The sequence below is a fragment of the Enhydra lutris genome, unplaced genomic scaffold, assembly GCF_002288905.1.
Source record: "Enhydra lutris kenyoni isolate GAN:26980312 unplaced genomic scaffold, ASM228890v2 scaffoldscaffold19, whole genome shotgun sequence".
In the NCBI taxonomy this organism is placed as follows: domain Eukaryota; kingdom Metazoa; phylum Chordata; class Mammalia; order Carnivora; family Mustelidae; genus Enhydra; species Enhydra lutris.
This window is the reverse complement of record NW_019154103.1, coordinates 34460819-34532907: the sequence shown is the minus strand read 5'-3', so window position 1 is coordinate 34532907 and position 72089 is coordinate 34460819.

Genomic DNA, 72089 nt, shown 5'->3' with positions numbered 1-72089 from the left:
GAGACACAATGAGGACCCCGTCCCTCACTTCACTTTCCTGCTCCGCCTCACACCAGGAGCATCCCTGAATGTTGCTGTTTTACATGTAGGAGCCGAATCCAGGAGTCCTGTCTGGCTGTGATAGAAATCCGACTTCATCCGGACTGAGATACATTTAACTCAGTAATTGCCACACTGTGCCCAGTGCCCTACCCCACCTGCCTTCTCCTTCCTCTACCAAGCTCCCTCACCCTTTCAAAATTCAGTTGCTGTGTCATACTCCAATGCCCTGCTTGTCAAGAGTGTTCTCCCCGGGGTCTGCCACTGGTAGGCGAAAGACATTCAGGCAGAAGAACGTAGCAAGTGGGAAGACTTCAGGAGTCGTCCAGTTATACTAATTAGACTTGTGGATGGGCATCTCCGAGTTTCACGCAGAATTGGGTGTTCACTATTCCAGACTTTTGCCCCTGGATCCGAATCAGAGCACTGGTAACTTGAGAGTTGGACCCAGACCAGTTCAGCTTGTGACCGGCGGCACAATTCCCCCAGCTGTTATACCCCCACCTCTGTTGTCACTATTCAGGGGTTTTAAGTTTCTTGCCCTAACAACTGTTCAAAGGACTTCATTCAAGTAAATTGTATGAAACCCATTTTATACAGGCTAAGGCAGAGAGGACATGGGGCTGGGGCTGGATATGATGTGCTCAGTGGTGCATTACAACCCAGTGAGGTTAGTGCTTGGGGCCCCACTTGCAGCCCCCAGACCTTGTTTTTATTTGAATGGGAGAGTTATCAGGATAAGGCTAAGGAAGCAGAGATCCACACAAAATTTACTCTGAATATCTAGGGAAGAAAAGTTGAGGGTCAATATAGAAGAGGTCATGAAAGGGAAAAATAGCAAAATGAAAACAAGAGTTTTTTAAGTCGATCTTCTCCAGATTATTTACTATAAAAAATTAACTCACACTGGAAGCAATGAATGTGCCTTGAAAGTATGTGTGTGTATGTATATATACATACACACACACACACAAACATACATATATGTGTGTGTATATATATACACACACACATAGTTACGGTGGATACTGGGCACCTGAATAGACCAGGAGTCAGGAAAGTGGTTGCTAGTCTTGCTTTTGTCCTTTATATGTATAACTAGGTAAACCACCTCCTTCTTTTAAACCTCATTTTCCTCATTTGCAGAATGATGGGGCTGGGCTGGATAATTTCTAGGGTGCACTTTGCAGGTAATAAAATTCTCTGGTTTACTTGGTTGTTTTCAGTGAAGTGAACTAGCTTTTGAGCTGTCACTTAAAAAGAATTTCTTAGCCAGTAAGTGGCAATTTCAGTGAAACAATCTGTAACTGAGTTTAAGTTACCTTAATAAGGAAGTGCCCAATCCTATAGGAGTATGTCTGAAAATGTTGAACTACACTAAGTATTTCAACATGACATGAAAAAAAGCAGTAATAAGATCAGAGGTAAGGTGCCTCGTTAGCGCAGTAGGTAGCGCGTCAGTCTCATAAGATCAGAGGTAGGGGCGCCTGGGTGGCTCAGTCATTAAGCGTCTGCCTTAGGCTCAGGTCATGATCCCAGGGTCTGGGGATGGAGCCGGGCATTGGGCTCCCTGCTCAGCAGGAGGTCTGCTTCTCCCTCTCCCACTCCCCCTGCTTGTTTCCCCCCTCTCGCTGTCTCTATCAAATAAATAAATAATCTTAAAAAAAAAGATCAGAGGTAATGTTATAATATTAAAAAGAGAGATAACTCCAGCAGCGTTAACTGCACCACAAAGAAAATACAAAACAATACGACCCCTGTTATTAGTCGTTGTGGGATTCAGTAATCGCCTCTTGCCATTGCAAATTTGTAGCCAGGAAAAGAATGTCTGCTTCAAACCCTATGAGAAGAACTAATGCGATTGGAATTTTGGAAATACTGTCAGAAAGCAAGGCTCTTCTATAATTTTATATAAAAGAGTATTTCTCAAGTGAGACCCCTGGTGTGCCAGTCTCAGAATCCCCTGAAGTATGAAAGTGCATACCCTTGGTCCCACTTAGACCTATGGAATTAGAACTCTAGAAGCTGGTGTTTTAACAAGCACCGGGTATGCAGGAAGAGACTTGAGAATGAAAGGTCTAGAAATGTACTTGGGGGGGGGATCAAAACTGTCTTTGCAGAAAATACCACAATGTCCCACAGAAGGAAGAGAATCTGCCAGGTCCTACAAATAAGAAAAGATGCTTTGTGTTAATCTATCAGCATCCAGTTAGGAATAAGATTTGTTAGATCCCTTTCTTAGAATAAAGAAGGGCACAGGCCTGGGCATCTGCCGTGAACTTGGCATGGTGGAAGCAGCAAAGTATAGTGTTAAGAGCGTTGGCTTGCAAGACAGGCCTGGGCTTGGCTCTCGTTTCTGCTTAACTCCAGGCAAGAATGTAAACTGGAATATTGGTGCAAGCACTCAGTTGTGTTAACAGTTGCATGTCCTAGCACCACATGATAAAATCTCAATAAATAGTAATGTTTGTATTAGTTTCCTCTTGCTGCTGTAACAAGTTTTCACAAACTTAGTGATTTAAAACAACACAATTTAATCTCTTACAGTTCTAGAGGTCAGAAGTCTAAAATGGGTCATCAGCACTGCATCCCTTTTGAAGACTGTAGGAGAGAATCCATTTCTTTGTTTTTCCAGCTGCTAGAGACTCCCTGCATTCCTTAGCTCATGGCCCCAATGTCCATCTTTAAAGCCACCAGTGTGGTATCCTCAAATCACTCCCTCTCTGACCTCTGATTTGGTTGTCACATCTCCTTCTCCTCCTTTGGCCTCCTGCCTCCCTCTTATCCAAACTCTTGTGATGACGTTGGGCCCACCTGGATAACTCAGGATAATCTCCCCATCTCAATCAATACCCTTCATCTAATCACACCTGGAAAACTCCTTTTGCCATGTAAGGTGACATCACCACAGGTTCTGTGGTTTAGGACAGATACATCTATGAGGGGAGGCCATTGTTCTGTCTACTACAATGTTAAACAAAAGTTTCCTAACTTCTCTAACCCTTGGGCTTCTCCATTGTAAATGGAGTTTCTGTAAGAATTAAATGGAGTAATAAAGATAAGCTAATATTATCATGCCTTCTAATTATTCTGGAATAAATTGCTTATAAAGGAGTGACTTAAATATATGAAATTTGCATTTATTTCCTTCTTGCTAGTAGTTCATTACTAGGGGTAAAGATTTAAATTCTGAGGACCTCAGAAAACTCTTAAGAATCTCCTGGATCAGGCAGGGTTTAGAACAGGAAACAGAACAACTATAGGTATTTTAAATAGAAAGGATTTAATACAGGGCATTAGATAATTCTAAAACCATTGGATGGCGGGGGCGGGGATCAGCTGTGGTTACTGGCAATATCAAGTTTAAGAACACACAGTTGTAGAGGGAATCCAGGGACTAGGAAGCCACCACCATAGTGAATACAACCTCTCCATCCCTGTCCTCTCAACCCTCTTAAAGCTGGAGATTAGAAATTGGAAGTCTGAGTCCAGCTACCACCTGCCTCTTGACACTCTGAGACTTCTTTTGCCAGTAGAGTCACAGGAAGATATTCTTGGCTTCATTCCCGTACTCTAAATCGAATGTTAGTGCATCCCATTGCCAGAGCCCATGTGGTATCCAGAACTCCAGCATCAAAAGAGTCTGGAAAACATACATTTCAGCTTTCTAGTCTTTGCTGTAGGAAAGCACAGAGAATGAGATTGAATGTATGAGCAACAGTCAGCCATACACAGCCAGCTTCTCTCTAGAACCTTCTATTTGCTATTTTTTAGGGGAGAAGGAGAGAGAGAGAGAATCTTAAGTAGGCTCCATGCCCAGTGCAGAGCCTGATGTGGGGCACAATCTCACAGCCCTGAGACAATGACCTGAGCCAAAACCAAGAGTCAGTTGCTTAACTGACGGGGCCACCTAGGTGCCCCTAATTGCTATTTGAAATATGTAGCAATTAGAGGAATTGGAGGAAAGCCTGGCTTCCTAACATATGTTGCACTGTAGAGCTTGAGAATGTTCTAAAACCCTTATGGCTCAAGCATCTAGATCTCAGAAGAAATTATTCTCCTAAGAAATTAAATATTTCTCCTAAGAAAATTTCTCTTTTGGTGAAATTCCCAACTTCTCTTTCTCTAAGGGTTATAGATTATTCAATACATTTTTTTAAAAGATTTTATTTATTTGACAGACAGAGATCACAAGTAGGCAGAGAGGCAGGCAGATAGAGAGAGGAGGAAGTGGGCTCCCTGCTGAGTAGAGAGCCCGATTCGGGACTCGATCCCAGGACCCTGAGATCATGACCTGAGCTGAAGGCAGAGGCTTAACCCACTGAGCCACCCAGGCGCCCTCAAAACATTTTTAAATTGAATATTTAAAAAATATTTTCTGTAAATTAATATGGATTCAAAATACCGAAAAGCTAACATTAGTTAGAAATTTTCAGCAGCAGTCTTAACACAAGTCTGAAACACAGTAGGTGCTCAATAAATATGTTTCCTTTCCTGATATAAGTTGGCCAGTCTACAGATTTTCCATATTGGAACTGTTAAGAGTTTGATTAATGAGTTAAAATATAAATGGCTAATTTAATAATGAGGTGTAGTTCTTAAAGCTGGATGTGGTAGGGGTTAATTATGATAAAATATACACCTTGAATCAAGTGAGTTCTCAGTAAGAATTCTCTTTTCTTCTATTCCCCATTTGGCTTCTGCCTACCAGGGTAAAAAAGTGCAGAGAACCTTTCATTTGGGGTTTCCCCAAGCCCATTTAGCCATATTTCAGTTCCAGTGAACCTCCCACCCCTACTATGCCACATGGCCTTAGCCACACCAGCCACTATCTTAGTTTAACCTTGAACATGGTACACAATTTCAAAATGCTCCAACATAATCTCTGGAAGCATCAAAACAAAATAGGACAACAAAGAGCAAACGACACATAGTCCCTTGCATTTATTTGTTTTTCAGGGGAAGAAGGATAATTTTGAACTGTAACGGTGGAATTATATGATGTGAAATGGGAAATGACGACTCTTTGCAGAAGCTGAAATTGCTTTTTTGGCACCTAAACACACAACTACAACACATCAATTTGGTAGCCTACTGTCAAGCAAAAGAAGGTCCACAATTTTGAATTAAGCATATGACAATCTCTTCCATGACACTAATTTACATAGATTGATGTGATCTTCAATACTATATAGAGTAGAATTTCTATTTCACTATTTCCACTGCCCCATTTCTTTTCTTCTTCTTTTTAAAAAAATTAACATAAAATGTGTTATTTGTTTCAGGGGTACAGGTTTGTGATTCATCGGTCTTACACAATTCACAGCACTCACCATAGCACATACCCTCCACAGTGTCCATCACCCAGCCACCTCATCCCTCCCACCCACCTCTCCACCATGCCCCATTTCTTTAAATAGGTAAAGATATCTTCTCAACCTCACTTGTTAGAAAGATCTGACACCAACACAAAGCACTGGTTGCTAAGTATGAGATAAAGTGCAAGTTTAGAGCATTGCGGGAGACTGGCAGAACCCCCAGCAGAACACTGTGGCCTGCCTGGTCCATGATGTGAACAGCCTTCGTGGCTTCCCCCCACAGCGGTGTGTTTGGAAAGGCCTAGCAAATCTGGCTCTGTGCCAGGCAATTGAGGGACACATTTTTTCTTGTGAATTGAATGAAACACCCCTAGGCAGACCCACCCATGGAAGGCCCCAGGAACAGCTGGGTGGAATTAAATGGCATTTATTCCTATATTGGTTATGGCCAGGAGCCAGGAATCCTACACCCAAGATGCATGTGGCCTCTAGCACACATGAGCCTCGGTATTGATTGTGGCTGGAACTCCAGTCTCACTGTGGACAGGGTGTAAATGATTGATTTTGTATTAAAAAATTCCTGAAGGATACGGAGGGGCTGTTTATTTTTTGCTCTGGGCCCAGTTTCCCTGATACCCATGTAATTCTCACATGTCTACACAAGAAAGGGGAGAATTGTGCAATTATATCTTAGTTCGGATGACTCACACTAAGTAATCCGGTCAGAAATGTCCACAAGGATCTGGTCTCAGGTTCACTGAGTAATTATCTAGCGATTTCATGTGATATTTTGAGGACTGGACTTAGGGTTGGAAAAACTTGATATTACAAAAATATCATTTCCCTCAAATTATCCTGTACATTCATCTGGAAGATTAAATGTGCTGAAATAGCTAAGAATGTTTTGAAAAGGAACACAGAGGACTTATGAGGTGGTGGCCAGCCTCATCAGATGAAAAGATGTTGTAAAGCTATAGTGACATGAATGTTGTGGTGTTAGGTGAGAAGACATATTCAGATGAATAGAATAGAATAGACAAGACCTATTACCTATGGGAATTTAGAATATAATACATTTTGTAATTCACATCAATGAAGAAGGTATGGATTGTTCAGGAAGTTCTACTAGGACATTTGGAAAAATAATTCAATTATAGTCTTAGCTCTTAGGATATACCACTTATCTCCACCTGAACCCAAATCCAAATGGGTTAGAGATTTACACATTTAAAGATATATGAGAGACCAAAAGAAAATATAGGGGAATTTGTGTGTGTGAAATATGGAAGTAGAGAAGCCTTTCTAAACACAACTCTAACTCTAAACCCTAGAATTATAATAGAAAAGATGGCTTCATTTGACTCTACCAAACTAAAGTAGATGGTTCATAGAAAAAGAAATACAAGTTCCTATAAAAACATGTTCATTCTCATAATTAAAGAAATGCAAAACAAGCATAAAAAATACTTTTTTCCTATCAGGCAACTTTTTAAAGTCTCAAAATCAATATTGGTGAGAGAGTGAGGAAAGAAGGAGTTGTTTCATATACTTCTTGAAAGAACAACAAGATACAATGTTTGTGAAGGCAATTTGATGCTATCAATCATATTTTGAAATAACTTTGCCTAACAATTGTACTTTGATAGTAAGGCAAAAACATGGCAAGGTATTTATTGTGGCATTACTTGTACCAAAAACAACCATAGCAGAAACAACATAAATGTCCAGGAAGAAAAATAACAAGTTAAATTATGATGTACCCATGTGATGGAATATTATCTAACCATTAAAAAAGCCATATTACTGATACATAAAAAATACAAGATGTATATACAAATAAATGGGAAAAGTTCATGATACAGAGAATTCTTAAAAATATGTAATAAAAATATGATCACATAGGTAAATTTTTTGAAAAGCAATATACATACAATATAAATGTAGGCATATGTATATTATATTCTTTCTGAAATTAAAACTATTAACAATAATTATCTTTAGGGGGAGTTTCCAGGGATAGTGCATTTATTTATGTGTGTGTCATAGGTGGGGGTTAGGAGTGGGGAGATAAAATGAATAGGAATCAACAGTGGTTAATTTGAGCTAAACTGTAGGGTGCCTTGAATGCCAAGTTAAAGATCTGGAACTCAAATGTATGTAACAGTAAAGAATTATCGATTGTAGGAAATGAGAAATAAAAAAGTACATGGAAACAAATGAAAATGAAAACATAATCGTTCAAACTTTGGAGTGCACCAAAAGCAGTTCTAAGAGGGAAGTTTATAGTGATACAGGCCTACCTCAGGAAGCCGGAAAAATCTCAAATAAACAATCTAATCTTACACATAAAGTGCTAGAAAAAGAACAACAAACAAGACCTAAAACCAACTGAAGGAAGGAAATAATAAAAACTCGGGCAGAAACAAATGATGTAGAAACTAAAACAAAACAAAACAAAACAAAAGCAATAAATCAATGAAAAAAGGAGCAGGTTCTTTGGAAAAAGCCAATGAAAGTAATAAGCCTCTAGCCAGACTAATCAAGAAAAAAAAGAGAAAGGACCCAAATAAATAAAATATCACAAATGAGAGAGGAGAATAACAACTAACGAGGCAGAAATACAATTATAAGAGAATATTATGAAAAACTATATGACAACAAACTGGACAACCTAGAAGAAATGGATAAAGTCTCTGAAACATATAAACTACCACAACTGAAACAGGAAGAAAAAGAAAATTTGAACAGACTGATTATGAGCAATGAAATTGAATCAATAATCAAAACCTCCCAACAAACAGAAGTCCAGGGCCAAATGGCTTTACAGAGGAATTTGGCAAATATTTAAAGAAGAGTGAATACCTATTCTTTTCAAACTATTCCAAAAAATAGAAAAGGAAACTTATTCCATGAGGCCAGCATTACCCCGACTGCAAAACCAGAAGAAGACAACACAAAAAAAGAAAACTAAGGCCAATAGCTCTGGTGAACATAGATGCAAAAATCCTCAACAAACTACTAGCAAACTTGGGGGTACCTGGGTGGCTCAGTTGGTCGAGCAACTGACTTTTGATTTCAGCCCAGGTCAGGATCTTGGGTTATGCAATGAGCCCCACTTTGGGCTCAGTGCTCAGCAGGGAGTCTGTTGTTCTCCCTTTCCCTTTCCCTCTGCCCCTCCCCCTGCTAGTGCTCATGCTCTCTCTCTCTCTCAAATAAATTAATAAATCTTTAAAAAAAATACTAACAAACTGAATCCAATAGTACATTAAATACATTCCTCACAAACAAGTGGGATTTATTCCTGGGTTGCAAGGATGGTTCAATATTCACAAATCAAACAACGTGATATATCACATTAATAAGAGAAGGGTTAAGAATTATATGATCATTTCAATAGATGCAAAAAAAGCATTTGACAAAGTACAGCAATGATTCATGATAAAAACCCTCTACAGGGGCACCTGGGTGGCTCAGTGGGTTAAGCCTCTGCCTTTGGCTCAGGACATGATCTTAGTGTCCTGGGGTTGAGACCCACATTGGGCTCTTTGCACATCGGGGAGCCTGCTTCCCTCTCTCTCTGCCTCCTGCTCTGCCTACTTGTGACCTTTCTCTCTCTGTCAAATAAATGAATGAAATCTTTAAAAATAAAATAAAGTTCATTAAAAAAAAAACCCTCTACAAAGTAGGTTTAGAAGGAATGTACCTCAACATAAAGGCCATATATGAAAACCCACAGTTAACATCACCCTCAGTGGGGAAAAACTGAGAGCCTTTCCTGAAGTCAGGAACAAAACAAGGATGTTCACTCTCACCACTTTTATTCAACATAGTCCTGGAAGTCCTAGCCACAGCAATCAGACAACAGAAAAAATAAAAGTAAATCCAAATTGGTAATGAAGAAGTAAAACTTCCACTATTTGAAGATGACATGATACTATATATAGAAACCTCAAAAGATTCCACCAAAAAACTGCTAGAACTGATAAATTCAGTACAGTCATGGCATACAAAATGAATGTACAGAAATCTGTTGCATTTCTATACACCACTAATAAAGCAGCAGAAAGAGAAATTAAGAAAACCATCCCATTTATAATCGCACCAAAACCAATAAAACACCTAGGAATAAACCTAACCAGAGAGGTAAAAGACCTGTAATCTGAAAACTATAAAACATGGATAAAAGAAGTTAAAGGTGACAAAAAGACATGGAAAAACATTTCATGCTCATGGATTGGAAGAACAAATACTGTTAAAATGTCTATACTACCCAAAGCAATCTACACATTTAATGCAATCCCTACCCATATACCAACAGCATTTTTCACAGAACTAGAACAAATAATCCTAAAATTTGTGTGGAACCACAAAAGACTTGAATAGCCAAAGCAATTTTAAAAAAGCAAAGCAAAGCTGGAGGCATCACAATTCTGGACTTCAAGTCGTTTTACAAAGCTGTGGTGATCAAAACAGTATGGTACTGGCACAAAAATAGACACATATATCAATAGAACAAAATAAAAAACCCAGAAATGAATTCACAATTATATGGTCAATTAATCTTTGACAAAGCAGGAAAGACAATGCAATGGGAAAAAAACAATCTCTTCAACAAACAGTGTTGGGAAAACTGACAGCAACATCCAAAAGAATGAAGCTGGACCACTTTCTCACACTATACACAAAAATAAATTCAAAATGGGTTAAAGACCTAAATGTGAGACTTGAAACCATAAAAATCCTAGAAGAAAGCAGAGGCAGTAATTTGTTGACATCAGTACTTTCTCTGACAGTAGCAAGTTTTTTTCTGGCTAGGTCTCCTGAGGTGAGGGAAACAAAAGCAAAAATAAACTATTGGGACTACATCAAAATAAAAAGCTTCTGCATAGTGAAAGAAACAAGTAACAAAATTAAATGGCAACCTACTGAATGGGAGAAGATATTTGCAAATGATATATCTGATAAAGGGTTAGTATCCAATATATATAAAGAACTTATACAACTCAATACTCAAAACTCAAATAATACAATGGAAAAAACGAGCAGAAGACATGAACAGACATTTCTCCAAAGAAAACAGAGATGAGCGACAGACACTTGAAAAGATGCTTAACATCACTTATCATCAAGGGAATACAAATCAAAACTGCAATGAGATATCACCTCACACCTGTCAGAATGACTAAAATTAACAAAACAAGAAACAACAGGTGTTGGCGAGGATGTGAAGAAAGGGGAACCCTTTTGCACTGTTGGTGGGAATGCAAACTGGTACAGACACTGTGGATAAATAGTTTGGAGGTTCCTCAAAATGTTAAAATAGAACTACCCTACAATCCAGCAATTGCACTATTGGGTATTTACCCAAAGAGTACAAAAACTCTAATTCAAAGGGATGCGTGCACCCCTATATTTATAGCATTATTCACAATAGCGATGATATGGAAGCAGCCCAAGTGTCCATCAATAGATGAATGGATAAAGAAGAGGTGGTGTGTGTGTTTGTGTGTGTGTGTGTGTGTGTGTGTATACACATACATACATACATATATAATGGAATATTATTCATACATAAAAAAGAATAAAATCTTGCCATAGGCAATGATATGGATGAAGCTAGAGAGTATAATGCTAAGCAAAATCAGTCAGTTAGAGAAAGATAGATACCATATGATTGCACTCATATGTAGAATTTAAGAAAACTGATGAGCAAAATGGAAAAAAGAGAGAGAGAAAACCAAGAAACAGACTCTTAACTCTGGAGAACAAACTGATAGTTACCAGAGGGGAGATGGGTGGGGGGATGGGTGAAATAGGTGGTAAGGATTAAGGAGGACACTTGTGATGAACACTGGGTGATTAAAATAAAAACTAGGGGTGCCTGGGTGGCTCAGTGGGTTAAAGCCTCTGCCTTCAGCTCCTGTCATGATCTCAGGGTCCTGGGATAGAGCCCCATTGGGCTCTCTGCTCGGCAGGGAACCTGCTTCCCCCCCTCTCTCTCTCTGCCTGTTTCTCTACCTACTTGTGATTTCTGTCAAATAAATAAATAAAATCTTTTAAAAAATAAATAAAATAAAAACTTAAAAATAATAATAAAAGAACTGTAGATATTTAATAAATTTTATTTAAGCTTTTGAATACATACATAAACATAGTTTAAAATCAAAAGAAAAATAAATGAGATATAGTGAAAAATTTTCCTCTTATCCTGTCTTTCTTCCTTGTAGTTCACCATCTCCCCAATAATGGTACCCATTGTGATTATTTTCTTATGTTTCCTTCAGAGTTTCTCTATGGTTTTTTTTTAAGATTTTATTTATTTATTTGACAAAGAGAGAGAGAGAGAGGGAACACAAGCAGGGGGAGTGGGAGAGGGAGAAGCAGACTCCCCACGGACCCACAGAGCAGGGAGCCCGACTGAGGGCTTGATCCCAGGACGCTGGGAGCATGACCTGGCAGAAGGCAGATGCTCAATGACTGAGCTACCCAGGCGCCCCTCTTTATGTTTTTATAAGCAAATGTACCTATGTTTATTTTTGATAAATTAACAATACTTAATTTTTTTCCTTTTTATGCAAAAGTTGGAGTATTATACATAATGATCAGCACTTTGCTTTTTTTAAACTTAATCAGATTTTAGAGATCTTTTTATTTTACTATATACAGATACATACGCATTCTTTTGTAGAGATGCCCATTATTGCATCCTTTGGATCACTGTAATTTACTAAATTCGTCCACTTTTGTTAGCTATTTGCATTGTCTCAATATTTTCCTACAAGAAATAGACTCCTACATACCTAAAGAGGTAATATATAAAATTTTTAAATTGAAGCACATCATACACTTCAACCTTTTTGGGTAGATACTGGTCATGGACTATCCACCTGGGTCTTATGTTTATGTTCCAGTTAAACATTAGGCCCAGACATCTTTTTGCATATCATCAAATAGATCTGTAAAATGTAGACTCTGTAGGTTCCATGGATGCAGCCTCAGAAACAGAATTGCTGGATTAAAGGAGATAGACATTTAACACATACGGCCAAATAGCCCCCCACAGGAGTTATACCAACACAGATTCTCTGTGGCTTCTTTATGAAAGTGACTCTTAGGGGCACCTGGGTGGCTCAGCTGGTAAAGTGTCTGCACTTAGCTCAGGTTGTGATCTCAAGGTCCTGGGATGGAGCCCCATGTTGGGCTCTCTGCTCAGAAGGGAGTCTGCTCTCCTTCCCTACTTGTGCTCTTTCTCGTAAGTAAATAAATGAATGGATGGATGAATGAATCTTAAAAGAAAAGAGAGAGAGTGACTCTTTCCCTACAACCATGACAGCAGAGTGTTATCAAACTTCTGCCGGTCATATAGCTGAAAAATGATATCTCAGGACAGTTTTAATATTTATTTTTCTTAATATAAAATCAGGTGAAAGTGAGCAACTTTTCATGTGTTTAAGGGGTATTTGTGAGCTTTTTTTTCCTTGTGAATCGAATGTTTATATCTTTTGCCTCTTATTGTATGTTATTCTATATGTCGATGGCTTTTATCCCCCCTCACTCATTTCTAGGAGCTTTTATGCAATGAGGAGATCAGCTTATTGTCTATGATGTGATCTACAGTCTGCGCCACCTCCAGTTAATCAGTTATCTTCTGACTTTGTTTCTGGTGTTTTCCTTCCAGGCTGAAATTTTTTTTTCTTTATGGCTTCTTGATTTTGAGTCATAATTAGAATGGTTTCTCCTACTCCAAGATTATAAGAGTTCTCCAATGTGTTCATTTAATAGTAGTAAAGTTGTCACACTTAATTGTATGATCCGCGTGGAATTTCTCCTGCTGCCAGCTGGAGGTATGGCTCTAACTACGTTGTTTCATTAAAGATTTTGGCAGTTTGTCTTGCATGACATCATGGTCACTTCCTGTACTGGTCTAAATGAAAAGATTAGTGATATACTTCCTACTCAATGTCTGGCCACCCATAATTGGCATTTGTAGCAGACACTGCTGGCTGCCCAGTTGACAGCCATTTCTTTCATTTTCCTTGCTACAAAGCTATGCTTGGGTAACTACCCCTCCATGACACGACTTAGGGCGAATCTCTGTTAACCTGACTGAGCCTATCGTTGTCACCCCATTTCCCTTCTCAGGGAATGGCTTTTAAGGTGGCATATGACTTGTTCTAGCCAACGAGATGTAGGAAAGTTCTGCTGGAAGGAGTCTAAGGAAATGTTTCTCACTCTTAAAAGGAGACCAAAGGGGGAGAATTTCCTCTTCTCTTCTGTGAGGTGCTGTCAGGTGTGTGTGGGACCCCAGGAAATGAGGCGGCCATTTTCTACCCATGAGAAGAGCCAGTCATAGATGAAGCCAACTGTTTGGCAGAGTAGGACCATTAAAAGACCCTGGATCCTGGTTGGTGTCATTGAGATGTTGAACTCACCATTTCTTATAGCCACTCTTCCCCTGGACTTCTTACTATATGAAAACAGATTTTCTTCATCATTAAGTAATCAACAATGGCTTGTCTGTTATATGTAGCATCCTAATGCTATGGCCCACGAATGTTGCACATAAAATGAAACACAGTCCCAGAATAACAGAGCATCCTTGATGAGAGGTCTTAACGTTGCCTTCAGCTTGGTTTCCCAGCCTTGTATTCTGACATCTTTAAAGTCTTTAACACATTGGGGCTAGCCCTGTGCAATGCCACCACAGCAGAGCGCTGGACAGAACATTCATGTAGTTGAAAAAATACTGAAGACTGGAAAGGTATGTGTATGAAAATTCACAATAGTATTTTAAGTTTAAATATTTGATTTATACCCCAACCAGAATTTTTTTATAACTTTACTTTCCTGGATTTAATGCAATTTAAAATTACGCTGTGTAGTTTGTTATAGGTTTTTTGCATTAATTTTGCATTTTTAAAATAGTGTATAAAAATAGTATTTATTTTGATTACTGAGGTTTTTGGGGCCACCTTCTATTTTGCACCTGCGGTACCAGCCACCATATCCTTGGGGGAACACAATGTGGGTAAGTTTTCTAGGTAATGTGACCAAACTGCCTGCTTCTCTGCTGTCTGACTTTGCGGATATACAGCTCACTGTTTTGAAGATGACTAGTTTTCCAGAATCCCTCTGGAATTGCTCCTATTTTCCTCCTTGCCTTACTTAGCATCTTTGTTTTAGGAAAAATGCAAAAAAAAAAAAAAAAAAGAGAGAGAGAGAGAGAGAGGAAGATGAAAGGAAGGAAAAAAGGAAGGAAGAAAAGATGGAAGGAAGGAAGAGGGAGGGAAGGAATGAGGGAGGAAGGAAGGTTCCCCACTGAATAAGCTCTAACAGCAATCCTGTTTGTGGCACTTTGAAATGATTTAGAAATGCAAAAGCCAGTTGTTTATTTTGGATCAAGTCAGCAGATTGTCCAGCCCAAGGCAATACATGTAAAAAGCTCTTTGGAAGTTAAATTTGTTTTATTATAATAGCAAGTGTTTTCATCTTTTCTAACCCATAGGCAACTGAAGTATTTTCTGCAGTCACGCTGGAACAGGAGACACTTTGAGATAAATTACCTCCGACTACACTCCAGAGACCTGTTCATGCTGCTGCAGCGGAACTTGCAACGAGAGGCTACTTGGTGGCTCCTGAAAGGGGACACGGTAAAGGAAATGGAAAGAGTCTTTCTTAATGCAGTGGTCATTTAGATTACAGGTTTGGGTCAAGTGGTTTTTCCACTCAGGCTCTAGATGTGTTTTTCTACATGGAATTCAAACTGATCGGTAAGTACCATGATAGAAATAAAAAATTGAAATCAGTGGGAAAATGTCAGTTTCTCCCTCAACAGCATTTTGAAATGTTTGTTCAGCAGGAGGCTTGAAAGGTGGCTATGGCCCTGGACAGCTTGTGTAGAGATAAGACAATCCACAGCCGGGCTGAGACTCTGCTCCTGAGCTCCAGCACGTCTTGCCCTCTTGCCGCCGTCAGACGACCAGCTCATTAGTATTTAAATCAGCTCATAAATATTTCCTGGAAATTCACAGTTGCTTAAGCTTCACCACTATTCATCTCCCGTTCTCCTTTTTTAGTCTTAACGCCTTTGTTTCTGAGGCTGATAATATTGCGGGAGGGTGGATTTCGCTGCCTATTAATCTTACTGATGTATGATGATGAAAAAGGAACAGAGGAAGTCCTGTGAGAGGATAAAGACGAGAAACAGAGAAGGGACGTAGAAAGAAATTTTACTCCATTTCCTTTGCGCAAATAAAATTATCTAATGATGGACCAAGGAAGTCCGTATGAAATAAGGACAGCCTAAAAGCACACGCCAAGGCAATTCAACCTGAATGAATGTTTCTTTCACATACTCTTTGAAAGCTTGGAAACACAGACGAAACATTTCATTGGGGGCAGGCCCTGGATGTTCCCACTGGGGAAATGGTTGCATGGTTACAAACCCTCTTCTGTTCAACATAAGAGCTGTATTTCTAATTATAAAATAATGATGACAGAGAGGGGCCAGTTCCATCATGATATTCCGTATGGTTCTTAGCATTCTGCCAGAGTTCAACACTAATACCCACATACAATGCCAACAGCCAGTTCTTTAAATGAGTGTGAGTAAAATTTAACCAGTGACAAATGAGAGGAAAATAAATATATCCTATTTCATTAAATTTAAAGTGCCACTGATTGGGCCATTGTTTTATACACCCCTAAGAAAGAAAAAAGTGCTACCGATTAAACTAGGATAGGCTATAGATTGTAAGTACACCCTGATTTCAGAGATGTGAAAAATGTGAATCAGGGAACTATGTTAATTTTAAGAACAGGTTATTCTGGAAAGAATAAGGATCATTCAGCGGCTGTATCTGAAAGAATGTTGATAATGGTGTTAATCTCTTTAGCAGGAGCACCCTTCTAAGAAGCGATGGCTTTTCCCGTATCATATACCTGAAAGATGTGAGAGGCAGAGAGAAGCAAAACTTTGGGACAGACCCTAAGAGTTTGCCTAGGATGAGGGACACAAATGGTGCTTTGTCACTGACAGTCTCATGTCACTCAAACTTGTGCTCCAAAGGTCTTCCAGAGATAAACTTCAGAATACATGGAGAGATCTACCATGCCCAGGCAACTGAGAGATAATTTTGGCCTAAGAGGCACTCAATCCTATTAAATGTAGTCTACACCACTTAGCCTGCCATTCAAGACCCCATAAAATCTGGCCTGAAACTCTTTTTTGAGTCCCCCCGCCACTGATTTTCTATACATAATCCGTACTTCTACCAGATCGATTTACTCCATTTTCTTAAACCCACCATGTACTACCTCAACTCCCTGTCCTTGCTTATACCAGAGTTTCTCAAACTTGGCACCATTGACATTCTGGCCCGGATAACTGTTTTTTGTGGAGGGATGTACTGTGTTTTGCAGGATTTTCATCAGCATCTGGAGTCGCTGTTCACTAGATGCCAACAGCTCCCCTTCTCGCTTGTAACAACCAAAAATGTCTTCAGATATTGCCAAGTGCCGCTGGGAGTAGGGGGACAAAATAACCACTGGTTGAGAACCACTGCTGGTACCCTGCCAGACTCGGGAAACAAAGAGTGCAAACTTCAGTATCAGATGTACATGAACTTGAACCCAGCTCCCTAAGGGGGTCATCTGAGTTTTGTGGCCACTCAGCATCCATTCCCCCTTTCTAACAACACTGCATTTTCCTTTAGAGGAATAACGGTCTCCCTGCTGTATGTAGACAGGACTCTGAGTCTTAGAGAAAATACCTTGCTCTCCATGTGGTAGGCATGTGCAATTGAGCTTGGCCAGGCTTGCCCAGTGCTTTCTTCTAGGACTTGAAGCATCTTGAGCAGAGTAACGGCAAGGATGGGGGAAATGCCGGCATGAACGGACTCCTGAGTGAGATTGTGGAGTAATGCCTACGCTCTTATATCTGTCCTAACTCCTGGCCTTTTGCCTGATTTAGGTTCCTAGATTCCCATCTTCTCTGTATTCTTCTATCCCTTCAGCAAATGATCTTTTTGGTTAAATATGCCAGAGTTGTATTCTGTTGCTTACCTCCAAAGAGGTGCCCAACTGAAACACAGCCACTGACCGGCTTTGTGTTTTGAACCAGTCTCTTGACATTTCCAAACCCATGTTTCTCTTCCGCAAACTGAAAATAAATACTATTTACCTTACAAATTGGCAAAAGGTGCTCTCTTCCTAATCTCTCTGTCCCTACCTCGACATTCTGTGCTAAGTCCTGGAGATGAATGAAATACTGCTTCTGACCTTATGGGTTCACTTTCTCCCTCCGACAAAATTAATGGCAGGACCCAGACAACACAACAAAGGGGAAAAAGTATTATGAGTGAAAACATTACCAGCAGGTCAATTTCAGCTTCGGCTGAAGTTAGCCTTTGTCCTCATCTGCCTACATCTCACTTCTTTTTGTGCTTACTCCTTGCTAATGGCCTCCCTCCCTGCAGAGGGAAGAGAGGCTCCTGTCAAGGAGTTTCTGCATTCATTATTCTGTACCCCAGCCTGACTCAAGCTGCTAAAGCCTCCGAGATTCTGCATGGCCTCTACGTTAGCAGCGGGAGCAAATCAAAGAATTCGGGGTCAGCATTTTCTGTTTCTCATCTGACAAACAAGGTCAGGTACTTCTTTGAACGATCCATTTCCAATAGCTGTGAAAAACAAAGAAACAAAGAAGGGAAGGTTTTTCCAGAAACACCCAGTGGTTAGGCACAAGGTAGGTTTAAGTTTTCAGCTTTTGTTGTGGGAGAGGAAAGTTCTCCGCATCCCAGCCTTCACCCTTTCAGAGTGGGGGGCAAAAGAATCCGAGGTGAAAGGCTCTTTTGTCTTCCTTTGCTCCCTGCACTGAAGGGCCAGGCGGGCGCAGAATTCAGTTCCCCAGGGAATCAGAACATCACTGCCATCAAGGTTTATGGCCCTTGGGGCCAAATCATGCCATTAATCACCACCGCAAGGTGTGAGCCTTCGAATAGAGACAATGCTGTACAAGCAGGTGAAAGCAACGGGTGTTCTGGGTTTCAGAGCAGAGGGCTGAGGTTCTGGCCAGATGGGAACCTCAGCCGAGAGGATTGGGAGTCCCTTTGTCTCTCCCTCAGCAATTCTCTGCCAGATAATCCCTTTAAACTGAAGGCAACCTGTGTCGCCAAACACCTCTCCGTGTACCTTCTGTTTTTAACTCTCCATGGGTACATTTTTCAGTCTCTTTCCTACAACGAACTACATAACGAATGTTATTCTTGCTAATAAAGCAAGAGGATAATGTTTATTAGAGAAAGCTGGCCCGGGGACAAAACCATCTCCGCTGGGTTCCCCCTCCTTTGTTAAATTAGTAAACACTAAACATTCTGTTGTCTAAAGACTGGCTCCTTTTAAAAATGTCAATGAAAAAGAAATGTCAACGAAATTTTTGAAACCTCTCCCTGGGCAGAGAAAAAGGTGAGACCTCAGGACAGACCCCAGGTTTTCTGTTGGACGTCTTTTCCCTGGATATCCAGAGGACCCTTGAAATCAATGTCTGAGGATGGGCTCATAGCTTGCACCCACAAACTGCTTTTCCCCTCTCTAGATGACCACCGCCATCATCCCTGAAGTCGCCTATCCAACTATGCGGGTGTCATCTTAGACACCTCCTCTGCCATACACCCCCCCCCCCACCTAACATCCATTGGTAAATGGGACCAGCCTATCTCTCAAAACCATCATCTGCTCCTTATCCCTACCGCCCCTCCTTCCCTAGTCCAGGATTGCATCATTTCGCATCTGGGCTCTAACAACAGGTGTTTGACTGGTATTTGCTTCTGCATCTTGTTTTCCTCCATTCCACCCTTCCAAGGGCTGCACATGTGGCCTTTCTAAAGAGTAAACCCTGTCATGTCTCCCACCATAACTGGTGTCTCTATTACCCAGGGAATAATGCGATTCCCTTGCACTGTGTATGAGTGGATGTTTGCCTACCCTTCACATTCATCTTCTCCCACTCCTGCTGTTCTAAGCACTCTGGTCATGCCAGATAACTTGAGGTTTCCTGATTGATCCATGGCCTTTCCCGCCTTCATCCCTGTGTGTGTGCTCTTCACTCATTCATTCCGGAAACATTTACTAAACACCTACGGAAAATGTTCCAGCCACTCTTCAAAGCTCTAAAGAGACAGTTGTGAGAAGGACAAAGTTCCTATTGTCTTGGGCTTTCTAGTGAGGGGAGAAAGGCAACCAGCCTCAAATAATATAGAAAAACTCTAAGTCCCTTTCTATTATACCTCCTCTCCAAATCCCAGTCTCCTCTCCATGTTAAGCACTTACTATTTTTAGGGCTTTAGTGTGTATCCTGTAATGTTTCCATGCATTTTTAGATATACAAATGTACACATAGAAATATATACTTTAAATTTTTTTATTTATTTTTTATTAACATATAATGTATTATTAGCCCCAGGGGTACAGGTCTGTGAATCGCCAGGTTTACACACTTCACAGCATTCACCATAGCACATACCCTCCCCAATGTCCATAGAAATATATACTTTTTATGATAAGAAGCTATTGCAGGGATCTCTGTGGAAATGATGAAGGCCTTTCCTAAATCAGTAGCACCAGTGATACAAGGAAAGGATTCAAGAGATATTTGGAAATCAGAGTTTAGTTTACTTGGTGGTGGATTACATGTGGAAGGTAAGGAAAAGCAGATCTTGGAATATATGAGGGTTTGGTGAAACCTTCCTTGATTCTTATTGTCTACAGTAGTGGTGTTCAACCAGGGATAACTTTGCCCCCCTCCCACCCCCTAGGGACTATGGTAAAGTCAGGAGACATTTCTGGTTGTCAGAAGACAGGTGATAAAAAGGAGAAGAATGCTATTAGGCTAGGGCACAAAACAGTTGCACAAGACAGCCCCTCATTACAAAGAATTATCTGGTTCAAAGCATCCATAGTGCCAAGTTTGAGAAAGAGCATTAAGTGGATCTCTTACCCTGACATTTAAGGCTCTTCAGAATATTGCCCAACTCCCTTTCCAAACTAAATTCTGTTACTTCTGTTATATAGTAACTGGCACATTGCCTGGTAATTAGCTACATACATACCTGTCTCTGGACTGGGCTCTTTACAGACAAACAGTTACTAATCACCTGCCTCTCTGGTATTGGGTAGTCATTCACTGAGTGTTTACTGAGTAACTAACTAAATGCAAAATTGACCTTGCATTCACCTTCCCTGGATAATTCAAGAGACTTTAGTGTTTTTCAAAGCACAAAGTTTGTACACTACCTTGTGATGAATTAAATTTTTGTTTGGCAAATATTTACTCCCCCCATCAGAATTCCATGGAAACAGTATATTTCCTCTCCCTTGACTTTTGGCTCCGTCCTGTTACTTCCTTTGGCTGGTGTGAACCAGATGGGAGTGGAGGCTTGGCATGTGCTTGAGTAGAGAATGAGCCCATTCCCACTTCTGCTTTTCGCTGTGAGAAGAGCCTGCTTCGGGTAGATGCTGGTTCCGGGAGGACGAGAGACACGTGGAGCAGATCCAGACCCAACCAAAACCTTGGAGCCTAGTTTAGCCTAGATGAACCGTACTCAGGTTACCTGCAGATGCATCAGTGAGTGAGAAGTGGATGCTTACCATTGTATGCCCCTGAGTTGTGGGTGGTTTGTGACTCGATATTATTGTGGCAATAGCCCATGGAGTCACGTGCGCATCAGAACCACTTGGGCGCTTGTTGTGAATGGGATGTTTGAGCCCCGCCCTAGACCTCATAACTGATGATCACTGGAGTGTTTTTAGAAGTCTGTATTTTAACAAGATCCCCAGGAGATTCTTATTGCTGACTGCTGGGCTACAACATTTATCACCAGCTATTTTCGGTGATGTGGAAAGAATAGTAGGTTAGCACCCAGAGAGCCGCTAAAGTTATCCACAAAAAAATTATTCTGAGAAATTTGGGGCTGTAAAGAAAACAGGAAACAAGATTTTCTCACCAAATCATTTCACTAAAGGGGTGGGACTTGAGACTCTTAAAGCCTTCTTGAGGTAATTTATAAATATAGCTACACTTCTGAAAAAGCTACACTTTCATGCAAGTGCCCAGTTACTACCAAGTGATTAAACTTGCGTACATTAAAACTAATTGGGATCTAGGACATCCACAACACAATATTAATTAATTAAACACATCTGTAATAAGCTCTCATTAAATACCAGACACTCTGGAAGACAATGTAAAGATCAAATATCCTAAGGAGCTTCCAGCTTACTTAGCTACGTTCCTTCCGTGTGCAGAGGTGGTTGTTTGGGAGTTTCAAAGAAAGCAAGTGACACAGTTATTGACCTCCAATTGCTTTCATGGGCTGACTCCTATCATTTCTTTAGGTGCCAGTCACACTTCTTGCCATTTGTTCTCTTTGGGACCCATCCTGAATCTGGTCTCTGGAGAAAATTCTTTTTAGTGGCTAGAGGACAAAACACTCTCTCCTCCATCCTGAGGAGTCCTCTCCCAGGTTCCTTCCTTAATGTATTGCATCCTGCCAGAAAATTCTACCTCTCAGCGACCATGCAGGTGGCCATTGCTCCCAAACTCACATTCTCCATCTCCCTTCAGTGTGCTAGTCCGACCTAGCCAGGAGCATTTGACTGTGACCAGGAAACATTATAATGGAGCATATAATCACTCTTTCAGGTCATGAAATCCATTCCTCCAGAAAATATTTTCAGGAGCAGATGGAATAAGGACATGGAAATCTGCAGGAAATCTCACTGTGCTTAACACGCTTTAGAAGCAAATATTGATTTGTGTTATTTACTTATCTGCAGCTCATCTGCTAACCCCAGAGAATGGGTTACTGAAGTAACCTTTGGTCACTGACAACACAGAGCATACAATGTCTTTATTTTTCTCCCAACAATATAACATCATGTTCCCAGCAAATTGCCCTGTGCCTTTTTCATATTACTCATCCAAACCGCAGCTTTGCCCTGTGAGACTTAAGTTCTAAAAGAGACAGCTAGACTCATATCATAATGATGTCATCCGTATCATCTTATATGGTCAATTGCTAATAGCATCAAATAGTATAAAGTATAAGGATTTCTAGAATCAGAATTGCGCTTTTAATGTGTTTTCTACCTGGAGTACCCTAAAAATATTTAACGACAGTGAAATAGGGGAACAGGAACAGTGTACTTGTGGGCTGAACATCTCTGTAATTCTAGCTCTCTGAGCTGATACCACTGGGCAGCTCTATATTCATCACTGAAAAGTTCACCGATTGAGCATTCAAGAACTGCCAGCATTGACCCAAAGGGCATGGCTTAGAGAAGTTCAAATTCCCTTCTGGGTCTGTTCCTGGCTGATGGTCTAGCATCGGAATCACCACTGCCATTTGTCCTCTGAGGCAGATGCTACTGGTGTCCCACCCAGATCCTGTTTTTCTAGACTGGAGCTCCCTCCCCACAACATCCCACCCACATTTGCTGTGGGTGTTGGCTGCTAATAGCAGCTCACAGCTGTCCCCTTCTTTAGGGACAGAGAAGCCAGGGAGGTTATAACACCCCCATGCCCTGGGAGGGTGGCCTGTAGCCAATGACTGACTGATGGGAATGGTATATAAATGCCTCCCCAACTCACCTCAAGGCAGAACAAACAGGTACAATTCATTCTCCAGAGTTCCCCACTAGATCAGGCTGAGGTGAGACTTCTGTTGAAATCACATCCTTCCCTACTGATCTTCCTTCCCTTGTTTTGCTCTCCTCCCTCCCTTACAGGTTTTTCCTGAGAATACTCCATTATTCTGTTAATTAATTGCTTACCCAAGAATCCCCATCACAGGTTTTGGTTCCAAGGAGCTTGTTTAAGACATCCTTCCAAACAGGGTGAGAGAAATCCTAACAGTATATTGCAACTGAGAGCAAGGTGGTCGAGTCCCAGACATTAGCTGGAAACTCTTTTTTTTTTTTCTTTTTTAAAGATTTTATCTATCTATTTAACAGAAAGAGAGAAAGATAGAGATCATAAGCAGGCAGAGAGGCAGGCAGAGAGAGAGGGGGAAGCAGGCTCCCTGCTGAGCAGAGAGCCATGTGGGGCTCGATCCCAGGACCCTGAGATCATGACCCGAGCCGAAGGCAGAGGCCTAACCCACTGAGCCAGCCAGGTGCCCCTAGCTGGAAACTCTTAAGATGCATTTAACCATCACCGAAAAATAGAAGAGGCTGCCAGTTGGTCACATACAGTTATAACAGACATTGATCTGGGTACTGTGTTCAGAGACAGGGGTCTTCATTTGAATGGAAATTTCTTCTTCTTTTTTTTTTTTTTTAAAGACTTTATTTATTTGAGAGAGAGAGAGAGAGCAAGAAAGCACAATGAGGGAGGAGAGGGAGAAACAGGCTTCCCATTGAGCAGGGGGCCTGAGGATCCTGGGATCATGACCAGGGCCGAAGGCAACCCTTAACCAATTGAGCCACCCAGGGACCCATGATTGGAAATATCTTAAAATCCAGCCGAGTTGCAAATAGGAACTCATGCTTCACGTAACAGTCACAGTTACTAACCACTGGACAGTTCCCCAGTGATACAGGTTGTGAAAGACTGCAAGTCACAAGTCATGCTTATATATTTAGGTCATAACAGAGCAACAGCAGAATTTTCAGAAATGAATGACAAAATCATAATAGTAATAATTGACAGTTACTATTCGTCATAGGCATTGTAACCAAAGGCCTCATTTTCTTCACTCCACAACTCCATGAACACCCCGTTTGCACAGCAAGGACCCCACTCAACTGTGATTCATCAAAGGTATTGGTCTCCATAGCCCCAACATAGTTGGAAGATGGTGGAAATTTGCTGTACTGGCTGGAGCCTCCCTCTGAGGGAAAGATCAGTCCTCTCCCTTTTGAAACAATTAAGGTAATCATTACTCCCATCTGCTAAAAGCCTTTTTCCTTCTCATTTTGAACACTTTTAGACTCTTTCTTTTATGCTTCAACTTAAGGGGCCACTTGCTCCCTAGAAGCTGTGCTTTTAGTTGGGCTACTAATTGCAAGAGAGCATTAGTCAAACATTAGCGCTTTTGTGAAGTCAAGTATAATCTAGAAGTGGCGGACAGTAAAATCCTGACACATAATTACCTTTAACGCCCCTCCCCCCTTTTTAAAAACTTGTTTGCCTAGAATATTTCCACTCTTCAGCAGGGCTCCTTCTTTCCACGGCAGAAGTCCTGGGTTTCTAGGTATTTACTCCAGCTTCCTTTGAGAGATCAAGGATGCCTTGAAAATTATTGACTAAGTGGTGACAGGTCTCAGAGAAAGGCACATGTGTACACACTGACTTAAGAACAATGTCAAGGTGTTGGTATAACCTTGCCCAGGCAGGGATATGGCTGGGCCTTGTGTATCTGGGCACTGCCCCATCACTGATGATCCTGAGTCATTAACTTCCTCCTTTAATGGAAGAAATGTTCTTTCTACCAAACAAAAGCCCCCTCTTTGCACTCTGGATACTCTCCCCGGGACAACACCCTAGTCACTTCCTGTACGTCTTCAACATTCTCTCTCTCTCCTGGATAATCTTACCATTGGACATACTGGTTTTAATACGACTTGTCTGAAAAAACATACCTTCTCCTTTGATCTTAAGCCAACAACCTATTGATTTAACTCTTCCCTGCAGAGCAAAACTTACTGGAAGAGCCGTCTCTAACCGAGGGTCCTACTTCTTCGCCTTCTACTCATTCCTTTCTTCAGGTCAGGCTTCCACGCCCACCTCTCCACTCCATGGCTCTTGTTTTGAGAACCCTACAAATGACAGATATTTCTCTGTCCCTGACTTGTTTGGCTTCTCAGTAGCATTTCACGCTGCCAAATACTCTCCCTTCTTCTCAAAACTTTCCTTCTCCTAACTTCCATGCAGTAGTGTACTGGTTAACTGGTGGCAGGGGAAGGGGTGGGACTGGTTTGTAACATTTTCCTTTTTCCATAGTGTAAATCAATACACGAACTGTGGCCAATATCAAGCTCCTAGTGGTTTCACAAGGCTCACATACCACTGCTTCCATGGATGGAATCTTAGTACCATTCATTCCTGATTTTCTCCTTTAACCTCTGGCCTTTCCTGCTTCTTGCATTTTTTGGTCCTTCCTCCTTTACCAAAATTCTAAACATTTATCTTCCCTAGGTCTTGGATCTAGGCCCTCTTCTCTTTTCCTTTCTTTTCATCCTATTTCTTTTCTTTCTTTCTTTTTTTTTTTTTAAAGACTATTTATTTGTTTATTTGACAGAGAGATGGAGCACAAGCAGGGGGAGTAGCAACCAGAGGGAGAAGCAGGCTCCCGGCTGAGTAAGGAGCCCTATGTGGGACTTGATCCCAGAACTCTGAGATCACGACCTGAGCTGAAGGCACACGCTTAACTGACTGAGCCACCCAGGCGCCCCTCTCTTTTCCCTTCTTTCTTCATAGAAGGTCTTGACTATCCACATGGCTTTCTTTCCTTTAAATTTTTTTAAAATTGTATTTATTTTTACCACAAGCAGTAACTTTAAAAAATTGAAGCAATATAAAAGTGCTTTAAGAGGGGCGCCTCGGTGGCTCAGTGGGTTAAGCCTCTGCCTTCAGCTCAGGTCATGGTCTCATGGTCCTGGGATCAAGTCCCGCATCGGGCTCTCTGCTCTGCAGGGAGCCTGCTTCCCCCTCTCTCTCTGTCTGCCTCTCTGCCTACTTGTGATCTCTCTCTCTCTCTGTCAAATAAATAAATAAAATCTAAAAAAAAAATGCTTTAAGAGGTCTCACGTATACTCCTGTCCCCATCCACCTCTGCGCTTTTACCTTTCAGGTAAGCACTTTTATTAGTTCCTTGTGTATTTTTCCAGGGTTTCCTTTTATAAATGCAAATGTATGTATATGTCTGTGTATATGTGTGTGTGTGTACATATATACTTATTTCTCCCCGTCCACAAAAGGCAGTCTCATAAACACTATTTTGCATTTTTTTAAAAAAAATTTTTACTGTATATGCCAAGCTCTTTCTATATCAGTACAGAGATAGTCATATAATTTTAAAAAATACCATCTATATGCTAACCACTTCCAAAGTTATATATTCCATAGAGTCTTTTCTGAGTCATGGATTTCCTAACTGCTTACTTGACCCTTGATATCTCAAGTATGTCTCAAACTTACCATGTCCAAAATGAAACACCTGTTTTCACTTCCTGTGGTATACCTTATCTTGTTGGCCCACCCATTCCTCATTACCAAATCAGAGCACCCTTTCCCCAGCTGCTGTGAGTGTTGGCTGCTAAGGGCTTACAGCTGTGCGTTCCCTGGAGAACTGCCTTCAGCTGACGTGACCCACCTTGTTCTAGAAGTTATGCACCACAAACCACCAACTGATACCGAGGCTTCTTGTCTTACTAGAGGACAGATAACTCTACAGAGAGGTTTATGTAGAAACTGTTCCATTCTTTCCTCTTCCTTGTCCTGTTTCCCTCACCCCTTTCATTATTTTCCTGGATAGAAATTTTCCTAATATGTAAAGATCTACAAATTAATAAGTCCCCAAATCCAAGGTCAAATGGACAAAGTATGTAACAGACTGATAACAGAAAATGTAATGCAAATGTCTCTTAATATTGGAGAATATACTCTTATTTATCATAAAACAAACGTAAGGTTATACCAAGACAAGAATTTTTGGCTCATCAGATTGACAACATTTGATATATATTGTAGTGGCAACAGTATGGGGAAATAGGCATCCCAGGTGTTCTTGGAAGGCATATAAGTTGGTGTAACACTGTGGAGGACGATAGGCTCTGGATCAAAATTGACATAAACCTACAGTGTGACCCACAGATGCTGTTTCAAAGTGTTCACAGTAGCAAAAGACTGGAAACAACCTCAATGTTTGTATGTTGGGACAAGTTACATAAATTATAATATTTCCATGTAAGGGTATATAATCAATAAAAAAAAAAAAAAGAAATGTGGGTGTGTGGGTGGCTCAGTTGGTTAAGCAATTGCCTTCAGCTCAGGTCATGATCCTGGAGTCCTGGGATCAAGTTCCGCATCGGGCTCCCTGTTTGGCAGGGAGTCTGCTTCTCCCTCTGACTTTCCCCCTCTTGTGCCTGCTCTCTCTCTCTCTCCCTCTCAAATAAATAAATAAAAATCTTTTTAAAAAAAGAAATGTGCTTTATGTTCTGAAATGGGTTAATCTCTAAGATGAACTATCAGATGAAAAAAGCCAGATGAAGTATAGTGTGTATAATTATTAATATATATTTCCACATTTATACTATCAGATAATGTATATACTATGTATAGATTTGTTCATATATGCATTAAATGTCCCTGGAAGGATCACGGTATGGCATAATAAAAATATATATTTGGGGGCGCCTGCATGGCTCAGTGGGTTAGGCCTCTGCTTTTGGCTCAAGTCATGATCTCAGGATCCTGGGATCGAGCCCCACATCAGACTCTGCTCAGCGGGGAGCCTGCTTCTCTCTCTCTCTCTCTCTCTCTCTCTCTCGCTGCCTGCATCTCGGCCTACTTGTGATCTCTCTGTCAAAAAATAAATAAATCTTTAAAAAATATATATTTGGTCTTTGCCACAGTTCTAACACAGAACTCCTAAAATCCTTGGAATTTCCTGAGTATTAGGATTGTCTTCTGTTATTCATAACAAGCCCCTTCCAGCCACATCTGAGTTTATGTTGACGAGGTGACTGAGGGTGGGGCGCCCTTGATAGCTTCAGGATAGTGGCTGGTCACCAGAGTGAACAAGCAAATGATTAGAGTGCTGGAAATTTCAGCCTTTCCTTCACGGATGGGATGGGGTGCTAGAGATTCAGTTCAATCGCCAACTGCCAGTGATTTAATCAATCACGCCTATGTAATGACACTTGTATAAAAACTCTTGAGCAATGAGGTCTGGAGAGCTTTCAGATTGAGGAAACACATCAACATGTTGGGGGAGTGGTGTGCCCCGAGAGGAGATAGAAACTCTTTCCAGGCTCCATACCGCACACCTTGCACTATACATTTCTTCCATTTGACCGTTCCTGAGTTGTAGCCTTTATAGTAAACCAGCAATCATAAGCAAAATGCTTTCCTGAGTTCTGTGAGGCATTCTAGGGAATCATCAGACCTGAAGGGGCAGATGGGTAGGAACTGCTGAATTTGTAGCCATGTCAGACAGAAGACAAGACATTCTACATATTACTGCTTTTTATTAACCTAATGCACATTTTTAAAAAATTGAAATTCTACATGAAATCAGAATTATCTGTAATTCCACAGGTAGATAATGGTGGTTGACATTAAACAAACAATAAGCATTAAACAGGTACTTGGTTAGAATATTCAAACTGTAGGGAAATTGTTTTGTTTACTTCTGCAAAATATTTTCCCATGAATACATAGCACTGATATTTGCATACTACATAATATAATACTGTTCACCCTGTCCTGCACATTGTTTTTTCAGTTAATAATATATCTTGGAGAATTTTTCCTGTTAAAACATGACACATCACTTCATGTTTGTCTTTTTTTTTTTTTCTAAGATTTTATTTATTTATTTGACAGAGAGAGAGATCACAAGCAGGCAGAGAGTGAAGGGGAAGCAGGCTCCCCGCTGAGCAGAGAGCCTGATGCAGGGTTCGATCCCAGGACCCTGAGATAATGACCCGAGCGGAAGGCAGAGGCTTAACCCACTGAGCTACCCAGGCACCCCTCATGTTTGTCTTAAACTGTTATAATATCTGATCATATTGCTGTATTAGAATTTGACTAACCTGCTTTTTTATTTTAGAAATTCCTTGGTTTCAAGAGAAATCATGAAGGAGTAGGGGGAGGGGCAGAGAGAGAGGGAGAGAGAGAATCCTAAGTAGATTCCACACCAAGCTTGGAGCCAGAGGCAGGGCTCAGTCTCATGGCCCTGAGGTCACCACCTGAGCAAACCAAGAGTCGGTTGCTTAACTGACTGCACCACCCAAAGCCCCTAACCAATCTGCTTTTGATGGTCCTTTAGGTTGTTTCCAACCCTACCCCACCCCGCCCCCTTTTTTGGGATGTTTTTTGGCTGATACTCCTGCCATGATTAACCTTGTTCACATCATTATTTACATCCATGTTCAGCTGGTGTACCTTTGCAAGGGGTTCTCAGAAATATATTTAGGGGTTCCTGGGTGGTTCAGTCGGTTGAGCGGCTGACTTTTGGTTTTGGCTCAGGTCATGGCTCAGAGGTTTTGGGATCAGCCCTGTGTCGGCTTCTGTGCTCACCAGGGAGTCTGCTTGAAGGATTCTCTTCCTTTGTCCTCCTTCCCACTCTCTCTCTCTCAAAATAAATAAATAAATCTTTAAAGAAGAGAGAGAGAGAAATATATTTAAAATTTTGAGCAATTTGCCAAGTTTTTTCAAAAAGAGTTACTTAAATTTATATTCTCAAGAATGGTATAACATTTTTTTCTGCACCCTAACCAATTACTAAGTTTTATACATTTTTTTTCACTTTGAAAATCTGAGAAATAAAAATGATATCTCAGTTTTGTTTAATTTATACTTCTGTAAAATTGAGTGAGATTCTTTTTATGTTTTGGCCATTTGCTTTTATTTTTTTGTTAATAGGCTATTTATATAGTTTGCCTATTCATTTCTTTCCTGAATCCTTTCTCTATCACATGCGAGAAATGTTTTCTTTTAGTTCTGCCATTGTCGTCTTGTTCTGTTTATGGAGTTTTTTTCACCTTAAATTTTCATTGTTATCTGATTGGACTTATCAGTCTTTTCCTTTATGCCTTTTTGGCAGAGGGTTAGTTGGATATTTTCCAGGTGTTTTTACTACACAAATAGAAAGCAAAAAGTTCACAGAAGAAATTTGACAAATGTAGAAAAGATGATAGAAGAGAAAAAAATAAGCTTTGATATTCTTGCTACTGAGAAAAGAATCTATTGTGTCTAGTTTTTTATACAATTTTTCCTGATGATAATAAGTGAATTAGAGGCAGACTTCTCAGGTTGCCAAGGAGCGTGGCAGAATAATATTTTTGAAGTATTTATATATCTTAAATAGATTTTATACGTTAATAAATTTAATTTGAAGTAATTGCTGTATGTTCAAAGATTAATGTTTTTTGTCCTATTCTGTCCCTACATTGAGCCAACATTTTTCCTGTTTACTCTGTTGATAAAGACCCCATGGGCTGGGAATGAGAGAGAAGAGGGGAAACAATGCTGTGTATCTCCAAGGGTCAGCCTGGCGCTGGGCCTTTTCTGGGTTGATGGGAATGGGGGGCTCAAGGGCTGACAAGGTCTGTCTTGTCTTCCTGGGGGTTCCAGGAAAGTAGTGGAGGTCTGAGATTATCTTACCCTTTGCCCTAGTGTTTGTGTTGGGAAAAGAAATTTCAGCGTAACAGTCCGTCCTAGGTCTCCCATAGCTTGGAGTGGCCGGAAGTACATCCATGCTTGTCAGAGACAGGTACAGGAGTACCTGAAAAAGTCCTGGCAAATTAGAAGATGCTGTGAATTGGGAAGAGGGGCCCAAGAACAGATGTCAGCACTGTCCTTCTATCAAAGGCCAGATGGGAGCTCAGTTGCCTCTGTGGATGCCAGTGGGGAGAGACGCTGACAATTGGCGACTCCTAGGAATAAGCACACAGCAGAGGATGCCAGCATGGACAGTTGACAACTGAAGACCAGATGAGCCCCCTCTACATCCAGATGTTCTATCAATCTCCCCCCAACTCCTGGGGGTAAAGGTGGGAGGGAGGAAAACCCTGAATGGACCAAGATTACTTGGAATTGAATTCTTTCTAGTTCTGCCATCAAATGAAATGGAGGCCTAAAGTTATGGAAAATACAGGCTTTTACATTTTTGCATACCTGAGTTTTGTTGTCAGAATATTATGACCACTACATAGTTAAGGCTGAATTGAGGCACCAGAAAAGACCTTAGATAAAAGCATGACTAGAAATGTTTTCCCTCTGGTGGAGGGGGGCAGGGAGGGCTCAACCTAAAAAAAGGATTCTAGACTCTAGAAAAAATTGTGGACAGAAGAAGAACAGTGGGATTATTTCTCTTTGTTATTTAGATGGGAGTTTTGGTGACATCTGTAGCTGACAGAAAAATATAGTAGAAATGCAATGTGTCACTCAACAAACTTTATCTTCATTCTAGAAAGCATGGCTCTGGAGTCTGCATTCAAGATTCATAGTAGTATAATTAATCTACAGGAGGAAACAGGTATCTGTGAATGTTTAGTATTCTGGTATTTCCCAGCTCTGCTCAGAGATCCAGATAACTAAGCACTTCCAGAAAAAGAAGGAAGACGGAGCGAACATATTCTTATTCCAACGCAGACGTGTTCATTGAAACTAGAAGTTCTCAACCCTGGCTACTCATTAGAACAATCAAAGGAGCTTTATAAAATTCTGGGCCTAGGATCTGCCATCTCCAAGGTTCTAGTTTAATTAGATGAATTCATTTGCGATTGTGGGATACTAGAGAACTAGAGAGCACAGGAAACTTGACTTTGCATTGTTAAGCACTAGCAGCTTATGGAAGCTATGGAAATATAGCCTATGGAAAATACTGCTAGTTGTCCCATTATACTAGTAAGAGATCTTTCATTTTGTTGTTGGGTGTATGGTCACCTAAAATAAAGGCTGTATTTCACAGTGCTTTTTACATCAAGGTCTGGCCATTTGATTATGTTATCCTGCCTCCTCTTGCCTTTTCAGTGAGAACTTAAAATGTTTTTGGCTATGAGTAGCAGAAAATCCAGCTCGTGGTAGTTTCATAATAGATAGTTTAATAATTATTCTCCTATAACAATGAGTCTAGAGGTTGGCAGTCCAGAGCTGAAGAAGCAGCTCAAAGATGTCATCAAGTTCAGATTCTTCCTGTATTTGCACTCTACCATTCTTAGTACAGTGGCTTCTCACATCGTGAGGCACAATGGCCGTCACAGCTTCCAGCATCACTTTCATGTTTATGGCAGGCAGAAGGTGGGAGGGATGGCTCTAGCTGTATCTGTCCTTTGTCTTACTAAGAGAAGCAACCTCTTGACAGAATTCCTCCTAGTAGACTTCCATATTAATCCCATTGGCTAGAACCATGAGAGGTTGCTAAGGAACATTTATGTTTTCTAGCCTCTACACTAAGAGGGAGAAGGTGGATGGAATGGACGTTGGGTGGGCCAACCAACAGTGTCCATTATACTGTCCTACTATATGTATTCAATCATCATTTCTGTTCATTTTACTCCCATAGAGTTACTCTTGAATCTCCATGGTCACTTTCCTAATTCAAAGCCACCTCATTTTTGCCTCCACTTTTGAAAAAAAAAAATCTCCAAAATGGTCTCTGTTTGCAAGCTGCTTTTGCTGTAGTATTTAAGAATAGTCAATTCTTCTTTAAAAGACAAAACAGGGGCGCCTGGGTGGCTCAGTGGGTTGAGCCGCTGCCTTCGGCTCAGGTCATGATCTCGGAGTCCTGGGATCGAGTCCCGCATCGGGCTCTCTGCTCAGTAGGGAGCCTGCTTCCTCCTGTCTCTCTGCCTGCCTCTCTGCCTGCCTCTCTGCCTGCTTGTGATCTCTGTCTGTCAAATAAATAAATAAAATCTAAAAAATAAATAAATAAATAAATAAATAAATAAATAAATAAAAGACAAAACAAGGGTGCCTGGGTGGCTCAGTTGTTAGGTGTCTGCCTTCAGCTCAGGTTATGATCCCAGGGTCCTAGGATCGGGCCCCACATCAGGCTCCCTGCTCAGTGGGAAGCCTGCTTCTCCCTCTCCTACTCCCCCTGCTAGTATTCCCTCTCTCAGTCTCTCTGTCAGATGAATAAATTAAAAATAAATAAATAAAAAATAAAAGACAAAACAAACAGATAGTAGGAGGTAAGTCTTCAGAAGCACAAAGCATCAGTAGTAAGTAAACAAAGGGCTTATAAGATAGAGCCAAACCTCACTGGGTGTGTTAAGCATAGAGATTGAATAAACAAGTAGCATGTGAGAGGTAGGTAGAATTCATAAGCTGTGTTAAAAATAGACAGTAAATTACTAACCTATGAGACAGACAGAGGATACATGGAGTAAATAGCAAATCAGAACAGGCCAGAGAGTTGCTTACACATAGAGGGCTGATTGTGTTTTCACTGGGCTGACAGTGATATGTTGCTCCTCCTCAGTCACCCGATAGTGACAGTATGATTGTGATTTGCCTAAGCATTGCAGATAAAACTGTAGCTGTGCCACAGCTCAGGCCACGTGTCCTTGCCTGTGCCTCCTCAATGGAGCGAGCATGTCCTAAGTCTCCGGTACCTTCCCTCTGTGGGCCCCTTCCTCAAACCTCAAGCGTGGTCCTCACCACCATGTCATCAAGTGGGGGACACTGATGTGACAGGGCGGGTGGAGGAGGGCGTGTGAACACGACTCAGGCACTAGGGTCCTTTCACCTGCTTACGGCCTAGCCTCTGTCGACCACTCCACGGCTGCCCCGTGCTCTCACCATGGGTTTTAGTATTTATGTAGGTATGTATGTTTGTGTTTATTTTTTTTCACCATGGGTTTTAGATTGATCTAATGGACAATGTGGTTTGAGACTTTTAATTTGCACTGGGAGCTTTTCTGTTCTCTGTGGGAGAGTTTTGCTTGTGGCATGGTGTTCCTGGTTGTGTACCTGGAGTCCACAGGGCTCAAGGTCACATCCCACACAGCACTATTCCTCTGTCTGCCCACTCCAATCCATCCTCCGAATATTGCTGTAACCTGTTACAATTTCCAATCTGATCAGGTTAACTTGTCTCCAGCCTTTTAGCATCGCACCACGGCCAACAGAGAACCATCCCTCTTTAACAGCATACGGGAAGCTTGCGCTCCCTGAGAAGCAGAAAGTGAGCTGCAGATTAGCCTGCAGGAAATATATTAGGAGGCGCTCTTGGGAGCCTTTATATTTGACTCACCCCCCAGCATCCACAAATTTTTCGATGCGGGTGGCTCCTGGCAAAGCGGATGTGACCTTGCATGAGTGACAGCCATTCCGTGAATCCCTCAGTCCTGGAGCAGGGTTCTGGAGAGCACTACACAGTCCTATAATAAGACTTTACATGGGGCACCTGGGTGGCTCAGTGGGTTAAGGCCTCTGCCTTCGGCTCAGGTCATGATCCTAGGGTCCTGGGATCAAGCCCCAAGTCGGGCTCTCTGCTCAGCAGGGAGCCTGCTTCCTCCTCTCTCTCTCTGCCTGCCTCTCTGCCTACTTGTGATCTCTGTCTGTCAAATAAATAAATAAAATCTTAAAAAAAAAAAAAGACTTTACATGGCTGGTCAGTGCCTACTTCTCCATCTTTTTCTTGCTTTTTCTTCCATTAAATGCGGAGCCACTAAGATCTAGTTGCATTGTTCAAACACACCATGCTCCTTCTTCCTCCATGCTCTGTTACTCTGCTCCTTCTGCTCCGGATGGCCTCTGTCCTCTGCCCCCGCCCCACTGCCAATCCCGACAGACACCTTCTCAGATCACACCTCTCACCCAGACCACACCCATTCCGCGTGCAGGTGAGGCCGACCCTGTCCCAATCCCCTCTCTGGGTCTGCAGTTTATCTGCGGCTTCCCTGGGGCTCAGCTGCGGGGAAGATGGGGCTGGCGTCCTGCCTGAGGCACAGGTGATGAGTGCTTGGACAGGAGGGATAAAGGCAAATCATGTCCCACATTCTAAGATACCTTCTCTCTCTGAATAGCCCCCTTCCCTCTACCCTCCCCAGCCACCCCAACTCCAGTAATGAGAAACCTGCATTCATTTTGTAACAGAAGACTGCATACTGTAGCTCTAAATGGTGCTTCAAAATGTTAATGGTAGGCTAAATCGAAAAATACAGAGGGAGCATTTTGAAGATGCCCTGCAGCTGGATTTGTTTTATGCTAGAGCAATTTTGCTGCCTGGTTGCTTCCTGCTGAAAGCACAGAGGATGTGCTGAAATGCTGTCACTGTAAACAAAACCAGATCAGGCAGACGCCTCTCTCCTGCAACAACAGACCCACCTTATAAGCTGTTGGCAGCAATGCTCTTCGACAGGCACAGTGCTAGGAAGCAAATGGCTTCCGAAACTGGAATTGAAAGGGGGGAACTCCTCAACACCAGCCTGAAAAATGTTAGCACTAGAAGGAGCTTTAGAAATCACGTAGTCCAGGGGCGCCAGGGCGGCTCAGTGGGTTGGGCGTCTGCCTTCAGCTCAGGTCATGATGCCAGGGTCCTGGGATTGAGCCCCGGGGAGTGGGTGGGAGGGTTGGGGGATGGGGGGTGACGTGGGGGTGTCCGCCTCTCCCTCTACCCTTTCCCCTAGCTTGCCCATGTGCCCTCTCCTTCTCTAATAAATCTTTTTTTTTTTTTTTTTTAAGATTTTATTTACTTGACAGAGAGAGACACAGAGAGGGAACACAAGCAGGGGGAGTGGGAGAGGGAGAAGCAGGTTCCCACAGAGCAGGGACCCCCCGATGCAGGACTTGAACACAGGACCCTGGGATTATGACCTGAGCCAAAGGCAGATGCTTAACGACTGAGCCACCCAGGCATCCCTCTAATAAATAAAATCTTAAAAAAAAAAAATCATATAGTCCAGCTTCCATAATTTATAATTGCAGAAACTGAGGCCCAGGAAGACTAAGGTAATTTAACTTAAGGCACAAAGCTTATGAGTGGCAGCCTGAACTAAAACCCAGGTTTCTTGGCTCCTAGTCTAATCTTTACTCTGCTACATTGTATTCAAGTTCATTACATTAGTGTTTTCATTTTTGCCATTGTGCATTTCAGAAGATCATGTGTAATTCCCATGATCAAAGTAGCTATAATATCTAACTGTATATGGAGTGGCTATGGGTTCTATCACTGGGAGGAACAGTTAACAAATGCACTAATTGGACTTTTGTGTTTGCTTCTCTCCTCAAGGCTAATTACTTGTGAAATTAAGGCATTTTGCCTTGATCATAAATGCAATCACATAAAATATTTGATGAATCTTGACTTTGTGATGTGAGGACCCAACATATGTATGAAGTCTTTTCATTAAAACTTATAAAAACTAAACAACTAATTAGCTGTGAGATGTTTGAAGTTTAAACAGGAGCAAATTAGTAAATTTTAGAATTATTCTGTTTTGTTTATCAGCTCACACAGGTATGACAAACCATAAGGGAGTTGAATTATTTGTGGAAATCATGATTTACTATTTCCTTATATTCTTTGTGAAGCCTCCGACATGCCACTGAGTTAAAGCAATTTGTTCTGTGTTTAATGTTTCTTTGTGTCCTGATGACACCTTTTCCTCCCTGCAGCTCAAAGTACTTAATGCATATCAACTCGGTAATCCTCTCCACAGTACAGCCAGGGAGAGTAGATGGCAAATATAATCCTCTTGATACAGAAAGCTGAGGGTCTCTTTGGAAAATCCAGTGTCCAGTGGACTTGCGTGCTAAAATGCGTTATCAGAGCATTTATGCCCTGATTGGAAATTGTTGTCCAAATTACATGTGGCTTCCCTGGGGTTCAGCTGCAGGAAGGATGGGGCTGGCATCCTGCCTGAGGCACAGGTGATGAGTGCTTGGATAGGAGGGATGTCCAAGATTCCTCTGGCATCTTTTCAATTGAGAAAAGAGAAAATAAGAACAATAACCTAACAAGTGTGTCCAACATGTTCCATGTTTCACCCACCCAGTCTATGACCCACTTTCTTTGTCAGCTGATAGCATCTCCCTCATCCTCTGCCTCATGTCCTAGTGGGATGAATCATCTTCAAAAACTCACATACACCTATCAAAACTCTTTACAACCTCCCTTCAGTTCTCTCTTAGAGACACTCTCTTCCGTGTTCAATCCACTCTTCACAACCCCACCCTCAGCCCCACGCTTCCTGCAAGTAATTGTAGCTTTTGGTATCTGGTAACATCCAGAGTGGACTACATCCCTATCTCCTCCCAGGCCAGCCATGGGGGCCCCAAATGGCCACTTCTCAAACTGCCATCCAATGTGTCTTCCCATGAGCTTGTAAATATTACCCACGGCCTCCCATCCCTCTTCAAAAGTAATTTGACCCAGGAAAGATCATTATAAATGGGAGTTGGTGGATTTACCCAGCCCCCCCTACTAGCGTAAAGGCAGCTCTTGCAGGAAGGGAAGTTAACACCGCATCTTGTCTGGTATTATTAGAGCAAGCCAGGCAGCATGGAATAGACTCTATTCAACAGAGGAAAAGATTCACTCACCTTTATTCCTTAATTAATGCTGGCACCAATTCCTAACCTTCTCCAGGGAAAAAAGTCTCCTCACTAGCAGAGCCTAATAGAATGTTAGCAGGAAATTTACCATCACTCCATGTGCTTGCCCTCCATTTTGTGTCTAAAGCTTGCATCAACTTTCAACCGAAGCTCCTTTTTCTTGGGAAAGAACACTGTCTTTGTTCTCTGGACTGGATGGTTTTATTGTTTCTGTTACACATGTATTTGAGCCTGGAGATTATAAGTAAGATTCTGGTCTAGACAACAGGGACAGGAAATAAAATTAGGGATGTCTCACGGTGCCAGGAACAAAATTGTTATAGCGATAAGTAGGTTGAGCACTAATTAATCAATGAAAGGATTATGTTCTTAAGGAGAAGGACAGAGGGCAATTTTGAGGTATGGGAGGACAGGAAAGAACTTGTTTCCAGGAAAAAAAAATATAAGGCCTGATTCCTGATATGGGAATTCCTGGCAATTTTGAGGTATAGGTGGGCAGAAAAAAAAAAAAAAGAAAAGAAAAGAAAGAAAAGAATATAGGACCCAAGTCCTGATTCAGTGGTCTTAGAGTATGGGCACTGGCACACAAGCATTAGCAAAGTCCTCTGGGACTTTGTTGGAAATGCAAATTCAGGTTCCATCTTGAACTTCCCGAATCAGAAACTGGGGGTGGGTCCTAAAGTAAACCTGTACTTTCACAAATCCTACAGGTGATTCTGATGCATGCTAAAGTTTAAGAACCCCTGGGTCAAACCTCTTCTGTAGGAAGAATATTTAATTCAGGACACCTAGTGTAGGAGAACATTGGGGCAAAGAAATCAAGGGTCAGTTTTGTTACATGTGGGGAAGTCCATCCCACCCAGGTCTCTGGGTCAAGGTTGGGGAAGAGCCAGGAGTGGAGCCCCAGGGGCCCCTGCTGATTCCTTTAGAATTCAAAGGAAAGCTTCAGAGCTGAGCTGCCAAAAACTTTGTAGCTGGACTAATTAGTCCCTAGGAATTTCCTGTAAGGGTTTGAAGGGCTGGGTTGGAAACTCAAAACCAATTGCTCTGGTGAAGTGAGAAAAAAGGACCAACCACGATGCTGCAGTACCACAACAGCCCTTCCTCCCCAAGAGGGACTGAAGGCAGGCTTGTTTCTGTGTAGTAGGCTGTGAAAAGCCATTCCTTTGCTCTGATGGGAACTGGGCTCAAGGGAGTTTCCCTTCCAGCAAGATGCTGAGAATAAACCTAATGTCGGCCAAATCTCAAGCCAGGGTCACAGGCCAGTCAGCCTGCCCGCTTTTCTTTCTATCTACCCCTTCCCTCTTTCTGACGTTTTTTCCTTCAGTGTGGCCAGAGGCTTTCACTGAGAGGTCATTCTGTATTGACTGTGGGGGGCCACCGCGGGACACAGGACCTGAAGCTGGAGCCCATCATTGTCACCTCTGGGGACTGAATTAGACGCTCACTAATGGTCCTTCCAGTTCTGATCTTTTTCTGCTGAAATGCTTCTCAAAGTCCAGAAGCTTCATCCCGGTGAGAAATGCAGCCAGAGTTCTAAGACCTCTCCTACACCTTCACAAAACTCACTGCTTTCTGTCAGATGTCACACCTCAGCAAGATCAGCTTCTCACGACTGTCTCAAACTTGAGATCCGTGGTTTACATTTCTCCCCTAGGTCCCCTCACTCATGTATGCATTTGTGCATTTAGCCCATGCTGAACTTGGACTTCATACCATGGGCGAACCCTTCACTCCGAGTGGTAGGAGCAGTGCTGTGTGTCCTCTGGCTTCACCTTGGCTCTGTGGTTCCTCTGCCTTCAGCCCTCACCTACCAACCCCTCAACCAGCTGGCGACTGCTCACTTAACCTTCATTGTTCAGTTAAGATGCCATCTCCTCTCTCTGGACTTCTCTGATCACCCCAGGATCCCAAGCATATGGATTATTTTCTCCTTTGAGCCTCCATTCTATCTGGCTGTCTATCCATCTGGCACATCTCTATTTTAAATATCGGTAGACTTTATTCTGAATGCACATTTTCCCTCACCCAGATAGGCTGTGAGGTCTGTGAATATAGGAGTAAGTTACTTATGGGATAGATTGCTTTCCCATATTTGGTCAGTAATACAGATGATAAATTCTGTGGGAAGGGGCATAGATAAAAATGTCTTTGGGCTTATGAAGTTTTTGTTAGTATGGACAAAGCCAGTGCATGTGTATTTCTAAAATCTGATTAAAGTCTTTGTGCTCTCTGGGGGCTCCATTAATGGGATATGTGGGCGAGAAAAGTGAAACCCAGGAAGAGAAGTTAACATTATTTTTTCTCCATAACTGGAGGTTGGAGTCTCAAGTTAAGAACCGCTAATCTCTAAGCTGTGAGCCAGTCCATGGTTTGACTTCCCACATGGTTACAGCAACTTTAAAACCAGTCAATTGAGGATATAAGCCAAGCTTGCCACTGCATTAAGGTACACGTGTAGCAAAGAGTTATTTACATGCTTCTAAAGCACTGTAGGGCCAGAGAAAGCACATGAAAGCCTCACAATGAATTGGTGCCTGTCAGAGCCTTTGAAAATGTTAAGTACCCTACAAGTGCCCAGCAGGGCTCCTGCTACCATTGTTTTATTGTCCTACCAAATAACTACAGCAATATCATGCCATTCCCCCGGTGAGTTTAACATATCATTTGCATTTACAGTGTAGAGTTGTTATTAAAGGCAGGATATTTTTGCAAGTGCAAATGTTATATCTGCTGTCTTCCCTCTCTTATAGTGGCACAGTATTTAAGAACCTGCTGCTCAACCACCTGTTCATGTTTATTACTGTGAGAACCACATTCCTGTCATCAGCAAATTTCTTTTTTTGGTTGTAGCATCATACCAACCTCATCTTGGATGGTAGTCTTCAGAAAGAGCATAGAGACGGGCACCAAGATCCAGGAAATGGGTGGCACAGTTTTGCCTGATTTAAAAAGGATCCCCACCTCTCCACCCCAAGATCATGCACTTTCTTCCTGCTGATAATAACATCTCTAGGGAAGGACAACTCCTGATTCTCATTTTTAGGGCATGGGATTTCAGTTCATCTGTTTTAACATGCATATGGTCAAGCTCTGGGGCTCTCCTTCTTTGGATCACAAAGAGCCACTGTGTCAAGAAAACTCATGGCCTGGCAAGGTTAGCTTGAGAGCATCCTGATGAAGACATGGAGTGTTTCCTGCAGAAGATCCTTTCCATCCCCCTGTAATCAATTCTAGTAGTGGTTTCAACTACAGAAGGATGATGGGAGATAAAATGATTTGGTTCATTGCCAAAGGATTCTTAGGCAATCTCCAGGACTAGAAGACCCTGTGTAATGGTCTTGGCTTTATTGTGGAAAAAAAAAGATGGTGGTGAATAACTAGAATCCTGGATACGAGTTTAAAAAGATAGACCAGAAAGTGTCCTGCTCATGAGGTCTAATCTATGCACATCTCCATTAGTGGGAGGAAAGGACTAGAAAAAGAGAGAGAGGAAGGGAAGGAAAAAGAGAAACGGTTAAGAATTAGACAAAGCCAAAGAGGTGAAGAGACACTTCTGCACTGGCCTAGGTATTAATATTCACTTAATATTCAGGGCTCTAACAAATGCTGAAGACCAATGACTAAATGCAATAAGAATCTCGAGTCTGGTACTCCAAAGAGGGAGGAAAGGGATAGCGAAATGAATCTAATCAACATTTACACCTCTGCCATGCTGGGCTGTCACAGAAAGGCTCCTGTGAAGGCTTTGGGGCCACCATGAAGGAGACATGGGGCTTTTAGCCAGTAGGATTATGACACTGGATTGAAGGAGGGGAGATTAAAGCTGTTTCTGGACAAGGAAGTAGAGAAATCCTCTGGGGTAAAGGACTTGGTCAGGGTCATGGGAACTTAGAAATTTCAAGTTTAAGTGTTTAAGAAATTTCAAGTCTTTAATGACCAGACGATCCCCATGCTGTTTGAACCATTCAAGAGGGTAGAAGAGAGAAGCAAAGCCTCCCAATTATGTTATAAGCATAAACACTCAAGACAAAACCTGTCCAAGATAGAACAACAAAAAGATACATGAATATAAGCATCTGAGATGAAATGTTTGCAACCAGAATCCAATGGAACTTTAAAAGAATAGACTGGGGCATCTGGCTGGCCAGTCGGTGGAGTGTGCAACTCTTGACCTTGGGATCGTGAGTTTGAGCCCCACGTTGGGTGTAGAGATTACTTAAATAGATAAAACTTAAAAAGAAAAGAATAGGTTCCATTTTGGGAAGGCTAAAGTAGTTCCACCCTAGGATATCTAGTAATATAATTCCTCATATCTCTCAGAGGAGTAAAACCATTTAGTCATTTCCACTGGTGCTAAAAAAAGAATTTGATATAATGTAACATATATTTATTATTTTCTAAAGTGTCCTTAATAAAGTAGGAATTGATTCTTAATATGTATATTAATATACATGTATATGTATATACATATGTATATATAAAGCCAGCATCATTCTTAATGGTGAGACGAATTCCCGTTAAATTTGGCAATGAGACAAAGATACTAAGTACTCTCAGTTAACACTGTCCTATGTAAATATTAATCATCCAAAGTCAAAAAAAGGAAATAAAGGAGTAAAATAACAATTAGTTGCAGAAGATTTGATTCTACATTTAGAAATTCCATAAGAATGAGTTGATGTGGGGCCCCTGGGTGGCTCAGTGGGTTAAAGCCTCTGCCTTTGGCTCAGGCCTGATCTCAGGGTCCTGGGATTGAGCCCCACATTGGGCTCTCTGCTGAGCAGGGAGCCTGTTTCCCCCTCTCCCTCTGCCTGCCTCTCTGCCTACTTGTGATCTCTCTCTCTGTCAAATAAATAAATAAAATCTTAAAAAAAAAAAGAATGAATTGATAGGTCATCAGAGAAAAAATTCAAATGTATTACAAATGTAATGAGAAAATAGCTTTCTATATTATACAAACAGCTACTAGTCAAAAATATAATTTTAAAATCCTATTTACAATAACAGTCAACATAAGCTATTAGGAAATGATCTAACAAGGAATGGATAGACTCACACATCTCGTATGCTCTGAAAATTGTTTTTATGGTTTTAAAATTTTCAATCTGTAACAAAGCCTGACTGCCAGCAGAGTTTTTGTACCCATCAAAGTGGAAATGAGCCAACCTGGCTTGTCTCCACAACATTTCAGAAGGGAAAGAGCCCTGCACCGGGAGTCCAGACCCCAGAGGCCTGACTTGTTCACTAACTGACTGCGTGACCTGAACAAAATAACAACTTTTCTGGATCTAGGTATCCTCAGAGTTTAAGAAAAAGAGTGGGCAGTTGTGTTGAATCGCATGTTGTAAACTGGAGCTCACAGATGTGTTTTAATTGACCTGCTTGAAATTAGTTTGGGATAGTAGTCAAAATTGGGGTATTTCACGTAAAAATCTTCACTTTTAGCTCCCATTGGAAACTGCATGACCTGACGTGATAGGTCTGGCTCTCTCATTGCAACGATCAGCTGCTGCTGTGGAAGCTGTCCCCCGTTGTCTCAGGGTCTGGCCCGTTTTCCAACCCTCTCCCTCCTCCACCACCACGGAGCTGCAGGCCTGATGGTTTACCTGGCTGGCTGACCATGAAGGCACGGAGTTGCAGCCTGTGGTCATTCTGCAATTCCTTCACTCTTACAGTTTAATGATTTAATGATTCTAAAATTCGGTGCAGCCCTCAGTTTAGAAAAATATTCCTTTTCTGTATTACTTAAAAGGCCGGGCATTTTGAGCTAACGTGGGTGCAGCAAGCTCTGGCCGATGCTTTTCTTTTTTTCCTTCACTCGTAGCGGACGATCCTTCGTTACCATGGTGATTACCATCCCTTAATGATACACTGCTACCACAAGGGAAATGTAATTTTTTTAAGCTCAGTGGCAAGCAGTGGGGGAACAGTGGTGGGTATAAAAGGCTTCTTTCCCCCTCCGTCCCTAGGTGTTTCTCAGTCACCACAAAGGACAAGAGAAGGCTGCTGATCAATCTCGCCAGACAAGCCAACCTGAGAGCTGCTGTCAGGATTTAAATACCTTCCCTGGGTCCCAGTGCCCACGTGGGAACCCTGAGAAAGGCTATTTTCAACCTTCAAAAAGTGTTCTGCAGCAAGTCTCAGGGAATTAATTAAAATAATCAGTTTTCACAGCCAAGGCTCTTGACTCTAACCTCCCCCACAAAATGAGCATCCCATGTGCAAAACGCTGGGCTCACACATACCCTGAGCAAGTGAGGTCTCTAACTGCACCCTCTCCTGCTGGTAGCGATCCCACGGTCTGTGTCTGGCCCTTTCTGACTATACTGGGGGCAATGAAAAGTATTCCGTGGCCCTGCTGGAACCTTCCAGGCCTCACTCGGGGGTGTCAGAGTTTCCGTGTCCAGGGAGATGGGAGAAGTATGTGTATTCCACAAAACCTTCCAGCATCCTGGGGCTCAGTTCTTGAGATGTCATTTTGAGAGGCAGCTTCCATCTGCCCAGGGATGACAACTCACCAGGGCTTTAAGTCTCTAGCTCCTAAGCTCTATTTAAAAATCATGGCCATAGAAAGCTGGGTTAAAGAGGTTACATTAAAATATATACATATATATATATATATACTCATTTTATTGTTGCTAAGAACACTTAACATGAGTTCTACACTCTTAACAGATTTTTAAGTGTACAATAGAATATTGCTACCTGTAGGCACAATGTTATATAGATTTCCAGAACTTAATTCATTTTGCATAGCTGAAACCTTACACCTGTTGATTAATAATTCCCCGTTTCTCTTGCCACTGAGGCTGAATTTTTAAAAATGAGTTAATAGGGGTGCCTGCATGGCTCAGTAGGTTAAAGCCTCTGCCTTCGGCTCGGGTCTCGATCCCGGGGTCCTGGGATCGAGCCCCGAGTCGGGCTCTCTGCTCGGTGGGGTGCCTGCTTCCCTTCCTCTCTCTCCGCCTGACTCTCTCCCTGCTTGTGATCTCTGTCTGTCAAATAAATAGATAAAATCTGTTAAAAAAAAAAAAAGAGTTAATAGCCTAGAGTTATCTCAACAGGACTCACGCTCTCCTTTTGTCTTTCCTGCTCCTTCAAATTTCCATACAGTTAAAATGTCCTTAGAAGTAGCAGCTGAGTAGAGATATGTGACCAAACAGCTAGAATCTAGGTGAGAGATGTCCACTGTAAAATTATTTCAACTTTTCTACACATTTGACAATTTCATAATAAATATTGGAAAATGAAGGACTGAAGCAGAACTTACAAACCAGGGGCCCACAGATCATGATCTATTTGCCATCAAGGAACTATTTTACTGAATCAGTGGCAAACATTTTAAAAAGCAGGAGACTTCACATTAAAATCTGGATTTCCGGTTTCTCTAGAAATATCTGGAGATCAGATATCATCAGGCCACACATTCTTGCTTGGAAACATTTGACTGGAGCTGGGGTGGCTGTCCTCTTCCAGTGGAGCATGTCCTCTCAGCTTGGACACAGATTCCACTAGATAGATATTCCCCATTTATGTTACTTGAATGGGCCAGCTTCTCGGTTGGTAATACACATCCAGCCTTGAAAGGGGAGAAAATCTAAAAAGGGGGTTTGACTCTATGGAGTGTTTGTGTGACCACATGTAGTTAGCACGAAAATGCAGTCGTGCACCTCTCTGTCTTTGTCCTGAGTGTTTGGGAGGCAAGGCCTCCTCTAGCCCCGTCTGCTCACAGCCTCTGGAGGTGCTGCTCTGTGCTACACCATGAGGCCAAGTGAGCAGAATAGCCCCATAAAGAGGTCTGGGGGTGGTTGTATCAAAAGGAAACTCTTGAGACCAGCTGAGCGAGGCTGTGTTTGTTGGAGAATGTTGCCTTCTGACCAAAATGCACTAAACAGATAACCTCCTATCAATTAGTTGCCAAAGAGAGCAAAGAAGAGCCGTGAACTCAGGTGTCCTGGAGCCTAAATTTGATCTGTGCATATCATAATGGGAAAATTCTACCTCTTCTGTTTTTCTTTCTGGCATAAAGGAGGTTTGTGTGTTAAAATACTTTCTCAGCAGGAAATGATGTTTGTTGCAGTGTTTATGTTTCCAAAAATTGATTCCCCCACCCTCTGCTTATGCCTTTTTCTTTAGGGATCCACATTCAACGGGATACCTCCACTGGGGTGTGCTGCACCACCAAGGTCTGTTCTTACTTGGGGGATCCTAGGGTGGGAGCCGTGTCTACCAAATCTGCTATCTTAATGGTCAGTCCACTGTGAGCACTGTAAGGAGCTTATTATTTCCTTGTGGGTGATAATGGTCAGGGTGAACTCAGGTCCCTTCGCCTTCCACCTCTTCCTCCAGTGTTTTCTACTGAGCTGGGAATACAATACTGTCTCCTTCCTTGGCCAGCTGTCCTCACATGGTCTGACCCCTGCTTATTTTCCAGGCTCCTATCCCGTTTTTCCCTCCCCTTTCCACACTCCAGCTACACTAGGTTCTTTCTTTAATACCCAAAGCTTGGCCCCTCTGGGGCCATTACACTGATATTTCCTCCTCTTGAACCACTGTTTCTTCAGCTCTTGGCCCTGCTGACTCCTCCTCATTCGGGCTCGTATTGGCTCCTCAGGGGGCTTTCCTGACGACCATCCTTTCCCCTTCATGCCCACTTGCTATTACATTATGTTGTCATGTTTTCATTGCAGTTATGATCTAAAATTATTTTTATTTGCTTGTTTAGTATCTACCTCTTCTACTTCCGTGCAAGCTCCCTATCAGCAAGGACCCGGTCTCATGTCCACCATAGAATTTTCCCATGCCTCCCAATTGGTGACACAAAAGGCAAGGCTGCCACCTAGTGTTTAGATGTGTAGATGTGTGGCACCAGCAATACATTTTTTTTTGGTTTTTTTTTTAATTGTATGAGTCTATACGATGCCAAATTTCTACGACCTACTACAACAAAGACCAGAATTTATCAAGGGAGTGTAATTCCCCACAAAGTGTCTCTTCAGAGGCCCCATAAGGATTCTTTGCATTCTCATGTGTTTCTGCCCAAAGCAGAGACACTGTCTTTGTTAGCCACTATAGAAATCCAAAGCAACCAAGACAGATGCGTAGCTCAGTTTCACAAGGTCACAAGCCTATTCTCCAGATGGCGTTTCCTTCCATTCCACCTGCCTTCAATGCCAAGATGTGCTACTTATAAAAGAAGTGAAACCCACGTTAAAGAAAACAGCAACCCGTCACCTCAATTGCTTATTGCCCTGATAACGTAGGGAAGGATGCAGCTTTAAGGTTCAGAAACACATGAACCATTCAGACCCTTAAGTGGTTGCGGCCAAGCAAGAGACTTATCTGCACTGAAAAATCCTGGTAGACTTAGGCTGGGTATTTTCCACTTCCAGCCATGTTGAAGACTGGCAAGACAAAGAAAGAGAAGCTGTGAAAAGTAGCCAGGAGAGGGTGATACCAGGGGAACCCATTTAATAAAGAAACTCAGTTAGGCTGTTAAGATATCACTCTGGGAAACTGGGTTATTAGAAATGATGGAAAATGGATGGTGAGATGTACCAGTGGGTGGGAATAACCATGGCAACCAAACTATCCATTCTCTTATTATTTCACTTTCCTTGAGACTAAAAATAGATCAAGTGTAGGTCATTGTAAACAAGACCAGCAATGGTTTACATCTCCTGCTACAGCTTATGCTGGCTTTCTTTTGTGGGCTTATAAGGAAATGCCCTTCTAACATAGGAAAATTATCATGCTTTTTGTTCTAACTATTTAGTCTTTGCTATTTATATGGCCCTAATGCACAGTGTTCTATTTTTACTTTCGAATCTATTTTCTAAGAGAAAGTAAGAAACAATTATGGAATTATAAGGTCGAATTACAATGTGTTTTGGAAGCCACTTGCTCAATGCAGGATTTTTTTTTTCCATCCTAAGAGATCTAGATTCTATTTAATTCTCTGCAGTGACAAGGAGCTTATTATTTAATGATGTAGCCATTCTATTATTAAACAAATCATTGGAAAGTTATTGCTCTATTTCTATTTATTCATGCACCTGATATCAATGTCATCCTATGCTGTTCCAAGCACTAGATCCTGGGCACTTCAGATCTAGAGGTGAACAAAATGGACCCAGTCCCTGAATGTCCAGGAGTTACAGTCTGCTTCCCTGTGACTTCCCTGTGGATATCTGCAACTAGAAACATTATAGACAAGACAGTTACCTCTTTTTCTATCTGAGAGTCCTCTAAGGTTTGTAGAGAACCTTCAGATTTTTTTCTTACCAATACAACTTGTAGAGTCGGTGAGGATTCCTTGGCTGCAAGCAAAAGCAAAACAATGAACAAAGGCCCTGGCCAAAGAAAAAAAGAAAAAAAAAAAAAGGTGGGTCCATCTGAGGGAAATAGGATAGCTCAGAATATTGAAGGGTGAGTGGAAGAATCAGCCTTGGGGAGAGCAGAACAGTGGCAACTTTGGGCCTCTAAATAGCAGGACAAAGGAACTGTGTTTTCAACATCCTGCTGTTGTTTCAGTAACAATTGTTTTCTGTTGTCCCTCTGATCAGGACCGAAGTTTCTTGGAGAAATTGGAGGAGAGAGAATCTGGGGTCCCATGCCCACCCCATGCTGGGGATGCGGTGGAACTTCTTGATGTCCACAGAGAATGTAGTCAATGAAGGAATGGGTGTTCCTGCAAAGAAAGATCAAGAGACTGCCAGAAGGAGGAGTGGATGCTGGTGACAAAACCAACAAATGACTGTACAGTCGCTATCTTAATCACCATCCTTTGGGCAGACAGACCACTTGGAAACAAGGATGCAAAGAAAAACCTGGAGCTCTTCCCTTGGAAAGTAACATATTCCTGCAAGGTCTGATGGTCTTATCTCTCAAGTAAGAACCCCCAAGTCTGCCTCACCCTCCTCATGTGACCCTCAGGATGACCTTGACCTCATCTGTGTTGGTCTTACTCCATCCCGAAGTCCAGGAGAAGTCCAGTCCAGCAATGATGAAGGGCTCTTTGGCTCTTCCTTTTGAAAACTGCCTGCTGGGTCCAGCCCAAGCACCAGTGCTGTCTCAAACCTTGCCTTTATTTCCAAACAAATTTGTTTATAACCTCAAATTGGGATCCGCATCCATTCCTCATTTTACCATCTTAGCTGTGTGTCATATAGCATTCTGTGAATGTAAATGAGGTTAGTTGGTTTCAAGGGCTTGTTCTTGGAAATCAGGCGGTTTTGCTGAAAGTACACACAGGAACATCCTAGATTTTTGCTGGAGACTAATGTGAAAACTAAATATTTGCATATCTATTTCACAAAAGGGAAGTCATTAACTTTCTCCATTATTCTAGCAGCTCCCTATTTATTTATTTATTTATCTATCTATTTATTTATTTCTGCAGATTATTATAGAATCTCACATGATGTCTGCAGGCTCCCGTGTGCTCTGGAATATAATTCACTTGGGCCCAGTGTTACAAAGTCTCTTAAAGCTGCCAGGTGTGCGTACTCTTGCATTTATTTACACGGCCTGCCTTGGCTGGATCCAGTCTAATTTGAATACCTGTCTCCTTGCTAAAAAGAGGCCAGTGAGCTATTGATTAGATCTGCCTTCAACTTGCAGAGCTCAGCTGTATTAAAAGAGGAAGGGCTTTACAACCAGAAAGATCTAGGTTTAAGGCCTATTCTTGTCTCAAACTAGTTGTGTGGCCTTGGTCCAGCTTTTTAACCCTTTCTAGGTCTCAGTTTTCTCATCTGGAAAATGGACATAACCTCCTGGTGTGGGGGGGTTGGATTGACTGTACCAGTCAGGAAACAGAAATCACCCAGTTGTTTCAGTAGGGAACTGCCTATGAAGAACTGCCAACCGAGTATGAAGAAATGAAAAAGCAAAAAGGACACACTAAGAAGTGGCAGTCTTAGCAAGCAGCTGCCACCCTAGAACCCGAGGAAGGAATGGAAGATCTGGGGACTGTTAAGGCTGAGAAGCCTGAGGAGGGACCCTGCAGACCTGAAATCCAGGCCTCTGAGAATGGGCTCTGCTCAGCTGTAGTGTTGCCTCAGGAGCTGGAAGTCCCCCCTGCAGGGTGAGGCCCAGCCCTCTGAGGAGGGGACCCGGAATTGCCGGTGCGGGGGTCTCTGCCAGTTCTGTGAGCGTTGGAAGAAACACAAACCAGAATCAACTGTGCTGCTGGCCCTGGGGTGCAAACGCTTTGCTAGGATGGTGCTGACAGGAATGGAAGACAGAAAGGAACAGGAGGTACCCAGGAAGCAGCGGGTCCCCTTCCCTCCAGCCTTGTAGTCAGTTTCCCTCTATTGGCAAGTTCTATATTCCCTTATTGGCAAGCCCCCGCTGAGAAAGGAGAACTGACCTTTGTGAAGTCCGGGCCCCCAAGTCTGGGAAACAATCACTTTCTAAATGGCCGCTTTAGCTACTTAGCATCTTTCTTCCACACAAGAACTTTCCTATGGACTTTCATACACGGAAACAAAGATGTTCTCATCCTCTTTGCACCTCAATGTTCCAGCAGTCCCTCAAAGTCCCAGCTGTCATTGCACCTACCTCTGGGAGACAGTTACATCATTCATCTTTGAGCTGTCTTAGTTACTCTCAACTTTGAAGTCTCACCAGAACATTCTGTTACTGAAAGACTACATTGTCTTACGTAAAATTAGTATGGGGAAGGAGAATAAGAAATACAAAATTTGTTTATATCAGGGGTTGATAAACTCCAACTTACACGTCAAATCAAAATTTAAAAATAAAGTTTTTTGGAACATAGCTACACTCGTTGATTTACATATTGTCTCTGGCTGCTGTGGGGCTATAATGGTACATCTGGGTGTTTGCAACACAGACCATCTAAATCTAACATATCTGTTATCTGACTCTTTACAGAAAAAAGTTTTACTCTGCTTTGTCTACACACACACATTTCAAAAACTGGTTTATTCCAAATTTTCTACCCTGTTAGAACCTCAGTTAATTCTTTACTTGGTGAGCTGACACAAATATTCCTGAATGAGTGTCAGAATGAATTCAGAAGTATCTGAGTCCTCAGGGATTCCGCCTTCTTATGGATATTGGAATTTCCCATTAACTTTTATGATTGACCATAGAAGTGCTAAGATAGAGCCCAGAGAATCCCTGAGTTCTGGACATGGTTTTCCTTACATTCATTTTGTAATAGCAACACAATTGGCTCATGGTTATCAGAATCAATCATCCCAGCCAGGAGAGTAATATTCTTTACATGTTAGTTCAGGGACATAAGGACCCCAAAATGACCGGTGGCAGTCTCATTTTCCAATTCAATGGAACCATTGTTGGGTAGGCAACAGAAATTGTTCTTCCCACCAAACCAGTACAGATCATTATTGCACAGATAGGAGGCAAGAATTCTGCCAAGAATAGTGAGAGAAGCCACTTCTACATCCACCCCTTGATTGCTGGACCTATGTACGCTGACTATGGATGAAAGAACAATGAAGGGCATATATACCCTGTATCCTATAGATAGAACCCCATACATTCAGGATATTATCTTTTAACTGGCACTGTAACCTAGTTTTCCATGGGCATTCCATGATTCTGTTGGACCAGCTGCTTCTGGATGATGGAAAACGTGGTAAGGCAGACAGGCATCTGGTGTGTAGTGTCTTCTGTGCAACCTGGTACAAAAGGCATCAGTGCCAGTGACAGATCAAGCATTCCTCCAAGGTAGGGAGTGTTCACTATGATCTTAGGTGAGTGAAAGAGGCCAGTTTAGCCAAACATCCATGGGATACTCTCCATCTCCAGTCCTATCTGGAGGTACTTTGTGCTCCTTGCTTTTCTTTTTTTCTAGAAGTGGTTCTCTCATGAATTCTCTCCTCCTGAGCCTCTCATCACTGCTGTCAATGGCTTCTCAGACCAGGATGAGCTTCCTCTGAAGGGACCTAGGAGGCTTCCAAGCCACCTAGGGAGTTCTTGCTGCTGAACAGCCTGGGCAATGGCTTTCTAGACCCCTTCAGCCTTCATGACAGTTGCATCCCAATTTGCATAATTCTCCATGGCTGTTCAGCCAGAGTAGGTATCATGGGCTTGAAAAAGGGTTGGTTTCTTTCTTTCTTCCTTTCTTTTTTTCTTTTCCTTCCCTCCCTCCTTCCTTTTCTTCTTCTTCTTTTTCAAGATTTTTATTTATTTATTTGTCAGAGAGAGAGAGAGAGAGAGAGAGAGCACACAAGCTGGAGGAATGGCAGGCAGAGGGAGAAGAAGGTTCTCTGCTGAACAAGAAGCCTGATGTGGGACTCAACCCCAGGATGCTGGGATCATGACCTGAGCCAAAGGCAGACGCTTAACCAACTGAGCCCCTTGGGCATCCCAGGAGTTCTTTCTTTCTTTGGGCCCAGTGTCTTTCTTTGGGTCAGGGTGAGGCCAGCCTCATGTGTCTAAACCCCAGTGTTTTAGGTCCACTATGTGTGGCTCTATGGCCATTGTCTAACCCCTTCTTTAGCATTTAATGCAATATACTTGACATGAATTAAATCCTTATATTGATCATTTTTGCTAAGGTCATGCTTAGTGAAAGTAATTCCAATACATGGTTATCGAAAGTAACACTGGAGTTTCAGTGGCCCCAAACAATCATTACATGGCATCCTGGAAAGGAATGAAAAACAAGATTCTGAATAGGCTCAAATACCAAGGACTATTGATTTGTAATTATGTAAATATGTAAGTGCTTTTTAATCTAATAAGAGCAATAGAGTTTGGGTATTGCACATTTTGAGTAAGTTCCTCAGTTTGTAGTTGGCCTTTCAGTTTTTTTTTTTTTTTAAGATTTTATTTATTTATTTGACAGAGATCACAAGCAGGCAGAGAGGCAGGCAGAGAGAGAGGAGGAAGCAGGCTCCCCGCCGAGCAGAGAACCCTATGTGGGGCTCGATCCCAGGGTCCTGGGATCATGACCTGAGCCGAAGGCAGAGGCTTTAACCCACTGAGCCACTCAGGTGCCCCGGCCTTTCAGTTTGTTTTTTTTTTTTTTTTTTAAGATTTTATTTATTTATTTGACAGAGAGAGATCACAAGTAGGCAGAGAGGCAGGCAGAGAGAGAGAGAGAGGGAAGCAGGTTCTCTGCTGAGCAGAGAGCCCGATGCGGGTCTCGATCCCAGGACCCTGAGATCATGACCTGAGCTGAAGGCAGCGGCTTAACCCACTGAGCCACCCAGGCACCCTTTTCAGTTTTTTTAAAAAAGATTTTACTTATTTATTTGAGAGAGAGGGAGATTTTATTTATTTATTTGAGAGAGAGGGAGGGAGGGAGAAATAGGCTCCCTGCTGAGCGGGAACCAGGACCCTCCCATCATGACCTGAGCTGAAGGCAGACACTTAACCGAGGACCGAACTACCCAGGTGTTCCTCAACTTTTAAAATAAAGTGTTAACATGTTTTTTAAAATTTGAGACTAATTCATCATTTGATCAGAAAAAAATGTAAATATATCCAAATAACACTTCTTATATTTCTTTGGATTCTTTGAGTCGTTGTACTATAGAACCAGGGTGGGGCTGGCAGGAAGTCACAAAGCCGGTTCTATCTAGCTGCACTCTCAACAGTACCTAATGTGCTATGTGTGACTCTGGGGTTGACCTCTCTGGGTCTCAGTTTTCTCCTCCGTGAAATGAAATGAGTAGATGAGATGATTTCAGGTCTCTTCCGTTAATACTATAATACGAAATCACAAGTGATATGATTTCATATGATGTGACTGATAAAAGGATAAGGCAGGGATTGAATTAGCTAAAGATGACCGTAACTTTCGTATTTAAAATCAAACTCTTTTGAGCCTAACACATTTTTAAAGTTTTCAAGATAAAGCAACTATCGATACATCTGAAATAAATACATTGTATCTGATCTGAGTACATCTTGTTTTTATTTCTCCAGAGAACTGGCAGAGGATTTCTCCAATATTTACTGGTACAGAGAAATTCAAGCTAGGAGCTTGCAGCCTGCGGCACATGGCTGGTTACTATAAAATCCGTACAGCCTGCTCAGATGACTCTGAAGGGCATCACAGTAGCTTTTGTTTGATTCTCTATCTTGTCTTGGTTGATCAGAATGCTTCTTTCAATAATAAACTGGGACTTTCCGTCCTCCACATAGTCTAACTTGAAATATGAGTAAGAGGATGGACTTAAAGAAAGGTTAAGGAGGGAAAAAAGTTAAAAAGAAAAAGGTCTTGGATAAGAGGTGTCCTGTTAGTTCTATGCGGGTATTGGGATCTGGCCCAACAATCCTCTTCGGAGGTCAGGCACTGGGAAACGCTTCTGGAAAGGGAAGCAGAGATTAGCATGAGAAAAGTACAGCTCGTTCATTTCCCGTCTTGAGGTCTTGAGGTACCTGTTTGTGTGGAATATGTTTCCGGGGAAGCCAGACACACAGAATACAGCAAGAGGCCCCAGGAATAACTTGGCTGAGTTCTGGAATTCTGGTCATGGGTTTACACTGTTTGTGAAGGACAGTATCTGAGTCAGACTCCCTCACAAAGGAACAGGGTGCTGGCCAAGAGGCCTAAGTGGGGGTTGGATTTTTAGTGCCTGGGTGTGGATTAGGAATTCAAAAGGGGGAAGGCAGGGCTCACTTACGCATCATGAGCGTGCAACCAGTGCTGCTGTCCAGGGCCCTCTGCTCGGGAGGATCCAGTGCTTGAGCCTTAGTGTTTTGCAATTGCAATCATGACATTATTTAATAATGTTATTTTTGAATTTTTGTTTTATAAATGAAGTCAGATGAGACCATGGAGCATGACCAGGGGCTTAGGGTCTCAGGTCACAAGCAATCCTGTTTTTTAACCACCTCCTGCTCCCAGCTTCTCAGCTGTCAGTGCCCCCAGCAACCACTGGTACCTAAGCCCCTGGCTGGGGCCTGGGAGTGAAGCAGGAAGAACGGGGGCTAGGTAAGCTCATGCTCATTAAAATGTGGGACTGGGCCTCATTCATCCCTCAAGTATCGCTGAGCACAAGAGAGTGCAACAGCAAATAGCCAATAGAAAACACCATGATGAGTCGAAACAGACACAAAATAAACAAAAAGCTTTTTCTTCTGGTTTTTAAATGAGAGGGCCTACATTTTCATGTTGCACTAGGTCCCGCAAATTTTGCAGCCAAAACAGGTGAGAGGGGTAGGTAAGGACCATCCAACAAGTGAGTTAGGCTGACCTCAGGACACAGTGAGTAGTAAGGGTGAGCACCAAATCCAGGGGTGCAGTATAGAGGTTGGAGCTGGGCGGTGGGGTCAGGAGTTTGAAGCAGGAAGGATATGAGAAACTGGAGAAAGTAGAAATCAAGAAGAAAGCATGGAGGGGTACCTGGGTGGCTCAGTGAGTTAAGCCTCTGCCTTCGATTCAGATCATGATTTCAGGGTCCTAGGATCGAGCCCCATGTGCAGAGCCCCATGTGCAGAGCCCCGTGTGCAGAGCCCCGCATGTAGAGCCCCGCATGCATCTGGCTTTCTGCTCCGCAGGGAGCCCTCTTCCCTCTCTCTCTCTGCCTACTTGTGATTTCTCTGTCAAATAAATAAAATCTTAAAAAAGAAGAAGAAGAAGAAGAAGAAAGCATGGCTAGCGTATTCTGAATGTAAATTTGAACAGTGGTTGAGGTTTTTATCTTGTTTTATGCGTGGTTGAGGGTCCCTCTGACTCAAATGGCCAAAAATGAAGCCAAACAGTCTTGACTATGTTCTAAGCCCAAGTCATTCCCTGAGAGGGGAAATAAAGACAATCATAAATTTTTCTGATTCTTGGGAGTTTAAAGAGGGCCAAAATGTTCCTTTAGCCCTCCTGTATAAAGGAGTGAATTACCATAAGAAAAATTCAGTTGTCTGTTAGGTCTTTAATGTGAATAATTCTTTTTTTTTTTTTTTAAAGAATTTATTTATTTATTTGACAGAGAGAGATCACAAGTAGGCAGAGAGGCAGATAGAGAGAGAGAGAGGAGGAAGCAGGCTCCCCGAGGAGCAGAGAGCCCAATGTGGGGCTTGATCCCAGGACCCCACTGAGCCACCCAGGTGCCCCTAATGTGACTAATTCTTGAAAAGAAGACTGTTCCATCATATAACATGCTTTTGTATGTGTGTTCTAATCTGTGGGGGAGAAAAAAAACTTTTATAGGTTCTGTTTTAAGTTTGGTGTCTTTTGCCGTATATACGAGAGACCTTGATAGGAACTATTGCTCCTGATAAAGAAGGCTGGAAACAAAAAAGCAGACCATTTGGGACTCCACGACCTTAAGCAGCACCTTGCTCAGCACCTCTGAAGTGGTGCAGTGTTTGGAAAAGAAGTGCAAACAATACTCAGCACCTCCACTTCTTTTTTACAAAATAGAATTTAAACACAATTTGCACTCTTAATTTATTCTGAAGCCTTTATAGTTTCAGTTGCTAATGTTAACTGCTAGTGAATGGTAGAAAAGTTTTTAACCATGTTTTGAAGCAGAATTTACTTATCAGAGAGGCAGGGGAGCAGGGAGGAAGTCTAGAGGAAAGTAACACCAGTCTTGTCTGACACTTTACATTTTTATTTATTTAACACACACTCATATAGTGCTTACTGTAGTGTCAGACATTGTCCCACCCAACTAATTTACCAACACTAATTAATTTAGTGCTCCTAACAATCAGGGCTGGCTTATCCAATAGGCACAGTGCCTGATTTTTCAAAGTCAGGAGAAAAAAACTGAATTTAATAATATGAATATATAATAAGGAATCCAACCTGGATGATACATCCTTAGACCAGTGCAGCAGTAAAATATAATTTTTAATATTATTTTATGGAAGAAGGGGTCTGTGAAGGCAAACAAAAATCATAATGTACTTCTAATAACTCCCCCGTTATCTTAATTTTATAGATGAGAAGTATGAAGCATGTTTAAGCAATCTGCCAGTGCTGCATAGCTAATAATGAGAGAGCTGAGACTCGAGTTAAGCATTGCTTCTAGAGCTCTGTAGAACACCATGCTGAGCTATTCTGACATGCACCTCAAGGAAGTATTTTCACATGACTTTGGCAGATCCTAAAAAATTAGCTCTCTATAAACCAAGACTTTTTGTTTTAATAATTTTAGAAGAAGGTCTTCTATATGTTTGTTACTCAATTCCTGCCTTATTAATTAGGTTATCCAAGCATAATCTACTCATCTGCAGGATGCCATGGTATTCTTAACCATAGGTAACCCTACTGAGTATTTTTTATGCACTTGGCACTCTTCTACAATTTTTTTTTTTTACGAGTATTAACTCATTGAGTCCTCTCTACCCTATGAGGCAGATAGATTTTATAGATGAGGAAATCCAAGTTAAGAAAGGTTAAGCTACTTGTCCAATTTCACCCAGCCAGTTGGTAACAATGGAACCCAGGTGTCCCGGCTCCAGAGTGGACCCTCCCAACCAAGAAAGAGCAGCTGGTTTGCACTGTGCAGTGTAGAGTGATAGTCTCTACAGATACTCTCTAGAGTGTAGGAGCTTTGTTTCTACCCCTCATATTTTTGGACCCAGATGTTATTTTAAGTCTGCTGCCAACTTTTCAGGGTATCTTCTTTCTCTCTCCCTGTTAGGCAATGGGCTAATAATTTTTGCTATGTTTTTTTCTAGCACTCACATTTACAATTTGATAAAGTCATGGAGTGCCTACCAAGTGCTGTGTTGTGTTTATTTGCTGCTTTCAACTACTGTAATTGAAGAACTACAGAGACCATTACTCTGCCAAGTAGCATCAACATGTGCTGTGTGGAGAGAGAGGTGGTCCTATAACTGGCCTTAGGATCCTTATTGCTGGGCCTTGTAAAGATGATTTTGGATACGTTGAGGACCTCTGTTGGTTAATGGTCATTTATTTTTTGTTTTTTAGCCAACTTTTCAACAGCAAGTGCTGGTAAACTGCACTATTATATATAAGGGGGAAATATTTGGCATGATATCTTAATTGAGCAAGTGGCTCAAAAGAGTTCATTTGCCAGGTAACTGCATTATCTTTATGTCTTTATTGAATGGTGTGACAAATGATTTAAGTAGAAAATAAAACTCCATTTGGCTACTCTGGATTAGTCTTCCCTTAAAGCTCAGTCTTGAATATTAGTCCTGAAATTGGGATCTTCCTACCTATGCATCTGCTCTCCCAATGTTTTTACATAGAAAGAAATGTTTGTTTTAATCTTGACATTTGCTCACACCCAAATATCATATTAAGCATATCCTAAATAGCCTTCATGACTATTTTAGAGTTTATAATCCAACTGACCACAACTCTAGGATTTGAAGATTGCTTTCTGCCACCAATCTGATTCCTTTCTATTAACCTCATTTCAGTTCTTGGTCTTCACAGCCCTCTCAGGAAGCACTGCTACCACACCCAAGACTGTATTTTTCACAAATGACCCCAGAAAGCTCTGCTAATTGGCAATTTACAATCCTTCAGAAGCTTGACAGTTTCTGGGTCCTACTGCTTAGTCATCGTGGAAATACCTAGAGCCCTTTGTAGGCTCTGGAATAATAACTAATATTTTAGAGAGGAGGAAAACAAGCAAGAGATGAGCCAGTTTCTTGAAACATCTTCATCTATTTTTGTTTTTGTTTAAAAAAACAAACGAACAGGGGCGCCTGGGTGGCTCAGTGGGTTGAGCCGCTGCCTTCGGCTCGGGTCATGATCTCAGGGTCCTGGGATCGAGCCCCGCGTTGGGCTCTCTGCTCAGCGGGGAGCCTGCTTCCTCCTCTCTCTCTGCCTGCCTCTCTGCCTGCTTGTGATCTCTGTCTGTCAAATAAACAAATAAAATCTTTAAAAAAAAAAAAAAAAAAAAAAAACAAACGAACAGTCCAGACTACTCCTTAGGTCAGAGTTTATAAACTGGTGCCCCACAGGTTAGATTTAGGCCATTGACATGATTTATTGGGCCCACATCTTAAACTACACAAATTTAAAATCAACTACTTTCATTTAAAAATCAGGAAATTAAAAAAATTAAATTAAAATTAAAAAAAAATCTCTAGACTTCTCACTTCTTTGGAAATTGGGTGATCTGACAACATTAGACCCATATTCTTCTATGGTAACAATGAGCTAGAACTGGTAGTTCCTGGCTGCTTTAGACAGAGCAGGTACTGCCTCACTTGCCACAATCCATATGCAATTCAATTTGCTTAGTTACATTACTAACTTACATTACTAACATACAAATGCTGCCTGTGCCCTGGAAGCATTTGATTTTGTATCCCCTACTGTGAGTCAATGAAAGATACAAGCTCAAAATTTCAGGACTACAGTACCTCTGCCTAGTTTTCAGCTTAGTTAACATAATCTTAAAAATTGAAATGGAGGGTGCCTGCGTGGCTCAGTGGGTTAAGCCTCTGCCTTCGGCTCAGGTCATGATCTCAGGGTCCTGGGATAGAGTTCTACATTGGGCTCTCTGCTCAGCAAGGAGACTGCTTCCTCCTCTCTCTCTCTGCCTGCCTCTCTGCCTACTTGTGATCTCCCTCTGTCAAATAAATAAATAAATAAATATTAAAAAAAATTGAAATGGAAAAGCAATACATGCTCATAAAAATTAAAAACAATGTATAGCAAGAAGTACACACTTAGTAGTAACCTCACTGATCCAATAATTCTTTTTCCTCATTCTCCAGAAATAATGCTGGTAATAGTATCTTTTGTTTTCATTTAGATATTTTCTATGAATAGGACTTTTTTTTTTTAATCCAATTGGGGTTACCTGCTTTCTGTAAGGCTGTATGTGTATACAACTATTGGGTCCCACATGTGTAAAATATGCTATGGTGTATTAAAGTAACTATCCATATAATTGACAAAAAACTCTTGTTGAAATGTCCAAATAGTAGAGAAAAATGTTTTAAAATTATCTGACCAGTTGCCTTCATTAGTCATCCTTTCAGCTCCTTTCTTTGTGGAAGGAACTATCCTTTCAGTAGACATTCATTCAGTTCCTATTATGTTCAAGGCACTCTGCTAGGTAAAGTGGGAAATAGAGAGATGAATTAAAAACAAGAGCAACAATACTAACATAAGAAAGGAAGTGATTAATGTTTCCCCAAAAGGAATGGGGTGAAGGTATTGAATTTTTTAAAAGACTTTATTTACTTGAGAAAGAGAGATAAAGAGAGAATGAGAGAGAACAAGCATGAGAGGGGGACGATCAGAGGGAGAAGCAGACCCCCCGTTGAGAAGCGAGCCCAATGCAGGACTTGATCCTGAGACTCCAGGATCATGACCTAAGCTGAAGGCAGTCGCTCAACCAACTGAGCCACTCAGGTGCCCAGGCATTGGATTTTAAATTAAACATGCTCTAATTTCAGTGGACCAAGCCTAAGATTTGAGGAATTACAGAAGTCTAAGAATAATCCAAATTTGAAAAGGTAAATAAGAAAAAGTTTCAGCTCAATGATTTCAATGATAATTTTGCTAAAGTGAAGTTGGGATGAGAGAGCCCCAAAGTAGAGAGAGAATTAGACATGTGTTTATGAGAGATTTAAGGAGAAAGAAATTTTGACTTTGAAATTTTGTATCTCAGTTACCTGGAAAAAAAAGTACTTGTTTGTTGAAAATTCTATTGAATTAGAGAATGATAAATGCTGCCAATCTTTAAGGAAATAACCAAAACAAAATAAAAAACCCATAATGTTACCTAAAAGGCTTTTCCCCGCTATAGTTTTTTGACAGGTGGGGCCTCTTGTAAATAATAGAAAATACAGATGTTACAGATCTGCAATCACTTGTGGATACAGAATTATGGGGGACACAAGGCACACCCAGAGTTCTTCCCAAAGAAATATCACCCTTCACAAATTCTTTATTTTGATCTCTAGCAACCTGATGTTTTCATATACTCAATGTGGATGAGGAGTTTAAGAGTTTTGCAACTTTAGTTTTGACATGTATGGTGGCTATGTAAGATACTTATTAACGTTGGATAAGGCAGGGTGAACTGTTTTGCAATTTCTCATGAGTCTTAAACTATTTCAAAATATAAAGTTATTTTGAAAATGATCATTCAACAAACTTTCATCCTGCTTTGCAATGTCTTATCTTTTGTCTTGAATGCCTCTTGAATGAAATTAAAACTTCTTGCTTAAGTTATCTTATGAATAAAGCTAGTTGAAGTATCAATGAAATTGTCTGAATTATTCAAGCAAAAATATATGTTTTTAGAAAAGCATTTTGTTCTCTCATGAGTCATCTAGGCTAGATTTCTTCAATGACAAAGTTCAGATAGTCCCAAAAGGAACCTGGCCAGCCTCAATTTCTCTTTGCTTTGCTTTAGAACTTTAGATAAGAGAGAACATTTTTTAAAAAAGATTTTATTTATTTACTTAATTGACACAGAGAGAGAGACAGCAAGAGAGGGAACACAAGCAGGGGGAGTGGAAGAGGGAGAAGCAGGCTTCCTGCTGAGCAGGGAGCCCAATGCGGAGCTTGATCCCAGGACCCTGGGATCATGACCCGGGCTGAAGGCAGACGCTTAATGACTGAGCCACCCAGGTGCCACAAGAAAGAACATTTTTCATAAGAATCCCGTAAGTGTACAATTTTTTGTTCTTTTGTCTCAAAAGTGTATGAGCTGTTTGAAATATCAGTAGTACCATAACCAACAACTATTTTTTGGGTATTATTTTGCCAATAGCTTTTCCTCTCCGCAACACATATCATACCAATTTATAAATGTGTTATGTTATATGATAAATTATATAAAACCAATAAATGTCCCCATTTTCTTTCTTTCTTTTTTTTTTTTTTAAGATTTTATTTATTTGTCAGAGAGAGGGTGAGCGAGCGAGCGCACGTGCGCTCGCACAAGTAGGCAGAGTGGCAGGCAGAGGCAGAGAGAGAAGCAGGCTCCCTGCCGAGCAAGGAGCCCAATGCGGTGTCCCCATTTTCTTATTCTGTATATTAAAAATACTATAAACTCACTTAGAAATATCATTAGAGACCCCTTAGAAAAAAAGTCAATGCTATGGTCTCCAAAACAGGGCTCACATATCCCAAGGGAGGTTCAGGTTGATCCATACTGTCTAAACTTGAAAAACTCATGTGATCTAAAGCAGTGGTAGCCAGTGTACTGTGCCAATGGTCTTCAAAATTCATTTAGCCAAAATTTCTCAATAAGATTCTTCATTTGAAATCAATTATGAAAAATTTCTTGTATTCATATATATTTCTAGTAGGTAGTCATTATTCTTTCGGGGAGCATGTATCAGTAATTTACATATGTCCATAATTTTCTAAAAAGCATTATGGCCTTTTTAGTGAATCATCAGAGTAATTATTCATCCTTTTCATTCAAGAAAGCATATAGTTTCTGTTTAGACAGGATCTACATACTTTCCAGCCCAACTGACTGCCTACTGCTTGAATCTGTTTTTTGAAATTCTCGCCAAGCATTCAACTAGCTTCGATCATGCTATGAGGAGAGCCTCAGGCTCTCAGAGGCAGTGCTTCAAGGACTACTGTGGGGTGGAGATGGGGGAAACTGGAAAAAGTGAATGCTGACCTGGCATGTATCCAGTTCTCCTCATTCATTCCTTCAACAGGAGCAGCTGGGATAGCATCTGATTCACTTAATCAGCTTCTTTGTCAGATTTAATATGCAGAAAGCATTCCATTGCTCAAGGAAGTGACCCTTGAGCTGAGTCTTAAGGATGAGGAGGAGTTAGCTGTCCAAAAATACAGTAGTTGGGCACAACCATTTGAATGGCAAAATGTGTCGCCTCAAAGACGCTACAAAAGAGGGATGTCAGAGCAAATGGTACCTCCAAAAAAATCTTCATAAAATTAAAAAGAAAACTGGCAAAAATCACAAGTCAACTTTTTCAGAACTTTAGATATTTTATCAAAGGCTTGTAGAAATCTGGGGAGTATTTATTTAAAAAAAATGTCTGAATCTCAGTAAAAACTGAGATTTATGGCATTTTAACTTGCCCTATTCCCATCCCCCACTCTCTAGCTCCATGATAGCTTTGAAAACGACCAACCTGCAATCATGCTGAAAATTGGCAACCTGGGAGCCACTGGACATTGCAGAATGGAGTTGGACCTACTTCAAAACCTCATTCTCAGAGAATTGTCAGTGTTTGACTAGTCTGGTAGTTGCCTGAAAAATTCTACTTGCAAGTCTGTCTTATTTGACATGATTCAGAGTGGAGTTCATCTAGTGGAAAAAGCCTTTTCACCAGCACTGTTTATTAAAACAATTAGTGGCAATTGTTTAAAATTTGTGGCTGCCAGGGGTGACAGATAAAGTTAGGTTAAAAAATAGGATAATCAAAAAGTTTAAAGGAAAAGATGGGGAATAAGATATCCATAGGGACTTTGAAAAGTTCTGACATATTCCTAGGAATCTAGAAGGTCAAATGCATGCATAGGGCTATGTATGCTCAGGAGTCTGTGCATGCTGAGAAAGACCTGAGAACAACCTAAGCTCTTAGCTCTGGATGACCTTGAGGTTATAGAAAGTGAAGGCTAAGGCAGAGTTATTAACTTTCTGACTGAATACTGAAGGCATGCTCCAATATACAGACATATGGTGCCTTTGGTGACTCACTAATTTTAGGCATTTAAGGAAAACTCTGCCCAATCATCACCTGACCACTAAGCTAACTGAGCAGAGATTTCAGCAGTGACATATGACAAGGAACACAGACTTTGTCATTCGAAAAGCCACTAAAACAAACAAACAAACAAACAACAACAAACTGCAACAGCAACAAATCCTGAAAAGGGGGCAGAATCTGATTTCCAGAGTTGCCACAATTTGTTACTTAGACATCCAGTTTTCAACAAAAAATCACAAGATGTGCAAAGAAATAAGAAAATATGGCCCATATGTGGGGGTGGGGGGCAGGCAGGGAAATACTAATTAATAGTAATGGTCCCCAGTAAGGCCCAAATGGTTAAATCATTAGACAAGGACTTTATTTTTCTATTTTTTTTATTTTTAAAGATATTATTTATTTATTTGAGAGAGAGAGAGAGAGTGAGCACGGGGGAGCCGAAGGCAGACGCTCAACTGACTGAACCAACCAGGTGCCCCTAGACAAGGACTTTAAATCAGCTTTGGCCAAGAAACAGTGAAAAGATGCTCAACATCATTAGCCATTAGGGGAATTCAAATCAAAGCCATCTAATAACCATTAGGATCGCCATACTAAACAACAACACCACCACCAACAAGAGTAGTAATAAATGTTGGAAAAAATGTGGAGAAATTGGGGCCACAGAATAAAGCAGTAGAAAAGTATCCAATGTAGCTAACAAACCTTATTTTGGTAAGTGAAATCTCCTTAACTTCAGAGGCAAGAAAAATATCTATAGGTTATCAAGACACTTTCTAGAATTTTCCAAACTGCTTCAAGTACCCACAAATCATACTGAGGTGTCCCAAAAGCATCTACTTGAAAGAGCAAAGCAAGATTTTATGGGATAATTTAGTGGATTAAATGCCGGAGGCACATTCTTGAGACATACATTTCTCCTTGTATATGCTTGACTTCTCTTTGTTATGAAGAACCATAGATCCTGGTTGAAGTGATTTGTCTAAACCTCAGATTAAATACCTTGCAGGCCAGCAATGTTCTGTCTCCAGTGCCATAGGAACCAATACAATTCAGCTTTGGAGGCACATGCTATTTAGTTTTACAAGATATTATTTTGATATATAAAACTGATTAACCTCTTTGACTTGAGGCTATTGTACATTTGAATCTTTTCTCAATAAAAACAATTAGTACTTTCTGTAAAATGTATGACAAATTTGTGATTGTATGGGTTAGAATAAAACAACCAGGGTACTGGTAAATAAACCACATTAAATATAATATAGTCCTTTATTTAAGTGACAAATATTAGTGGTCTCCTTATAGGCATATATTGAAAGTTAAATATAGTAGCCTTTGTAAACCTGCTGGTCAATTCTGAATTCCCCTGAATAGCTTATCATTCCATCGTTTTTTTAGATAGTTTTAACCAGTAACCATAAGTCACCTTCTATTATATTAAAGATTCTGGCTGTGATGAATGTGGCAGTTACCCTCTGAATCAGTAAAATGTATTCAGGTGTTGCCAAGTCCTGTCAGATGTTCAACTAGTTGAACGTATCTCATTCTGCTTTTACTTAAGACAGAGTAAGTTTTACTAAATCAGATGGATTTCTTGTTTCCATCTTTCCTACTTAATCATTAAAATAGTCACTAGTAACTTTCAATAAAAATATTTTTATTTTTCTTCACTAGCTTATGTCTCGGTAAGTTAAAGTCTAAGTACTTGAATGATATCTTTAAACACAAAGTGAAATTTGGGATTCAAATTGGTTTTAATCTTGAGACATTCAGAAAAGCATAAATCAAGAGCAGTGTATTGGCATAGGATTGGTGTTGAATGAGAGATCTTGATAATTGTCTAATGTTCTAAATTGTACATCTTGCACTACAAAAAAAGTTTAAAAATAGAATAAAATGTTGTTTTGGCATGTGTGCTCAACTGAATTTTTATTTATTTATTTATTTTTTAGAGAGAGAGAGAGCACAAGCAGGCAGAGTGACAGGCAGAGGCAGAGAGAGAAGCAGGCTCCCCGCTGAGCAGGGAGCCTGATGCAGGACTCCATCCCAGGACCCTGGGATCATGACCTGAGCGAAAGGCAGCGACTTAACCGACTGAGCCACCCAGGCGCCCCTTAATTGAATTTTTAAAAGATTTTATTTACTTATTTATTTAGAGAGAGACAGTGAGAATGTGGAGGGCAGGGGCAGAAGGAGAGGGAGAGAGAGAATCTCAAGCAGATTTCACGATGAGCACAGAGCCCAATGTGGGGCTTGATCTCACGACACCAAGATTATGACCTGAGCTGAAATTAAGAGTCACTCAATCAGCTGAGCCACCAAGCCACCACTTATCATCTGATAAGTTAGATCATTCAGACATTACAGGTTTGTATTGGGATGGAATAATATCCTCTCTTTCTGGATGTAAAAAAAACTAAAGAAAGAAAAAAGAGGTAGAGGGATAGATTAATCAATCTTAGAAGACCAAAAATATACTTTGAGAGGTGACCAATATTTCAAGGAGTCATTTCTTTCATAGCTACTTAATAAACAACCTTTGGTGTTAGGCTCCAAAAGCCTCCCTTCTATTAGCAGGGTTTTCCCAGCTGGGAGCTTTCTGCTTTGGTAGATTTGGGGGTTTGTGCCTCTCACTGTCACTACTGATGCTATTCTCTAAGGATCCCTGTAGGGTCCTGCCACAGTAGTCTGCTGCCAAAGTCCTAGCGAAGATGTCAGAAAAGAGTCATTAAAGCACCTAATTTGGGGTGAATCTCATTGTCAATTATACTGTTGTACCACTACATTGGTAACTTTCTGATTGGAAGCTTCAGTGGTACTATACCTTCTATCCTTACCTCCAAGCTCCAAGGGTTATGATAAATACCCTGCATGCGATCCTATCCACTCTCCAAAGGGAATCTGGGTTCTAGATGGTAACCCCAAATTACTATCATGAAATTCATCACTTATTGTTTCTCTTCCTTTCTCTAATCAGAACTTTCATTTTCTTTTTGTTTTGTTTTTTGTTTTTTGTTTTTTTTTTTTGCTTTTTGTGAACAGGCAAATTGATTAAAGTAAGTTTTTCTTTTCTTTTTTTTTTTTATCGTGTTACATTAGTCACCATAAAATACTTCATTAGTTTTTGATGCAGTGTTCCAAGATTCATTGTTTATGTACAACACCGAGTACTTCATGCAACACGTGCTTCTTGGCACTCTAGTCCCCACATGATCAGTTTGGTGTTTGTTTCTTTTAAAATTTTTTATTTAAATTCAATTTTGTTAACATATACTATATTATTGGTCTTCGGGGTAGAATTTAGTGATTTTTCAGTTGCATAAGAGCCAGTTCTAATTTATCAGCTTTGTTTTTAATCACTAAGCCTGACTGATAACTTCCTTGAAGGATAGGAAAAAAGTAAGTAGAAACCTCATGACTTAAAGGGGTTAGTGTCAGCTGCAACACTCAAAATCACCTGCCACAGTTACAGAACTCCTTCAGGTCCAAAGAGCCCAAGTCATAAAAGCAATCTCTTTGGACCTCATTTTTTTTATGTGCAAAATGAGGAATGAACCACATAATTTTTTAGTTTTCTCCTACTTCTAATACCCCAAGAGTCAGTACATTACAGAAGTTTTAAATTAGGATTTTAGGTCTTCTATTTGCTTTAATCAAATACCCCACTTCCAACTCCATTCTTGTTGATGTCTCCTGTATCAGGAAATGGCTCTTTATTAATTTGGTAGATACTTATTAAATGCTTACTATGGACTAGGTACTCTTATGGGTACTGAAAGTAAAAAAGGCTCTGCCCTTAAGAAGCTTGTGGTCTAGTTAATGGATGCTTTCGTCCTTCTTTCTTCTCCCATCTCCTGCAGGTAGTAAATTATTATTATTTACCCATCTCTCTCATCATCCTTTCTCTGTCTCCTTTGATGGCTCCTCTTTCTCCTTGCCGTTCTAATGAATCCCAAGGATTCGTCATCCCTCTATCCTGATTTCCCTCCACCTTCCCCTAGAGGGCTCTCCCAATGGCCACATAACATATACTTTCAAAAATGCTCATTTTCTTGACCACTTTAACCTTTTGGCCTTAGGCCATTCTGTCACACTGACATGCCAGGGCAGCAATCCAAGGCACAGACACTGTAGTTCTATTTATCCACCAAGAAAATTAATCACTTCTGCCTAAATCTGCTCTGGGCATTTCTACCTCATTCCCAGTTCTTGGTTTTGTCTCCACTTTTGGATCTTCTCTTGTCTTTCACACTGCTCACTGAACTTGGTTTCTGTATGAATTTCCTTGGGCTGCTGTAACAAATTACCACAAACTATGTGGCTTAACACAAAAGAAATTATTCTCTCACAGTTCTGGAGACCAAAAGTCTAAAACCAAGATGTCTGAAACCAAGGGGTCTGTTCCCTCCAAAAGCTCTTGGGGATAATTCTTTCTTGCCTCTTCTAATTTCTTTTTCTTTCTTCTTTCTTTCTTTCTTTCTTTTTTTTTTTTAAGATTTTATTTATTTATTTGACAGAGAGAGATCACAAGTAGGCAGAGAGGCAGGCAGAGAGAAGTTGGGGGGAAGCAGGCTCCCTGCTGAGCAGAGAGCCCGATGCAGGGCTCCATCCCAGGACCCTGAGATCATGACCTGAGCCAAAGGCAGAGGCTTTAACCCACTGAGCCACCCAGGTGTCCCAGCCTCTTCTAATTTCTGATGGTTGCTGGCAATGCTTGGCACTCCTTGATCTTTATATGCACATTGGAATCTCTGCTTCCATTTTCATATGGCCTTTTCCCTGTGTCTTTATCTCCCTCTTCTTATAAGGAGATTGGATTTAGGGCCTACCCTAATCCAGTATGACTTCATCTTAATTTAATACATCTGCAGAGACCCTATTTGTGTGTGTTTGTGTGTATCCTACTGGTTCTGTTTTTCTTGTGGATTCTTTATTAATAGAGCATGTAATAAACATTTATTGAATGAATAAACTGAATGATAAAATGAACAAACAAGCCTTCTGTAGCTATGTACTGATTTCATTTTCCCAGCTTTATTATACTCTGCCTTTCACTAACAGATTAATCTTCCTTTAACACCAGTTTTATCACTTTATTCATCTTCTAAGACATTGACTTTAAACACCTTGTTTGGATTATCAGGAGCTCACAGTCTGAGTGTTCTATCAAGTAGTAAGATCTAGTGGTCAAAAACATAGTTTATGATATCAAAATGACCTCAGTGCAATCCAGGCTTCACTATTTACCAAATATGTGATCTTGGGCACATTATGTTATTTTTCTGAGGCTCAATTTCCCCATCTATAAAATACACGTTAGTACTTACCTCTAAGAACTAAAAGAGGTAAATAAGACAATATATTTCAGAGTGTTAGCTGAATGCCTGAAAGATACTAAGTACTAAACAAATGGAATGTTCTCATATTATTATCTTCACTCTACTCCAATATGAATTATTCAAACTAGTCAAGCTGGTCTCCTCAAAGGCCCAGAGATTTATTCCCAGTCCCACGTCCTCTTAGAGGTGCCTTATTTATTTATTTATTTATTATTTGGTCTCTCTTTCTTACTTTCTTAATTCATCATTTTTGAAAGTTAGACTCAAACCTGTTTCTACCATGTCAGTCCTCATTTAGCCAACCTGCTTCTCTGTGGGCAATATTCTGTCTCTATTGAAAATGTTCGTTTTGTTCCAGGGAAATGGAGCAGATGTGTTTTTCCATATTCTTCCTGCCAAGTACAACTACAAATCCTGAATATATATTTTATTCTATATATAAAATTAATGGAAGAAGACTTTGAAAATTAGAAAGAAAAAGACAGAATAGTTTAAGACTTAGGGGCACAAAAAACAACACAGTGGTGAGTTCCCTGGTTTTTCTTTTTTGTCTCATATATCCCTAACTTGGAGCTGAAGAAGGAATCAACTCAGAAATGTCAAATAGGCAGAGAGAAAAAAAGCCCCAACAAAAGCCTATATCCAAAGGGTTATTTATCCAAAAGACCAAGAAAGGGGAAACCTGGCAAGCAGAAAACTTTCAGACAATAATAACTCTACTCCAGCCAAACACCACAGAAAACACTATGGCTTCACTCCCACTCATGCCAGCAAAAGCAAAATGGGGAGTCTAGACTTCCACAATTGTGAGGCATTAATAAGACACTTGGTACTCACTCTCAGTGGGTTGTGTCAGAGAAGGCCAAGTAGGTACGTAGGGAGCCTGGGCTTCTATCCCTCTTCCTTTCCCTGGAGCCATCTCAGAGGAAGCCTAGAAGAGATTCAGGGCTTTCAACATCACTCAATGGTAATAAGGATACTCCTATTACAAAAAACATGAAAATCAAAACTGAAAAAACAATGTCATTTTGCATTTGTGCCAAAAAAAAAAAAAAAAAGAGATAAATACTGGGAATTGGGGCAGATGGCAGAGTAGGAGGACACTAAGCTCACCTTGTCCCATAGGTACAACTAGATAACACCCACTTCAGTGTAAATAACCCAGAAAATGACCCCAAACTCCACAGCTAAATGTAGAGAGGAGGTCAGTCACATTGAAGAGGATAGGAAGGGCAGACCCGCAGGACTGTACATGAGAGGGAACAACCCCGGGGTATGGAGAGGGGAGAAAAACAGACTCTCACATTGGGATAACTGCATGGACAGTAGGAATCCCTATAACATGTAGCTTTCAAAACCAGAAGGGCTGAATTTTGTGAGTTCTTACAACCAGTGGGATATAAAACCTGGAATTTACACAGAACTGTACCTCTAGGGCAAATAATACATTATATGTTAATAATAAAAAAAAGCAAACCTGGAATTTAAAAAATCAGTGAGCTCAGCTCTGGGACAGCTGAGAGGATATGAGGAAATTGAGTTCCTGCCCTCAAAGAGATAGCACAAAAAAACCCAGCCTGCTAAGATTATCATAGAAGCAGCAGTTTGAAAAATGCCTGGGGCATATGGGAGGGAGAGTATTTTACTAATCTCAGAGTATGTGGTGGTGGGGGGAGACAAAGATGTTGGGAGATTACTCTAGGATCAAAGGAGCTGGCAGGCACCATTTCCTTCTCAAGCCCCTCAAATAAACATAGGGCCACTTGTGGAATCACTGCAACTCTGACACTTACTAACTTGCTAATATTGCCTCCCTGCACCTCCACACTACAGCAGATCAGCCCCCTCCAATATACTCTTGGCCAGAGCCCATGCAAAGAGATGTCACAAGCCTGTCAGTATGCAAGCAGCCCACCAACAGTGTATGGAGCACTACTCCCAAGTGACTCCTGTGCCAGGGAGAGGGAAAGATAACCACATAAACCAGTCAGCCTGGGGCCCTAGCAGGGGACTGGGGGAAAACAGCTGGTGTAACTGCAGACCCTGTCCACCAAGGAAAGCTTCTTAGGGGATAAGACAAGGAAAGCACCCGGCAGTTTGGTGCTACTGCATTTCTGACAAATGTCTGGTCTGACTCAACTCAAGCCCAGACTGCCTCACTAATACCACAGGGACCAAACATTGCCCACAACAGTCACTGTAGGTGACTGGACTGAAGGAAAGAGCAGCTCAGCCACAGTAGCAAAGTGCATGAAACTCACAAAAGAGACACTCCTGAAGCACCAGGTTCCACCAGTTCCACACTGCACTGCAGGGCACAGGACCTCTTCTTCATAATGCCACTACTTTCAAGTGCAGGAGATGTAGCTGACTTTCCTAACACACAGAAATAGACATAGAAATTTGGACAAAATGAGAAGACAGAGGAATATATCCCAAATGAAAGAACAAGACAAAATCACATCAAGAGACCTACACAAAACAACATAATATGCTTGATAGAGAATTTAAAGTAATGCTCATAAAGATCCTCACTGAACTTGAGATAAGGGTGGGAGACTTCAGTAAGACCCTTAACAAAGAGATTTTAAAAAAAGCAATCAGAGATGAAGAACACATTAAGTGAAATTAAAAATACAAGAGATGGAATTAAAAGTAAACAAGACAAAGCAGAAGAACAAATCAGCAACCTGGAGGAGAAAGTAATCAAGCTAAGCAGGTGATGGAAGAAAACATAATTATGCAAAATGAGAACAGACTTAGGGAACACAGTGACACCATCAAGTGTAATAACATTTGCATTATAGGGATCCCAGAAGGAGGAGAGAAAAGGGGGCAGAAAATTGATTTGCAGAAATAATAGCTGAAAACTTCCTGAATCTGGGGAAGGAAACTAAAATCCAGATCTAGGAGGCACAGAGATTCCCCCATCAAAATCAATCCAGGTAGGTCCCCATCAAGATACATAGTAATTAAAATGGTAAAAAGTAGTGATACATAGAGATTTTTAAAAGCAGCAAGAGAGAAGAAGGCAGTTACACACAAGGGAACCCCTATAAGCCTATTAGCAAATTTTTCAGCAGAAACTCTGCAGGCCAGAAGAGATATATTCAAACTGCTGAAAGGAAAATATCTGCAGCCAAAAATACTCTATCTGACAAGCCTATCATTCAGAGTAACAGGAGAGATGAAGAGTTTCCCAGACAAACTAAAGTTAAAGGAATTCATGACCATTAAACCAGCCCTAGAAGAAACATTAAAGGAGACTCTTTGAGTGGAAAGAAAAGAACATAAGGAAGAGCAAGAAAAGTAGGAAGCACAAGGGCGGTACAAATAGGTATAACTATAAATATCAAAGCCTTACAAAATAAAAGAATATAAAGTATGATACCATACCTAAAATGTGGGGAAGGGTGGTGGGGAGGGATAAAGAAAGGGTTCAAACCTAAGTGACTATCAACTTAATATAGACTGCTATATGCTGAAGATGTTATATACAAACCTAAT